The sequence below is a fragment of the Corylus avellana genome, chromosome 2, assembly GCF_965113065.1.
Source record: "Corylus avellana chromosome 2, dhCorAvel1.hap1.2, whole genome shotgun sequence".
Classification (NCBI taxonomy): domain Eukaryota; kingdom Viridiplantae; phylum Streptophyta; class Magnoliopsida; order Fagales; family Betulaceae; genus Corylus; species Corylus avellana.
Window position 1 is genome coordinate 37,318,058 of NC_142491.1, and position 56,850 is coordinate 37,374,907.

A 56,850-nucleotide genomic window follows, 5' to 3' on the forward strand; every position below is an offset into this window, starting at 1 on the left:
ACACATGAAGTATACCCAAAAAAAAAAAAAAAAAAAGCTAATTAGAAAGAGCCAAAAACACCCCCAAATACAAATAGCCGTGCAACAGTGTTAATGGTAAGAATAGTGAGACTTCAAAAATCCCACTTGACTTCATTAGTCACTGAAATCTGGAGTTTGCAATAGCACGAAGGTACATTTGATGGAGTCAATTCTTGACTTGCAAGGTCAGATGCTATCTTAAATCATACTGAACCAATACAAATTGTGATATAGAACTAGAGAAACAAACTTCAATCTAAACCCCTCCTTGCTTTTAACTAACTAATCTCTCTCAACATTGGATTGTCATGCCCCAAATTCCCCAAGGGGAAACTGGGGTGCGAACTATGATGATCATTGCTTAGCATAGTTCACCTTACAAAGTGAAGTGGAATACCATCTTCAGCCTTCTAGGGTTGCCGTGGGTTATGCCTCGTCTAGTGGTAAATCTTTTTGCTTTCTGGAAAGGGTTCTTTGGAAGAAGTCCGAACAGTATTATATGGAAGATGCTCCTGTCTTGCCTTATGTGGTGTCTTTCGAGGGAGAGAAATGACTAGAGCTCTGAAGACCGTGAACAGATGGTGGAGGAACTCGAGGACTTTTTCTTTAGACTCTCTATCGCTGGACAGCTGCCATGGACTTAAATATTTCTAGCTTTCATGTTTTCTTTATCTTTTTTCTTCTAATAGCTATGGGTTTCTCTTGTACACTTTTTGTGTACTTGAGCTGCGCCTTTTGCACTTTATAATAAATAGCGTTTACTTATCAAAAAAAAAATGATGTTTGAGTTTCCCATGCATGCTGCCAACACTATGGAAAACTATTTGGATTTAATTTTCTCTGAAATGACATAGATATGGTTTATACATCATGAGCACATGATTGCCTGATTATTTGACATTATCATAACAAATTGTATGTCTTGTTGAGTGTTGCATTCCACCAACAGTATAATTGAGTTTATCATGTACTGCTTTACCATGCATATGCCAGCATATATAAATGCATGCATAATTTTACTTGTGTTATGAGCACTATTTCTTTAAGTACTTAACGTATGAAAAAGTATCTTACATTGCAATTACATGGTGGATTTGGGCAGCTACTCATGATGTGGGCTTTCCCGCAAACCCATTTATGCTTGGCGGAAAGGCTGGGCCCTTAAACTTAAGCCCAGGGCTAATTTCTTGTTTAAACCCATTTCTAAGTCGGGCTTGGGTTTTGGCCATGGTGGGCTTGGATGTGGGTCATGGTTCTCCAGATCCGGTCACCCAGCCCAGTTCTGGTTTGCTGATAAATGCGCGGGAGGAGGGTACGGTGAGCATCTTCTTGCCTTCACAGTCTGCCCAGAACATCTCGCCGAGAGATGGTCCTGTTTCCGGCAAACGTTGGGAGTACTGGTCCGGCATACTCTAGTTACACTAGTGGCTGCACTTCAAGGGTCCAAACTACTGTTCAGTTGACGACAGAGTCTAGGGTGCCACTGTTTTCGACGGAACCCAAGTCGTTGTAGAGATACTCCTAGAAGTCGGAGGGCGATAGAGAAATGCATTTTGGATGAGAACTTGATTGCCGAAATTGTGGCGGCGATCAACATCCCGACGGTTTCTTTGTTAGGATTTCTCTCTCCGTTGTTGGTTGTGGTCAGTGCCCAATCCGCGTCAGCGTCTGTAAGGGGTGCAGTCAGGAAGTCCTCTCCAATAAGTTTTCTCCGGCGAGGTTTCCTTATCACGAGTGCTTCTAGTGTGGTCAAGAGTCCTTCGATTGCCTGGCCTTCACCTGGTGGCGTTGGGACTGGTCCATCGTCTTCGTCTGGTGTGGGTGAGTTTGCTCCCTCAAATCAATGGGTTGGTCTTGTGGGTGAGAAGATGCTGGGCTTTTGTGCCCCACCTGGCAATTTGTCTGTGGGGGGGGCCCTTCTACGGTAATCGAGTGTTACCCTCAGTTTCTGCTGGGTATGTCTTGGGGAGGGGGGGGTGGGGGCCGGGGTTACCACGAGATTGTGCAAGAAGCAAGGTCGCGTTATCCCACTAAGGGGATCTCTTCCAAGGGTGATGAGAAGTGTTTTCTGAGTTCTTCACTTTAATTGATGAGGGGCAGCATCAAGAGCTTTCAGTCTCAGCTTCTAAACTAAAAGGGAGAAGGGAGCTTAAGAATTTAGGGTGCTCAATCAACTTTGATGCTAGGGGAGTTGGATCTAGCCGGGGCAAAGGCAAGAGGGCTCTTGCTGTGTTGTAATGTAGCCTAGGGCTTTTTGCAGGTTTTTAATGTAGCCCAGCCAAAGCCACCCACAAAAACCGCCCAGACAACCCTACACCCACAATAGAACCCTAGAATCCAACATAACCCGAGAACCCAACACCAACAAGGACACAGCAACTACCAAACTAACCCACAACCCCACAAGGATCAAACAAAAAACCCTCCCACATATTCTCAAACTTTTTTTGGTAATATCAAGAAAGCTTTATAAAAAGCGTAGGCGCCCCAAGCATACATGAAGTATACAAAAATGACAGAAAAAGAACAAACAAAAAAACAAGAAAGAACAAGGAGAAGAACCTGCGGAACCCAACACCAACAAGGACACAACAACTACCTAACTAACCCACAACATATTCTCAAACTTAAAATGGTCTTTTGCCCCCCTTGAATACCACCACAATCAGGGAGAATAGGAAAATGGTCAAAGCACAATCTAAGAACCCCCTTTTGAAACAAACCAAGATACTTAGCTTCACAATTCGGAGAAACAATGAACGTATCAATTCTTGACCAAGAGGAATTGTTGGACCACGTAAATGACCCCCCTGCAAGGGGAAGATCCAAGAGACCCTGCTCTTAAATAAAGTTGGAAAACTCCATCGCAGGGCAAAAACAAGCTTCCCCCAATCTTTCGCGAGGAAAACGGGTGACATTGAAATGCACCAAGGCAAATCCCACCAACTAATAAGGCCAACCAACTCCTCCCAGAGACACCTTCTGACACTATGAATATTAGGACCATAAACCCCCGCAAAAGCCCAAGTAAAGTTATCCTCAACATTTCTAAAAGAGCAAGCAACCACAACCTCCCCCACACACACCTCAATCTTCTCCACAACCCTCCTATGCCACATCAGCAAGATTCCACCGGAAGCCCCTCTAGAAAGCTAAATAACACCAATCAACATGTTGACAACCCAACAAGCTTCTCACTAAACTGCTAGAAATACGCTCCAGTTTAGTTTTCTGCAAGCAAATAATGTATGCCTTCCTCTGCCTTAAAATACTTCTGACTCTCAACCTCTTGCCACCCTCATTTAACCCTCTTACGTTCCACGAAAGCAATTTAGGCTTCAAAATCAACCTCTTTGAGCCCTCCCCTTTTTCCTCCCACATGAAGCATTGCCACTGTGTGCATCATAATTGATGGAAGAGAACAGACTATTAAGTTCTCTCATACCTCTTTTTCCTGCATTCGAGCAAGAACACTCTCCCTGTACAGCATTGCTTGCTACAATATCCGCAAACGAGGCCAATAACTTACCCTCAAAACCATCACACGGAAGCCCCACAAAGTGACTAAACTCCTCTCCTAAATGCAAAGCCCAGCCTGAAGGCTGCATCCCTCTACCTTATACCCAGTCCTTTTTTCAGATATATGTTGTACCCTTATACCCTCTTAATTTATTCCGCTCCCTCTACCAAGTTCCTTACCCTTACATCTTCTCTTTTAGATACCTTGCCCTCATCTCCAACTCTTCCCTTGCTATTATTAACCTTGTTGGCCTTTGTTTCAGTTGGATATTAAAAATACCTTCTTGCATGGTGACTTACTAGACGAAGTCTTTGTTGCTCAAGGAGTATCGGGATTGTGCATATTAAAGAAGGCCTTGTATGGCCTCAAACAATCTTTGAAAGTGTGGTTTGTAAAGTTCTTTGAAGTGGTATTAGAGTTTGGCCTCCACAATCGCTATACGGACCATTCAATGTTTCACTTACATATTGGTCCCCAAGTTAGATTCTTCTTCTAATGTACATGGATGATATTGTAATTACTGTGAATGAATTGAAGGGTATTGCTAAGTTGAAATAGTTTCTATAGCAATGGTTCCACACCAAAGATTAAGGCAAACTCAGATACTTTCTTGGCATTAGAATTGCTAAATCTAAGAAGGGCATTAAGTTATTTTCTTGGTATTAAAGTTGCTATATATAAGAAGGGTATTGGCTTATCTTGGAGAAAGTATGTACATGATCAATTAAAAGAAATTGCTTCCTAAGGTGCTCAACCCATTCATGTTCATATGGATTCAAATCATAAATTCTTGAAGGGTGATGAAGAGTTATTTGGAGATCTTAGTAGATACCTCAGATAGTCGGGAAGCTAAATTATTTAACCACCAGTTCATCAAATATCTCACGTCCAGTTAGCGTAGTAAGCCAATTCCTATAAGTTCCTAGAATCTCACATTGAGATGCTATCACTCGTATTATTCACTATCTCAAAGGGGCACTTTAGAGTGAAAGGTTTTACCAATGTTAATTAGGCAAACTCTCTCTTACCAGATATAATAGATTGAAGATCTATTATAGATAGAAAATCTATTACCAGATATAATACCTTTTTTGGAGGTAATTTGTTTGCATGGTAGGACGAAATGGGGTAGAATAAAGTACAAGGAAATGACTTAGACGTCTAGTGAGTTAACATGGTTGCAACATTTTATTTAAGAGATTAGTTTTCCCACTCCAACTCCTTTTCAGTTATTTTGTGATATCAAGCGGCCCTTCAGATAGTTTCTAATCTTGGTTTCAATGGAATGACTAAACATATTGAGATTTTTTTTTTTTTTGATAAGTAATAAGAATGTTTTATTAAAAGCGTGAGGCGTCCCTAAGTACACTGGAGGTATACAAGAGAGAGCACCTAACTAGAAAAAGAAAAACGGACAAGGAAGTTTGCGAAAGAAATCAGGAAAGGGGCAAGATATGCCGCTGTCCACATGTACAAAAAATTTAAAAAAAAAAAAAAAATCGAGGCTAAAATATCCTCCACTGAGTTCTCCAAGTCCTCGAAGCATCTAGTGTTTCTCTCTCTCCATATGGTCCAAAATAGACATAAAGGCACCATTTTCCACACTACGACACTCCTTGTCCTTCCTAAGGACCAACTTGCACAAAGATCAAGAACCCTTCTAGGCATGACCCAAGCCAGCCCGAAACAGCTAAAGATCACACTCCACTAGGCTGAAGCAATGTCACAGTGGATAAGAAGATGGTCAACAGATTCTCCATCCCTCTTACACATGCAACATCTATTAATGACGATGATGTGCCTTTTCCTTAGATTATCCAAAGTGAGAATTTTCCCTAAAGCTGTCGACCATGTAAAGAAGGCCACCCTTTAAGGGGCCTTTGTTCGCCAGACGCATTTGGAAACCTCTACCTTCGACATTGGCTAAAGTGCGAAAGAAAGTCTTGACCGTGAAGGTACCTTGTTTGAAGGGAATCCACCACAACTTATCTTCACATCCTCTTCTGACTGTAACTGAATGCAAAAGGCTAAAGAACAAAGCAAAGTCATCCACCTCTCAATCATGCGCCTCTCTAAAAAATCTAACACTCCACTGGCTAGCTCCTTCAAGGACTTCCAAATTAGCCGCCACCGAAGCTTCCTTCTCGCAAGCAATGCTGAAGAGAACAGGAAAGGCTGCCTTAAGGGTCGTGTCCCCACACCACTAGTCAAGCCAGAATCTAGTCCGGGTTCCATCCCCAATTACAAGCCTAGTGGAGCATGAGAAAGAATCCCACCCAAGCCGAATATGTTTCCACAACCCCACCCCGAACGAGCCTGCATGTTCTCTGGTACTCCATCCCCCCAATGGCTTCCATATTTAGAATCCACCACCACCCTCCACAAAGCCTCTCTTTGTACCATAACCCAATAGTGCTCGGTTGAAGTCCCTCAGCTTCCTTATACCCAATCCACCTACCGAGATCGGGGAGCAAACCTTTGACCAACTCACCAAATGGTATTTGAAATCATCTCCTAGACCTCCCCACAAGAATTCACGTAGAAGCTTCTCAATGCGGTTAGCTACCTTCGCCGGGAGCAGGAATAAGGACATGTAATAGGTAGGAATGTTAGCAAGAGTACTTTTAATGAGGGTGATCTTGCCACCCATGGACAAATACATATGTTTCCAGCCAGCCAGACGTTGCTCGATCTTCTCAATAATGCCATCCCAAATGTGAGAAACTTTGTGGGGAGCCACTAACGGAAGCCCCAGATATTCAGCCAGAAGAGAAGACACCCGACACCCTAAACATATTGAGATTGATTGTCATTTCATTCGAAATAAGATACTAAGTAGATATTTCTACACCATTTGTGAAGTCTAAAGATCAACTTGTAACATGTTTATAAAATCTTTGAATTGTAGTAGATTGAAGGTTATTTGTTCCAAAATAGACTTATATGATATACATGCTCCAGCTTGTAGAGGGGTGTTAGAGGTCACTTTTGCAATAAGCTTAGTTTTTCTTTTTTACAAGTAATGTAAAACTTTATTGAAAAATCGTAAGGCGCCCCTAGGTACACAGGCCATAAACTCAAGGCCTCTCACAAGCCCAAAACCCAAAAAACAGCAAGAGCACCCACAACCCAACCAACCCAAAATGCCTGCCAACCCAACACCCACAAGGCATCAAAGCCCAAAACCCTCAAACGCTAACAAGCATGAGCCTTGCCCTTTCCACGCCTAGATGATTCTCCCTTCGCATCATAGTTAAGCTTAGTAAGTGGGGATATATAAGTCTTCTTTGTGTGTGTGTGTGTGTGTAAGAAGTAGAATTATGTATGAAAATCCTCTTCTTAATCACTTCCTCCACATCTCTCTCTCTCTCTTTCTAAACCCTAGTCATAACAATGTCCAACGACATTAACCCAAAACTTAGAAACGAACTTCCTTGAGATAATATGATAATTGTCTAGAAGAGTTACAAAATGTGGCTCTATTAAACACATAAACGATACATTTAATTTACAAGTGATATGTTCAAACAGTAATCTAGGAAATTATCCAAAAGATAAATCAGTCTATGCTTGTTAGTGATCAACCATGTACATAAGATCATGAACATCCATATCTGCACAATGTTAATGATGGATAGCAAAAATTATTAGATGTGAATGTCTTATTACCGTGCTGACATAGGATTCCAAACTTTAGGAGACACCAATGAAACTCTCCACCATGACCTCTTGTTCTTCTCTTTAGAAGTACTTTCCTGTTCACTGCGCTCTTCTTGCATGTCCTCTTCGGCTATCATGGGAAGGAAAGAGCTTGTACCAAGAAGAGAAGAAACAGAATAGGAGAACCCTTTGACTTGCTCAATCATAGCCCCTGCTCCTTTCAACTCTCCAAATCTTAAAACGGTACCATCCACAGGACTAACCTATGATCAAACATAACACAATCATACAGGTTAAGGTACAGTTAGCAACAATTTAGAGTTAAACAAATTGGACATAAAGATGTCCAAGAAGCCGGTTACCAGTTACCAGACATCGTGGATCACGGTCAATAGGCCTCGAACCTTCTTTCAAGGTGCGGACAAAGAAGTGCCGCAAAGAAGCATATTCATCCAGAGGCAGAGCTGCTTCTTCTAAATCTGTAAAGAAAATATCATAATTCTTATGTCATCTTTAGCAATTAGTGCATAAATTTTACTAACCCTATCAAAATAAGAAGGGGCTACATTAAACTTTATTACCTTCAAGTTACACTAATATTTCAATGACTCTCTGAAGTTTCAATTAAAGCAGTTAAGTTCTTAAAAGTTCCCTGATGTTCCAGAAATTTAGTCCCTAACACCCTCTAGCCAAATTGGATACGATTTCATCACTTATTTTTATTTGAGATAATTCACTAATTTCCCACACAAAATGAACCAGTCACATTATCATTTCAGTAGACTTTCTCCAATATTTATCCCTTATGCAATACAGAGACTTGACGAGTTGAGAGGAAGAAAAGAAGAGGGAGGCAATGGTAGAATTTTTTTCCACCAGAGAGACCAACTACATTTATCCTAGTCTTTCAACATTGAAACTAAAGTTAGACAAAAAAAATTCTTTAAATGTTGAATTGCAAATTTGAGATCTCCATTCTTCTGAGTACAAAAACTAAGGTATTTATTTTAATTCTTTACTTCTAAGAGAGAGATGAACAATTGGTGATGAAGAATTTTGTTTTGAAAGAATGAGGAATTTAAATAAATCTGCATTACAGCCTTAGTTTGTGATCCACATCAAACACTGTTAGAACTTCAATTTTCCATCATGTGGTGATAAAGAGGGCATTTTCCCTAGAAGACACTAACAAATAGCAAAAGAAAGGAAATCTATCTGCTTCATTAAAAATTGTTAGCGTTAGGATTAGATTAAAACACAAAAGGAATTTGGAGAAGCAAATTGCTCAAATCTAAACTTCAAGGACTTGATTGAAATTCTAGTTGAAACTTGGAGGTACTAAAGCAATATCAACCCCCAACTACAGTATCAAGAATGCAATAATTCATTGCCGTAACAAGGAAAATATATTTAAAAAAAGTCATACTTGAATGGAACGCCCTAGCCCATGCCCTGTATGCGTAAGGGCGCAGCCAAACAGGAAGTTCCTGCGAACATTTTCTTCCACTCGGTAAATTCACATCAAAATAAGATAGTATCATAAAAGGATCACACAAGTATGTGAGAAATGTGAGTTAAAACTTAGCAAGCAAGAAGACACAATTCTCTTAAACATATCAAGTATGTGTCACAAATGAAAAGGCAACAGTCATAACATCATCAGAAGTGGCTAGACAAAAACTTGGACTCAACTGTAAACAGTCTATTGTCAACCATATATATCAGGAAGAAGCATTGGATACTAGATAGATGTCACAGGTGGAGGGCTGAAAACATTATTAATTAGGTATTAAATGAAATTACTCTGATTTTGTTATATTATAGTTTTAATTCCGCTGCTAGGACTCCACAGAATTTACCAAAACCAAACTTCAAAGAATGAACCCACCAAGTAACTCATACATAAGCATTCCCGAAATCAAATACAACCAATACTCCAATTAAATATCTTCAAGAAAACAGGAGATGCATGAAACCACATTTACCTTTCCAGCAAGCAAACAGTGCAACAACTGTGCTTGGCATCACCAATCTAACCCCGAAAAGAAAAAAGACAAGTGACCAAAGCTCTCTTGCCACTGAACAGTAAAATAAAAGCTAAATTTATAAATGAGTTGCACATGTAGATAAGGCCCCAATTATAACAATTGAATTTCATACTATAGAAAAAAGTTCTATTCCTTTTTTTTTCTTAATAAGTGAAGGGATGAAAAAAAAAATCTCTCTTTTGAAGCTACATAATTCCTTCTCAGAGCAATCATAGTCTAATTTTTGAAACCTATTCATGAAACATCAAACACTATGGACAATCATTAGTTTGAAACAGTTTCTTTGACAGCATGCTTGATAGGTGAAAAGGAATAGCCAAGATGGAACAGAAAGTTAAGAATTCAGGGAATAACTTGGAATAATATGGGAACGTCAATTGATTTTATTTATTATTTAGCATGACTAAGTCTGTCAGCTTATAAAATAGGAAGATTACTCACCCGGCCTGTCAAGAAACCCCAAAATCTAGAGATAGAGCGCAGGGGTAGCAATGTCAGAAATGTTGCCTAAGGATGAAAGGGTGAAAAAAAAATTGATGTCCAAGTTAAACAATCTTAATACAACATCTGTGTAGCTGAAACATATTAGCCATAAAATAACTGAAAGCATCACAAAACGAAAATACTTGGGTGGGGTTAATAGAGATATTACTTTTACATCAGGTTGGAACTCGAATTCAATTCCTTTTTCTCGCGCCTCTTCAATCTATCATCAAGGGGAAAATGAGATCAAACAAATGAATAACCACCTAAACAAATGATAGTAGGACAAATCTAATACAAAACACACAAATGCATTAGTTTCATGCAGTTATATAGTACTTGGCATGTGCTTGGTGCATCTATGTCTTACTTATCAAAGATAATATTTGTCCACCTTCAGAATTAAATTCTCTGCATGCACACATGTATCCATATCCATGTCTAGTGCCCATGTCAATGTAACATAGCATTTAATACTAAGTAGTCTATTGGCTTCCACTATAGAGCAAAAATAGTATATTTCAATACAAATCAAAATTAATAACCCATTCTAAAACTTTTAGAAGTACACCACACCCAACAGTGACCCACACCCAACAGTGACCCACAACCAACAGTGATCCACAAGGGGTGGCACTACCTAGTCTATAATTCTAGAGCTTTCCCTAAATGATATATTCCATTTATAGAACAGAATCAGTCAGGAGTGATGCTTGCTCAAACAGTTGTAATCATTTTTAAGCATACACAATTCTATCGGTCTTGTCCATGATGAGCACATAAATGCAGCTACTGGCATTCATTAAACCCAAAAATGCAATTCAACCTTCCTAGATACACTAAGCATTATGAGTTTGGAATGCGCATGTAACCAATGTATAACCTTCTTTCCATCATAAAGCCGACGGGCATGGAGAAAACCAAGCATTAGTAAGGTAGCAACAGTTGCACCAGGCACCAGAAAAGAATCACCTGCATACACCCCCAGTTATAAGTTTCACATGCTTCTACAAACTAAGCAGCGAATATCACGTTCACTAAATTAAAGTACACAGCTCCCTTTTCCATTTTATCTTTTACTTCCATATTGGTCGTGCAAATTTTTACCTGAATTAAACTTTGTTTTCTAGCATTTTCCTCATTTAATGAACTTTTTCCACCCAAATCTTATAAATAGTAGCTAACATGAATAATTTCCTTTAGGCTTCTCTTGTCATTTTGACATATATAATACATTTTACTGCATCTGGTAGCAAAATTTACCATTATTTTCTTAATAAAAATGAAAAGAAAGTAGCTTTCGAGTACCACGCACTACCATAGAAAATTAACAGCAGAGAATGTAAAACTACAAAATTCCTATTTCAGCTTGTCTTCTTCAATTTTCTCAGCAACCAAACAAGCAAACAAAACAGGTACATTAAGTTTCTGTAGTTCCAAATAAACAACATGCTCGAGAAGTGACTGACTTTGAGAACGGCCACTTCCGCCATTGATAGAAGCTCGCGCTTTAGTGGTTCTTTGGAACTTTTGCAAGAACGAGTTGAAGCAGCGGTGCTGGCTATGGAGGTAACCGCGGCGAGTATGGTAAAGGAATAATGGGAGCCTGTGCGAAGCCCTGAATTTCATATTTGTAAAATTATAGTATCCTGCTTCGGGGGTGGCGGTCTGGTCAGGGTTTTGTGACCTACCGTATGCCTGCTTATATTCTCTTTCGTTCTGGGGAATGCATAGAAAACTTGCTTCACAAAATTATTCAACATCCACTATGCTCTCTATATAATTTTTATACAACTAATTCAAAATAAAAAATAAAAAATCTATACAAGTGGAATATTAAAGAAAAAAAGAGAAACAAAATAAAAATAGTGAATGTGGAAAATCTAGGGCTCGGCTCGTTTACTGTAGGGCCGTCGTACTTGATGGAGCAGGGGAGCTGGTGGACCTTACCACCAAGATTCACCAAATCGGCGAGAGACCGCGAGGCGAGGACGGCAGCGAAACCGAGAGACGGCTAGGCGAGAGCGGCAGCGAGAGAGACGAGAGAAGAGACGCCGGGAGACGAGAGACTGGGAGAGAGATGCAGAGAAGAGACGGCGGGAGACGAGAGACTGGGAGAGAGATGCAGAGTGACAGCGTGAGCGTGAGACCGAGAGTCCTAGTCCGTGAGGGATCCGGATTCCCTCCAATTGAGGGGATAATTGGAGGTTCTCCAATTGTCCATCTGGACCATTCATTTTGATCCAATGCACTACAGAATGCCATGTGTCCGACTATCAATTAAATATAAAATATTATTTCATTTTAAAAAAAATAATAAAAATTTTAAATTTTTTATAAAATAATATGAAGTAATCGGCCACCCCATCTAAGCCAGAGGTTGGTTTGGCCCTAAATTGTGGCCATGGGGTGGCTGACGCACCTCCAACCGGTCTTTGGGGGTGGCATAAGGCCCTAGGGGTTATTCAGTCACCCCTAACTGGCCCTTGGGAGCCACCCCCATGGCTTAAATGGGGTGGCCATATTTATTTTATAAAAATTTTTAATTTTTTATTATTTTTATTTTTATTTTCTTTTTAAAAATGAAAAAATATTTTATTATTTAATTTATAGTGGGATACGTGACATTTTGTAGTACGTTGGATCAAAATAAATAGTCCATATGGACAATTGAAGGACAATTAGAGAATTTCCAATTATCTCCTCAATTTGAGGCGATTCAGACCCAACCATGAGAGGCTGAGTGATTTTCGTTTAGGTCTAGTGTTAGAAAGAAGAGACGAATATATATTTTTTTTGACATGTTCGCACAAGAAGGGGAATGTGGATTCGAACTAGTGACCTCCACTTCATTAAGTGTGGTCCAAGCCGATTAAACTACCTCTTGAGGACAAGAGACGAATATATTAGAAGTGCAAAACGTCGTACTTTTGCCTTCAATTAATTTTTTAAAAAAAGAAAATGGTTTAAGAGTAAAACCACGTCGTATGGTTCAGTTTTAAAAAATTGTTCAAAAAATTGTTAATAAAATTGTTCAAAAAATGGTTAAATTTCTTTTTTCAAAAAATGGTCAAAACATTGTTCACAAAATATATTAATACTTCAATTGTGGTTATAAGTAACACATTGTTGAATCCAATGTTAATTACTTAATTTGATATTATATAATCATATGATCTCATTAAATCATATCATATGATTAATGGTTTAAATTATTATCATATTAACTTATTATCTTTTCTTTTTTATTTTTAATTGAATGGTAATGCTCAAACTCCTAAGTCCTAAATTCCTAATGATCTAATGGTCATAAACTCATACACTCATACATAAATTATATGATCATATTATCTCACAAATCACATTTCATATTAATATAATAATATTATCTTAGATCTAAGATCACGTGATATATGTTTTCTAAGTATAAAGTATCTAATAATGCTTTGATTAAATGGCTGATGGCACAATATATTATACAGTTATACCATATGATTATATCATATGGTATAATGATTAATAATTATATCAAATATTTATTATTATTTACTATATATATTTTAAATTGCTTATATGTGTTTATATAAAATATATATATACACAAAATGACACATATAAATAACAAAATAAAAATAAGTTATATAATATATTAGTATATTTGTTATTATTGAGTAATATTGACTATATATTAATTAATATGAGCCCTATAATCTCAACATCTTTTAATTAAGAGTAACCCTAGCAGAGCTTAAGGAAGTGCTGCACAGCTGAGGGGGAGGGGTTTCTCCCCCTCCCCCCCTCCTCTCTTTCCTCCTCTCTTTCCTTGATCTGTTCCCCCCTCCCTTCCCCATTTTCCTTCCCCCCCCTCTCTTCCCCGATCTGTGTTTATTTTCTTTTTCGTGTTTGTTTTTGGATTTCGCTTTCTTTTCCCTGTTGTTGTTCTTTGTTTGCTTGTTTATTTTTTCTTGCTAGGTGTTTATTTGGGCACACTTTGTGGGTGCCGCTTATGGGGGATTCACTCAAACTTCCCCCCAATTTATTTGAGTGTGTCGCCGATCTTCTCCGCGCTAGCTTTGCCGTTTACTGTCTTCTGCTGGGTCTTTTCACGCGTCCCCACGGCGATGTGCTTCAAACGCCATCTACGCATCGGTTTCCGGCAAGCACGCGATCGGCTTTTCTTCCGGCTGCTGTCATCCGCCTAGTGTGCTCTTATTTTTAAATTTTTAGTTGTATTGCTTTGATTTTCCCTGTATTTTTCTTGCTGCTTGTAATAAGGTCATATCCTCTTTCTTGATCTCCTCGCTTGTTATTTTGGTCCAGACCCCTGGGGTTGTGGATGTGAACGATATCCTGGCTTTTGGGTTCAGGAGAATGTGTGTCGGCATGGGGTCCTTTTGATTCTAGGGTCGAGAAATAAGAGCTACCTATGCATTAGTTTGTGTCTGCCTTCCAACTGAAGATTAGTTATAGGTTAGTGGATGTTTGGCGTCTTTAATGTGTAATCTTTTAGTTACGACTTTGATCTTTTAGCTTCGACTAGGATCTTTCAGAACGTTATGTTCTGTGATTGTAAGAGTTTTAATGCTCTTGATTCCTCTATTAATGAGATAAGAATGATTTTCTTTCAAAAAAATATATATATATTGACCATATATTGCTATTTGTTACTTAATAAAAAATATACGAGTCGAACCTTATACGAGTTTGCTCGCGAACTTAACCGAGTCGAGTCAAGCTTGCTTCGTTTAATATCCGAGCTAGAATTTGTATTCACGAAGCGCCTCATTTAATAATCGAGCCTAGCTTATACGAGCCAATCGCAAGCGAGCTCGCAAACACCCCTAGTCCCTGGAGTCAAATTCCGTTAAAAAATATGACGAATTTCGTTAAATATGACGTCAACACCAATAAAAATGGCAACTCGTGTTATTCTATATATATATATATATATATATATATATATATATATATTCAACTAAAAAAAATGAAAGCCACCCCTTTCCTTTTTTCTTTTCTTTTTTAAACAAAAATTAAATTTGTAGTTTTTTATTTTATTGATTTTTTATTTTAATTTTTTAAAGAATAAGGGTATTATTGGAATATAAAAAAAAATGTGACATTTTTGACACACTTTGGTAGTTTGATGGATTACTTTAACACATTTTGAACATCCTGGGACTCTTTAAAAAATAGCTGTTAATTTGAAAGACTTTTTTATATTTTTCCCTTAATGGCTTAATATTTGTGAGAGATAAATAGCTTCTTAATTAATACATTAATTTTCTCTATATTTTTATGTCAATCGAAGGCTTTCCTTACAAGTATTCATTTCTGAGAGAGAAAAAATATATATATAAAATTTTTTTTTTTAAAAAAAAAAAATTGTAACAGATTGAAAGATTGAGCATGTGGCATTGCCTTTCATCAGTTTCATGCCATTCTCATGCCTTGACTTTTTTGGAAGATGAGAAAATAAATGGGAATTATAAAGAAACTAAATGGGTGGTACGTGCTTTTTATCTTATTAATTCATGTGACTCCAAATGAACCAATTTCCTAATTTTCCTTGGTAAAACGTTGAAGAGTGGAAATGGTAATAACAAACTTACAAAAAGGAAAAAGGAAAAAAAGATAGGTTAATTGATCAACGGCCAATTTGTTTTGTTTTTTTTTTTTTTTTTTTTGTAACAAACCGAATTTCATTAAAACATAAGAAAGTTACAGGACAGACACATTAAGCTAAGCAGCTTAGACAGATTAACCCAATCCAACCAGACTATAAAGATGGAAGACATCTACGAATGCAGCCCGAGAAAACTCTTATGAGGAGTCTAAAACCTAATCGGATCGGGGTTAACAGAAAACAAAACAAACAAGTTACAGAGCGTTACAGAACATAAAAGCAAAGGAAAATGTCCAAAAACCAACAACGGCGGGGTGGAGGTGGAGTGGCGAGAAAGAGGCTTCACATGCCGGCGTGTGGGGGACACGCTCTACTCGCAGGCGCGTGTTAAACACGCATCAGCGCTTGGAGGTCGGATGGGCGGATAGCTGGTGGCAGGTGTAGGCAGAGACAACCAGGAACCCTGTGGAGTGGCTCGTGTGCATCCAAGACTTCCTGAAATCAAAAGAATAGATTTTGAAAAAAACATATCCAAAGATTTCAAGAAAAAAACTAAACCCAGACTTGGAGCAGCTGAAGATGGTGATGGTCGAAGGTTTTGTGGTGGAGGATGGACCGTTGCAGTTTTTGGACAAAGATAAGGCCTCCGAGGAGGCAGATAGGGTCTCCAAAGAGACGATTTTAGCCTCTAAGGAGGCTAGAAAGGTTGGGAGAGGAGAGAAAAAAGAAATAAAAAAAAAGGGGGGAGGAGGAGGAAGGGTCCTCCAAGTCTGCCGAGAATGAGTTTGGGGGATGTTTCTGGAGGAGAGAGAAAAGAGCGTATCTGGAGGAGCGTCAACGGCCAATTTGTTAATCTCAAACCAAATAAGCTATTAGAGATATAAGAAATATTTGGTAATTTTTCATATGAACTAAATTTTTTTGAACAATTTTCAGAGTTGCAAACATACTACAGAAAATAATCAAATTTTCCAAAAATAAAATATGTCTTCCACTTAAAACATTTTTTGACACAACATTTTACACCAAAACAAACTGATAAGAGAAAAGGATGGAATAATGTAGAAATTATGAATAATTCTACAAGTCCCTCTTGTATTCATCCAATAATGATGTGGTTCTTAAAATCATCATTTGATCAAAATTCAATAATGATCAATCACGAACCCAATTGTAATTTTAAGAGTCAAAAAAATAAAACAAGAGAGAGATATAATTGCAAAACATCATAACAAGATAATAACAATAATGAAAATATTATTATCTATCTAACTCTAAAGTTGTTTGAATATTTTAAATCAGCATCCATTAATCTTAATTACATCGAATAGATTCATGATAATGTTTAATATTCTCCATTTATTTAATGTAAAATAAAAAAAGAGTAAGATAATAAAAATATTCATCCATCCTTATCATAAACATCAATATTATTGAAACAATAAAAAGATAAACATAAATATTAGCAGAATGAAATGTAGAGACCTTTATACAAAGGGAAATGCTCTCTTTATTTCATATTCAAGAGAACAATTAGTTTCCTCCAATATCTTACCATTTTTCTCATTTATCTGTTTTCAGATTTGTAAACATCAAAGCACCATATTATAGTATAAAACAGTATCTTGAGTCATTTTATACTATTTCAGTCACACTTCGCCGGTGCAATGAAACTCCAATGTTCACTTAATTAGCATGTTAACATACTTTTTGATGACATTTTTTATGACAGTCTCATAATAATTATGACCAACACATCATTCAAATTATATGAAAGAAGGAAGTTAGAAAAGGAAATTAAAGTGAAAATGGTTTTTATAAAATAATCAAAACTATTGTCATATTTACGCCACAACTAGGGCGGACCTATCCTTTGTGTTGGGTAGGTCCGCCCTGGAAAATAATCAAAACTATTCTCATAGGTATTTTAAAAATACCTATGAGAATCTTATGCTTTGCATAAATATGCACACACACCTATATATATATATATATATATATATAGGTTCGGACCCCCCATAGAAAATCTTGATTCCGCCCTGGCCACAATATAATGCTTTTTCAAACTTTTAAAACAAAAAATCCTCCCAAAACATATCAACAACTCAAGCCAAAAAAAATGTTGTTTCCTTCAACCCATTTTATTAATAGACTGGATTTGTCCTATTATAAATGTATTAAAAAAAAACCATGCCTAAATTAGGTAATCAAATAAATTAAAGAAAAATAAGCACTATACCTAAATTTTTGGTATGCGAGGAACGGTTTACTGATTTATACTGCTTTACTTTTCTTTTGTGAAATCGAAGGCTTTTAGAAGACATAGAAGGAATTGGTCATTGCAAAAAACAAAAAAAAAGGAAGTGCAAAATGTCTTTTTGGGAAGTGTAACTATGATACTTTAAGCGTTTTGACTCACCATACCTATGTTTCAAAATGTTCAATCATATACAATCATCTTCTCTTCTGCACAACTTAGCACATTAAAAGGATTTGTGGGTCCAATATTAATGCATGCCCAAGATTTTTTTGGCCCTATTAAATGTTGAAGATTGATTGGGTCCAATATTAATGCATGTCCAAGATTTTTTTGGCCCTATTAAATTTTGAAGATTGATTATCAAAGTATTATAAATAATCTTGAATATTTTCATTTATTTTCCTGCATTTTTAAAATAAATAGAATATACGTGAAAAGATCTACCTACCATACATTATGACTATAATTAATAGCCCTTGGTACATCAAGTGGAATAGCAATCACTTACATAATACATATTCTCACTTTTTCACATCCCTTTTTTTTTTTTTTTTTTTTTTTTTTTAACACCCACAAGTAGTTTAATGAGTGTAGAAAAATGACGAAGATCGTGAGAGCATCATAGGAAATCATGTTGAAAGGATTCGTCCACCATCACCCCAACAAGATTCCAAGCTTAATAAACTAGAACACCCAAGAGAAGGTAGTCGAGTGCATGCTCGAATACATGACTTGAAACATAAGTTTACGGAAATCATTGAGAAGGCCAGCGAAAAACATTGGTTATCCGTCGACAACACCCTCTAGGGATCTAATCTCCCTTTCACGAATAAGACCATGAAATTGGCCCTCCCTTTGAGTTCAAAGTTCCCCAAATTGACCCATATGATGGGTTCAAAGATCCAGTAAACCATATCGAAGTGTACAAGGCTCACATGCATCTTTAGAGAACCTCCTTCTTACTCACACTGAAGGGACTCGTGGAGGAGGTGGGCCATGTCACGAGCTGACTCCGATCTATAGGTTTTACATATGAGAGCTGGCATATGGCAAAATTTTGGCACCAGGGTCAATCATATCCAACTAAAAATCCTATCATGCACTATTATAACGTAGGGAAATGAATGTTTATGTGAGGCAATCACACTATAATAATGTATATCCCCACGTATTCAATTATCTTCCATGGGTGATACTTCACTAGATATATTATTTTGATTATTGTTTTTCAATATATTATCGTACTACTGAATTTGATCAACACTAGTTAGATAATTATTTTAAAGCCTGATTTTGATCTATGATATTAGCGATACTTTCATCGAGTGTTTGGGTATGTAAATATATTTTTAACTTATGATATTATAAGAGATAAGATATATACCATAAAACTTTCTCTATTCTATTTTCTCAACAAATTTATTGACTTTAGTATCAAAGGTTTTCTCGTTGGTTGCTGACCGACGCTACTTCGATAATTTTCTTCTTGTTTTGTAGGTGACCTATTGTGATTGATACCTACAACTAATAACATAAATATATTGATAATATTAACTATTTCGGGTAAGAGAGACCACAATACTCCACTCAAGGCGGGAGAATACCATAACTTTCACAAATATTTTTTCTTTTTTCGTTCATCACAAAATGTCTTTAAATAATTACAAGATGACTCCTAAATTGACAAGACTCCTAATTAATCATAATTCTAATTTGAAATGATCTAATCCTAAATTCAACTATTAAGCCTATCTAGCACTAATCTTTATCTCTATTGTAAGTTCTTGTTGGCTTAATTCGGTAAGCAAAATGGTGACCAAAAGTGCCAAGATTCATCATCCATTCAATTACCGTTCGAACGAGAAGAAGTGCCGTTCGGATGCTCGAAGAATTCTATTTTTCTCGAGAGCCTCGTCTGCAATCTCGTTTGCAATCCCATCCGGACGAGCTCGATAAATAGGAATTCCCGAGAGCCTCGTCTGCACCCCGTCCGGACGAGTTCGATAAACAAGAATTCCCGAGAGCCTCGTCTGCAGTCTCGTCTGAATCCTGTCCGGACGACTTTTACTAAAAAGGTCATATCTTGAGTTTCAAGCCTCTGATTGGAGCAATCTTTGCGGCGTTGGAAAGCTAACTCAAGGATTTACAAAGTCATGTTTCACAAGGTTTAGCTAATTCCAATGTTTACTGGGTCAAAACGGGCGATAAAGAGAAGACTACGAAGCTGGGCGGAATGGCTCGTGTGCAATCTCGTCCGGACGAGATTGCAGACGGCCATGGGTTAAAAACACTTTCTGGCTGTGTTTTGTTGTCCCGTCCGGACGGCACATGTTCCCGTCCGGACGCCGCGTACCTGTAACAGTTTTAAATGAATATAAACTCTTTCCTAGGTCTAGGGATGATGGGGCTATTATAAATACACCTCTATAGAAAGAGAGAGGCACGAATTTCTGCATCTAGAATTCGCTTTTGTGTGCTAAGAGGGTAGAGTATGTTCTCTCTCTTAGAGTGATCGTTTGTGTTTACTTGTTGATTGTTGATGCGAAGTCAACCGGAGTTCCGGTGAAGGGAGATCACGTAGAAGGATTGTGCCAGTTGTCTCTGGAAAGGGCTACTGCGGTAGAAGGCAAGTGGGTCGCTTGTCTTATACAAGATCGTGTCAATTGCAAAGGTTTTGTAAGTGTGAACGTCTTGTAATCCTTTATTCTTTTACTGAGTTAGTTGATTTCCTGGGTTTGGCTGCCCCGGAGAGGTTTTACAATTAGAGAGTTCTCTAATTGGTTTCCTCTTCGTAACCAAAATATCTGTGTTGTTTATTGTTTATTGTTTCATATATTTTTGGTTGTTTATTAATTGTTAGGTCAGATCTATTTTCGCATAAATTGTGTGAAACACCTATACATTCAAAATAGGTGTCGTTTGGAGTCGTTTTATAGTTTTTTCATCTATCATTAATGATTAATTAGAAGTCTAATATAAAGGAGGACCATCATCCCAAATAAGATAATAGCTTCGTCTACTCTAAAACTATCTTTATTATATTTTCTCGACAAATTTATTGGATTTAGAATAGAAGGTTCCCCGTCGGCTGCTGCCCCGCATCACTTCATTCAAACGGTTCAAAAATTTGCTTGCCAAAATTGTTGAGATAATTAATAAGCAAAGACTGATAATTTAAAAAATGATACTTTTGTCAAAAAAACGTTATTTGACTTAAAAACTTTATTTATCAAACATGCTCTTAGTACTCATGATTATCTTTATAAATCATCCACTCTACGTGAATTACTCACCATTTTCTCAATATAAGATCGGGGTGTTATAGCCTTACATATGTCATTACAGAAAAATTGGAAAACATTTCATATACTCCTTATTGATCTTATAGATGTTAATGTAATGACTTCATCTTCTTTTACCTTATGCTTTTAATAATGCCAGGTGAATGCAATATGAGAAACTGTGAACATATTATGCATGATGTCTTCTTCGTGGCATCTACCAACTTATATATACGTTGAAATATATATCTTACGAACCATTGTTTTAGTCTTTGCTTAATATCCAACTAGTGTTCTTTTAGAAATTATTTTTGTGACTGTTTGGTAATTAAAGACCATTTAGAGCATTGTTTAGAATTGAATTTGAGAAATAAAGTTTTTAAATCAAAAAAATGTTTGTGGGCAAAAACTTCACTTTTAAGCTTTTTTTAAAAGTGTGTTTTGACAATTTTTTAACCCTTAAAAATGTTTTTAATTTTTTTTTTTATTAAATAAGCATAATAATTTTATCAAACCTAATCCCAAACGGGAATGAAGATGATTTAACGTTACACACGGTGGATAAAGATAAATCTTTAACCAACGTTTGAGATCATAGCTCTAACTAGACATATTGACCCATTCGTCTAATCATCTTTACGAAAAGCGAAGTGGGCGTGATTCACAACGTTTCTACTTTTCGGATACTTTCTGTCTTTCTCATCCTGCACGACTTCTGGGCATGGATAATAAATATCCCCCGGTCGACCTGTTGACATATTTGTTTATTCAAAGTAAAAAAAAAAAATTTATTTTTACCCATAAACTATCCCTCGCTTTAAAATTTTTTCTTAAATTTTAATAACTCTTAATTTAATCTTTTTTGAACTTTTAATTTGATTTAATTGATCCATCATTCATTAAATTTTAAACGTTAAAATTAATAAAAATTGTTTATAACCCTTAGGTTTTTATAAAATTCTTAATTTACCTTCAAATTAAAAATAAAAATCAAAGGATAATTTTATTTTTTAGGCATTTCTATTAGAAATTAAGGACTAAAACTAACGATAGAGATAAATTAATTAAAATTAATAGTTTAAAACCCGAGGTATTTCTGAGGTCTTGAACAAAGTCTTTAAAAAAAAAAAAAAAATTATGCTGCTTTACTTTTCTTTATGAGGATCGAAGGCTTTTAGAAGATATCGAAGGAATTGGTCATTGCAAAAAAAAAAAAAAAAAAAAAAAAAGTGCAAAATGTCGCTTTTAGAATATATCGAAGGAATTGGTCTTTGCAAAAATACAAAAAACAAAAAAAAAAAGTGCAAAGTGTTTTGATTGATGGAGGTTGACATCTTTATCACCATACCTATGTTTCAAAATGTTCACATCTTCTCTTCTGCACAACTTGGCACATTAAAAGGATTTGTGGGTTCAATATTAATGCATGTCCAAGATTTTTTTGCCCTATTAAACGTTGAAGATTGGTTGTCAAAGTATTATAAATAATCTTGAATATTTTCATTTTTTTCCTGCATTTTTAAAATAAATAGAATATAGACAAAAAGATCTACCATACATTATGAGTACATCACATCAAGTGGGAATAGCAATCACTTACATAATACATATTCTCACTTTTTCACATCCCTTTTTTTTTTTTTTTTTTTTTTTTTTAACACCCACAAGTAGTTTAATGAGTGTAGAAAAATGACGAAGATCGTGAGAGCATCATAGGAAATCATGTTGAAAGGATTCGTCCACCATCACCCCAACAAGATTCCAAGCTTAATAAACTAGAACACCCAAGAGAAGGTAGTCGAGTGCATGCTCGAATACATGACTTGAAACATAAGTTTACGGAAATCATTGAGAAGGCCAGCGAAAAACATTGGTTATCCGTCGACAACACCCTCTAGGGATCTAATCTCCCTTTCACGAATAAGACCATGAAATTGGCCCTCCCTTTGAGTTCAAAGTTCCCCAAATTGACCCATATGATGGGTTCAAAGATCCAGTAAACCATATCGAAGTGTACAAGGCTCACATGCATCTTTAGAGAACCTCCTTCTTACTCACACTGAAGGGACTCGTGGAGGAGGTGGGCCATGTCACGAGCTGACTCCGATCTATAGGTTTTACATATGAGAGCTGGCATATGGCAAAATTTTGGCACCAGGGTCAATCATATCCAACTAAAAATCCTATCATGCACTATTATAACGTAGGGAAATGAATGTTTATGTGAGGCAATCACACTATAATAATGTATATCCCCACGTATTCAATTATCTTCCATGGGTGATACTTCACTAGATATATTATTTTGATTATTGTTTTTCAATATATTATCGTACTACTGAATTTGATCAACACTAGTTAGATAATTATTTTAAAGCCTGATTTTGATCTATGATATTAGCGATACTTTCATCGAGTGTTTGGGTATGTAAATATATTTTTAACTTATGATATTATAAGAGATAAGATATATACCATAAAACTTTCTCTATTCTATTTTCTCAACAAATTTATTGACTTTAGTATCAAAGGTTTTCTCGTTGGTTGCTGACCGACGCTACTTCGATAATTTTCTTCTTGTTTTGTAGGTGACCTATTGTGATTGATACCTACAACTAATAACATAAATATATTGATAATATTAACTATTTCGGGTAAGAGAGACCACAATACTCCACTCAAGGCGGGAGAATACCATAACTTTCACAAATATTTTTTCTTTTTTCGTTCATCACAAAATGTCTTTAAATAATTACAAGATGACTCCTAAATTGACAAGACTCCTAATTAATCATAATTCTAATTTGAAATGATCTAATCCTAAATTCAACTATTAAGCCTATCTAGCACTAATCTTTATCTCTATTGTAAGTTCTTGTTGGCTTAATTCGGTAAGCAAAATGGTGACCAAAAGTGCCAAGATTCATCATCCATTCAATTACCGTTCGAACGAGAAGAAGTGCCGTTCGGATGCTCGAAGAATTCTATTTTTCTCGAGAGCCTCGTCTGCAATCTCGTTTGCAATCCCATCCGGACGAGCTCGATAAATAGGAATTCCCGAGAGCCTCGTCTGCACCCCGTCCGGACGAGTTCGATAAACAAGAATTCCCGAGAGCCTCGTCTGCAGTCTCGTCTGAATCCTGTCCGGACGACTTTTACTAAAAAGGTCATATCTTGAGTTTCAAGCCTCTGATTGGAGCAATCTTTGCGGCGTTGGAAAGCTAACTCAAGGATTTACAAAGTCATGTTTCACAAGGTTTAGCTAATTCCAATGTTTACTGGGTCAAAACGGGCGATAAAGAGAAGACTACGAAGCTGGGCGGAATGGCTCGTGTGCAATCTCGTCCGGACGAGATTGCAGACGGCCATGGGTTAAAAACACTTTCTGGCTGTGTTTTGTTGTCCCGTCCGGACGGCACATGTTCCCGTCCGGACGCCGCGTACCTGTAACAGTTTTAAATGAATATAAACTCTTTCCTAGGTCTAGGGATGATGGGGCTATTATAAATACACCTCTATAGAAAGAGAGAGGCACGAATTTCTGCATCTAGAATTCGCTTTTGTGTGCTAAGAGGGTAGAGTATGTTCTCTCTCTTAGAGTGATCGTTTGTGTTTACTTGTTGATTGTTGATGCGAAGTCAACCGGAGTTCCGGTGAAGGGAGATCACGTAGAAGGATTGTGCCAGTTGTCTCTGGAAAGGGCTACTGCGGTAGAAGGCAAGTGGGTCGCTTGTCTTATACAAGATCGTGTCAATTGCAAAGGTTTTGTAAGTGTGAACGTCTTGTAATCCTTTATTCTTTTACTGAGTTAGTTGATTTCCTGGGTTTGGCTGCCCCGGAGAGGTTTTACAATTAGAGAGTTCTCTAATTGGTTTCCTCTTCGTAACCAAAATATCTGTGTTGTTTATTGTTTATTGTTTCATATATTTTTGGTTGTTTATTAATTGTTAGGTCAGATCTATTTTCGCATAAATTGTGTGAAACACCTATACATTCAAAATAGGTGTCGTTTGGAGTCGTTTTATAGTTTTTTCATCTATCATTAATGATTAATTAGAAGTCTAATATAAAGGAGGACCATCATCCCAAATAAGATAATAGCTTCGTCTACTCTAAAACTATCTTTATTATATTTTCTCGACAAATTTATTGGATTTAGAATAGAAGGTTCCCCGTCGGCTGCTGCCCCGCATCACTTCATTCAAACGGTTCAAAAATTTGCTTGCCAAAATTGTTGAGATAATTAATAAGCAAAGACTGATAATTTAAAAAATGATACTTTTGTCAAAAAAACGTTATTTGACTTAAAAACTTTATTTATCAAACATGCTCTTAGTACTCATGATTATCTTTATAAATCATCCACTCTACGTGAATTACTCACCATTTTCTCAATATAAGATCGGGGTGTTATAGCCTTACATATGTCATTACAGAAAAATTGGAAAACATTTCATATACTCCTTATTGATCTTATAGATGTTAATGTAATGACTTCATCTTCTTTTACCTTATGCTTTTAATAATGCCAGGTGAATGCAATATGAGAAACTGTGAACATATTATGCATGATGTCTTCTTCGTGGCATCTACCAACTTATATATACGTTGAAATATATATCTTACGAACCATTGTTTTAGTCTTTGCTTAATATCCAACTAGTGTTCTTTTAGAAATTATTTTTGTGACTGTTTGGTAATTAAAGACCATTTAGAGCATTGTTTATAATTGCGTTTGATAAATAAAACTTTTAAGTCGAAAAAATATTTTTGGGCAAAAACTTCACTTTTAAATTTTTTTTAAAAGTGTGTTTTAACAATTTTTCAACCCTTAAAAATGTTTTTAATTTTTTTTTTATTAAATAAGCATAATAATTTTATCAAACCTAATTCCAAACGGGAATGAAGATGATTTAACGTTACACACGGTGGATAAAGATCAATCTTTAACCAACGTTTGAGATCATAGCTCTAACTAGACATATTGACCCATTCGTCTAATCATCTTTACGAAAAGCGAAGTGGGCGTGATTCACAACGTTTCTACTTTTCGGATACTTTCTGTCTTTCTCATCCTGCACGACTTCTGGGCATGGATAATAAATATCCCCCGGTCGACCTGTTGACATATTTGTTTATTCAAAGTAAAAAAAAAAAAATTTATTTTTACCCATAAACTATCCCTCGCTTTAAAATTTTTTCTTAAATTTTAATAACTCTTAATTTAATCTTTTTTTAACTTTTAATTTGATTTAATTGATCCATCATTCATTAAATTTTAAACGTTAAAATTAATAAAATGTTGTTTATAACCCTTAGGTTTTTTATAAAATTCTTAATTTACCTTCAAATTAAAAAATAAAAATCAAAGGATAATTTGATTTTTTAGGCATTTCTATTAGAAATTAACGGCTAAAATTAACAAAAGAGGTAAATTAATTAAAATTAATAGTTTAAAACCCGAGGTATTTCTGAGGTCTTGAACAAAGTCTTTAAAAAAAAATAAAAAATTATGCTGCTTTACTTTTCTTTATGAGGATCGAAGGCTTTTAGAAGATATCGAAGGAATTGGTCATTGCAAAAAAAAAAAGTGCAAAATGTCGCTTTTAGAATATATCGAAGGAATTGGTCTTTGCAAAAATACAAAAAACAAAAAAAAAAAGTGCAAAGTGTTTTGATTGATGGAGGTTGACATCTTTATCACCATACCTATGTTTCAAAATGTTCACATCTGATCTCTTCTGCACAACTTGGCACATTAAAAGGATTTGTGGGTTCAATATTAATGCATGTCCAAGATTTTTTTGCCCTATTAAACGTTGAAGATTGGTTGTCAAAGTATTATAAATAATCTTGAATATTTTCATTTTTTTCCTGCATTTTTAAAATAAATAGAATATAGACAAAAAGATCTACCATACATTATGAGTACATCACATCAAGTGGGAATAGCAATCACTTACATAATACATATTCTCACTTTTTCACATCCCTTTTTTTTTTTTTTTTACACCCACAAGTAGTTGAATGAGTGTAGAAAAATGGCGAAGATCGTGAGAGCATGATAGGAAATCATGTTGAAAGGATTCGTCCACCATCACCCCAACAAGATTCCAAGCTTAATAAACTAGAACACCCAAGAGAAGGTAGTCGAGTGCATGCTCGGATACATGACTTGAAACCTAAGTTTACGGAAATCATTAAGAAAGCCAACGAAAAACATTGGTTATCCGTCGACAACATCCTCTAGGGATCTAATCTCCCTTTCACGAATAACGCCACGAAATTGGCCCTCCCTTTGAGTTCAAAGTTCTCCAAATCGACCCATATGACGGGTTCAAAGATCCAGCAAACCATATCAAAGTGTACAAGGCTCACATACATCTTTAGAGAACCTCCTTCATTGTTATTAAAATATATAATAACAATGAAAGCTGAGGTGCATATGGCATTTTCTGCTTGCTTTAGAAGTTCCAATTCTGCGAAATGTTATGAATTTTCACTATTGAAGTAGTTATCAATTATGAACCACTTACCTTAAAATTGTGAGACACAACACTTATAAGTGCACTTACAACAATTTATCGATAATATATTATGTATCAATGTGGACACGACACTCACAAGTGCACTCACAACAATTTTTACCCCCCTCTTGGTTATAATATTATTTGAGCTTGTTTATATATATGGTTAATAAAAAGGAATTAGTTCATATATTGCCTATTATTTTGGTAAAAAGAAGTTGATCAATATTACACTTGGGACAGTTCAAAGATTGTTGTAACGATCTAGAGAAAAGTGTTAGTCATATCTGTATTATTGTTAAATTACCAGTTATCCCAAAAGCTTAAGCTGATAGGAAGAGGTAAATTTAATCACTTAACCATTACTTTTAACACTCTCCCTCACGTGTGGGCTCAAATTCCCTTTTAATAGGTGAGGCTAAACACGTGAAATATTTGATTAAATTGAGGGTGAATTGACAGAGTCAAGTTCTATCCCAGGACCCTTGGCTCTGATACGATGTTAAATTACCAGTTATCCCAAAAGCTTAAGCTGATAGGAAGAGGTAAATTTAATCACTTAACCATTACTTTTAACAGTTATTACCTCAAAAAAACTCGTCAATTTGGAGTTTTCTTAAAATTCGTTATAAAGCCTAGTTTCAGCTAGTAAATAGGCAATGTGAGACATGTTTGAGTATGCATTTGATAGGTCTAACAGTGCGTTTGACACTCAAAAAGTCTATTTGAGGAAAAAAGTATCTGTTTGATAAAAAAAATTTGAAAGCGCTTTTAAGGGTCAAAAAATGGTCAAAACATACTTTTTTGACAAAAGCTTAAAAATGATACTTTTGCCAAAAAACGTTTTTTGACTTAAAAATTTTATTTCTCAAACATGCTCTTAGTACTCATGATTATCTTTATAAATCATCCACTCTATGTGAATTACTCACTATTTTCTCAATATAGGATCGGGGTGTTATCAGTGGCGGAGCCAGCTATTTAATATTGGAGGTGCCGCTAAAAATTTTTTTGCGTCCTAAAAATTTTTTTCACCCTAAAAATTTGGTATTTCACACAATATATGCATCACAAAAAATATCTATAAAAGTTCATAAATATGTGCTGAAAAGTGGTAGGTAAAATTGTAATTTTTTTTTTTTTTTTAGGGTGCCGTGGGTTAAAAAAATAAAAAATAAAAAATTTAGAAATCCTTGGGGGTGCGGCGTGCGGGAGACTGCCGAAGGGTTGCTAAAATTGTAATTTTTTTTTTTTAGGGTGACGTGGGTTAAAAAAAAAAAAAAATTTAAATCCACGGCACCCCCAAGGTACCACGTGGATCCGCCACTGGATGTTATAGCCTTACACGTGTCATTACAGAAAAATTGGAAAACATTCGTATACTCCTTATTGATCTTGTAGATGTTAATGTGATGACTTCATATTCTTTTACCTTATGCTTTTAATAGTGCCAGGTGAATGCAATATGAGAAACTGTGAACATATTATACATGATGTCTTCTTCGTGGCATGTACCGACTTATATATACGTTGGAATATATATATACAAACAATTGTTTTAGTCTTTGCTTAATATCCAATTAGTGTTCTTTTAGAAATTATTTGTTTTAGTCTTTGCTTAATATCCAATTAGTATTCTTTTAAAAATTATTTTTGTGACCGTTTGGTAATTAAAGACCATTTAGAGCATTGTTTAGAATTGCATTTAAGAAATAGAGCTTTTAAGTCAAAAAAATATTTTTGAGCAAAAGCTTCATTTTTAAGTTTTTCCAAAAAAATATGTTTTGACTATTTTTCGATCCTTAAAAGTGTTTTTAGTTTTTTTACCAAATAAGTATAATTTTTTAAATGTTAAATGAGCTTTTAGATTTATCAAACGTAATCTCAAACGGGAGTGAAGATGATTTAACGTTACACACGGTGGATAAAGATCAATCTTTAACCAACGTTTGAGATCATAGATTCACCCATTCGTCTACTCATCTTTACGAAAAGCGAAGTGGGAATGATTCACAACGTTTCCACTGCATGTGCGGAGACTTTCTCTCTTGGTCATCCTGCACGACTTAGAAATGGATAATAAATGTCCCCTTGTTGACCTGTTGACCTATTTGTTTATTCAAAGTTAAAAAAAATTAAGGTAAACTTCAATTTCATCTCTTCAACTTTCATTTTATAAATTCTTCATAAATTTTTAAATTTTTTATTTTAGACCCTTGAACTTTCAATTACTCTCAATGTGAACCCCTACGTCAGATTTTAAACGTTACATGACATTTATACCTCTGCCTTTTGTATAAAATTTCAATTTCTAAAATGTTTTTTTTTATTTTAAAAAAATGAAAATCAAGGACATTTTAGTCTTTTTCTTTGTATTTTTTATGGCTAAAATTAAGGGAAGGGTTCTAATTGAGAGTAATTGAAAGTTCAGAGGTCCAAAATGAGAGATTTGAAAGTTCAGGGGAGGTTTGTAAAATTGGATGAAAGTTTAGGTGGTCAAAGTGAAGTTTTTCCAAAAAAATTATTTTTACCCCTAAACTATCGCGCATTTAAAAAAGACCCTCTTAAATTTTAAAAACTCTCAATTTAATCTCTTGAACTTTTAATTTGATTTAATTGACCCATCATTTGTCAGATTTTTAATGTTAAAATTGATAAAATGATGTTTATAACCCTTAGTTTTTTTATAAAATTCTCAATTTACCTTCAAATTAAAAAAGAAATAAAAAAAAATCAAAGGGTAATTTGATTTTTTTTAGATATTTTTGTTAGAAATTAACGGTTAAAACTAACTAAAGATAAATTAATTAAAATTGATAGTTTAAAAGGCACGGTATTTCTGAGGTCCAGAAAAAGTCTTTTCTTTTTTTTTTAAAAAAAAAAAAAGAAAAAAAAAAAAAAGAAAGAAAGAAAAACCGCAATTATAGTAAAACAACGTGCCTTCCCATTTTTTTTTTCCTTTTATACGCACACTCATATTAGAAAAACCGGAATTATTGTGAACTATTGTTGATGGTGTTGGAAATGTATTCGTTGATGGTGTTGATTTTCTGGCCTGGGACTTTGGTGGGTTTAAGGTACAGAATTGAGAGTTTTTAAGTTCTGAGAAAATAACTGTTTGGGAGGAGTTGAGCTTCTCAGAGGTTTAATAATGGTGCCCGGCCAACTCGTGGGCTCCGAGATTCATGGATTCCATACTTTGCAAGGTACGGACTTAAATTCTACTTCATTTTTTTAAAATTTATTTATGCATTTGGAAATGCATTTCTTGAAGCAGAAGCATCAGCATCAGCATACTTAGTAGCACTTTGGAACAACATTTTGCAGTGATCAAATTCTGTGTTATTAAAGCAGGGAAGCACTTTGATGTTGCTTTTTTTTTTCTTTTTGGCTTTCCTAATCAAGAAAAGATCTTCTTCAGTAGCTTTTTGCCTGGTTGATTATTCATCCACTTTCCAGTATTTTTGGAACAAAGAGAGTGTCTTCTCATGCCTTCTGTTTTTTGATGGTTCCTTGTTGGCTTGTTCCATGAACAGATTTAGATTTTGGGAATATTGTGAACCAAGCCGGAAGAAGATGGCTCCGCCCTCATGAAATTCATGCAATACTCTGTAATTACAAGCATTTCAGCGTCAATAGCAATCCAGTGAACTTGCCCAAAAGTAATTAGCTATTGCCCATTTCTATTAATTGTAACATGGTTGGTACAAGGCTTAACTCTAGAATCATTTCATATGTTATCATGCAATTTCTAGAATCATTTCATATGTTATCATTTACAGTGAGTTCTTTGTAATATCTTGAAGTACCTAATATTAATACAGAAGTGGATGATATCAATTACTACTGATATTGTTTCTTTGTCTATTTTGGCTGTTAAATGTAACAGGTGGCACTATTGTACTTTATGACCGTAAGATGCTTAGGAACTTCAGGAAGGATGGTCATAACTGGAAGAAGAAAAAGGGTGGGAAGATCAATGAATCCCATGAACGCTTAAAAGTGAGGTTCTCCCAATTTCTGATATGTTATAGTGGCATCAACTTATGTATATGCAACTAATGGTACCTGAGTGAGTGATTTGTGTTTTTACAATATGCACTTCTTGATACAAGCAGACAAACACACAGATATGTCAGGTACATATATATATACACATATGCATCATATCTATATCTATCTATATATGCATGTATGCACCCCCAGAAGTTCAATTTAATGTTTCTCCTTTCTGTGCTTTGTTTGATGATTGTATGTACCTGTTACCAGCAACTGCATGTTTTGGGCATATTCTTTTCACCTGAGTATGGATATAATGATGTTGTGGCTTAATTTGCTGTAGTATGAACTCCAATGTTGCTGGTGTTCATTTGATTTCTTGAATATTGATTAACTGTACACTATTAATGGACAATTCATTGTTAAGGTTCTTTCCATTTGGCAAATTCTGTTTCAATGAGGTTCCCTTTGCTTGCCATTTCATGGTTCAGGTTGGTAATGAAGAAAGGATCCATGTATACTATGTGCATGGCCAAGATAACCCGACCTTTGCTCGCAGGTGTTACTGGCTTCTTGACAAGTATGTAATTTATGTCAAGCTTTAAGTCCAAAAACTGGTCAGCTATATCTTAATAATATAGAAGATAATTTTTTCCATAGGTAATTTTATCTATGAATTTAATACTACTATTTTGTTTCAGGAACCTAGAACACATAGTCCTTGTTCATTATCGCGAAGTACAGGAAGAATCTGGCGCTATTCATGTATATTATGCTGGCGACAAAGACTTTTTAGGTGATATTACTTGAACTTTAGATGAATTGAATTCTATAATGTTTTCATTGAGAGGTGGATTATTTTCTTTTAGTATGCATACTGTTAATTTTAAGTTTAGAGAGGTCATAAAAAGATTTATTCTTCATTTAATTTATAGTAATTCTCATCATGCTAGACAATTATTACCTGGATTTAAAAGTTTAGTTAAAAAACTTCTATCTTGATTTATTGTTATATTAGTGTACCTTTTTTGGATATACAACATTCAAACCCTTTGCTTTTCAAAGAGTCAACAGGGCCTGGTGACAATTTAACAGTTCAGAATCATGAATTGAGGCTTCATGAGATTAATACACTGGAATGGGAGGAGCTCATACTGGCAAATGATTCGAACAACTCAACTGCACCTAAAGAAGGTAAATAATTAGATGGTATCTGCAGCAGAGCCAGTGGCTAGACAGAAAACAATTCACACTCAATATTTCACCTTCTTTTTGGCAGATGAAGTTTCAAGCTTTGATCAATCAAATCAAATTGAGGTAAATGACTCCTTATATGATGTAAATAGAATCATTCCTAGTCTAGAACTCTTCCTATATATATTTTTGTTTTTGCACATAAGAACCAACCTTTTTTTCAATGTAAGAGTTTTTTCATCTCCTTGTCGGTACACCTTTGATGTATGCTGTGCAGAAAGTGAACGATTATTTTTAGACTTAATGTGCCTTAGTTTTTAGCTTTCTTTTTCTGTACAATATAGTACAAATTATTTTATTGTTTTAGTGATTTGGCATGAGTATCATAAGAGTAGAGCATGGTTATATGTCCATCAGGGAGCATGCTTGTTTAATCAACCCAGTTACTCCCTTATGCCATTAATACTAATGCTAACATTGATATGGGGAAGTTTAACTGTTTATTTTGCACAACATAGGTGTTCAGAGGCTTCACAGTGCCAAGTTGTTGGCGATCAGGCTTTATGTGTTATGTTCTTTCACTTCTTTCTTCTCCAGTGGTTTTTTCTGTTTGTTGCTCAGAAGAATGGTGGTGTCTTAAATTTTCACATGAAAGTGCAAATGTTGAGCGTCAAATTGTTTTGGTCAACCTGCTTTCTCATGGCACTTTTTTTTTTTTTTTCTTTCTTTTGATGCATGAAAACTTTTATAGAAGAACACAACATTACACCCTCCAGAACCAACTGGAACTGTTAACTTACCAGTTATTTTAAAAGCTTAAGCTGATAGGAAGAGATAAATTTAATCACTTTATCAATATTTTAATAAGAATTCTAGCTACAACAGCAGCTAACCAACAAAATGCAGAGAACAAGCTGCATCAAAGCTCAACTCCGCATAGCTGTAGCTAAAAAAAAGAGGACAGAACTACACTTATCACGCAACTCAAATACAGAACTCAACTAACACCCCCATAGCAAAAACACAAACTGCAATTAGGCTGCACCCAATAGCTTCCTCGGCAAGTTCCATCTATTGCATAATTCCAAGTTCTCCATACTCATCTTGAATCGCCCTTTAGCAATCATTCTTGCCCTAATTTCCCAAGTAATTCTTTTGACAAGCTTCTCTTCAGTTCTGGGCTGATTCCCATGTTTAATATTGTTCCTTTGCATCCTCAAATGGTATACAACAGCCCCTAAACTTAACCGGCATAGACTCACCTTCAATCCCTTACCTCTCAATCCTTTTATCCCCCAATCCATGACCTCCTCCCAACTAATACAAGGATCCTCAATCAAGCTTTTACTCGTCATCTCTCTCCAAATTATCCTACTAAATCCATAATGAAAGAACAAATGCTCTTTACATTCTATACAGTTACGGCGGAAGAGACATGCCACATCCCCTTCATATCTCCAATTTAATAATCTGTCTTCTATTGTCAACCCCTAACCACCAACCATAGCATAAACGCATGCCTAGTTATAACCATTGAGAACCAAACCATCTTCCACCATGGAACAGTAGGAAACTTCACTCTCAAAGGTTCCCAAGTGACTGAAAATCTCCCCTTCTTCGAGCATGTCCACCCTGGTTTATCTGCAACTCCAATCTCCACTTAAGGCAGTTTAGCTTGGATTTCCACCACATTATCAGAACGAGCAGGAGGCCATCTCCAACTGCTTCCTTGAGTGACATACGATAACTTTGTTGTTAATGAACTTCCTACATCATACACAGGCCAATGCCCATATCTGTCATATACTCCACTTGGGTGCCACTATCTCCCACCTCAAATTCTATAAAGCTCCTAACTAACTCACAAAGCTTTAACAATTTCTTCCAACTCCAAGAGCATATATTCGGGACCTTAACTTGCCAAAAGCTTTTCCCCTTCAACAAATACTCTTTAACCCAAGCAACCCACAATGATCTTCCCCTAGCAATAAGAATCCAAATATGTCTCATCATTGCTGCACTATTCCATTCCTCCACCCTCTTTATGCCGAATTCTCCCTCTTGCTTAGGAGCACATACATATTCCCAACCAACCTTTGCTCAAGCTCGAGTAGCATCATTTCCAGACCAGAGATACCTGTTAAACTTCTGTTCAGTCAACACCCCACAATCTTCTGCAGATAACTTCTTTGAGAGGAGAGGCCCACCCAAGTATCTAACAGGTAGAGACCCTTCTTTCATTTGTAAGCAATCCATCAGATCAAATTTTTCCTTCTTTGTAACACCTGAACAGAACATTAGACTTTTACTAGGATTGGCTCTCAATCCATCTACTTTTTTATATTACTACCTAGTTAGCATCTACACTTTTTTTTACTGAGCTACTTAGCATCTATATATGTTCTATAGTTTATTATGCCTGCAAACCGACTTTTATATATACCTCACGACCTGCTTTCTTGGCAGTTTGTTCTAGTACTTTTACCACGCCCCGATCCCAAAACAGGACATAATGCCTACTGAATACTGATATTATACATATTTGAAACATTTTCTTATAATTTCATTTCATCCAAGAATCAACCATTTATAACACCAAATGACTTTTAATACATAAGTCAGAGCTATATGAATAATCAACTATTTTTGTAATTACAGGGAATGGTACAGGATTCAGCTGAAGCTTTTTCTTTCAGTAACTTGATGAAGCCAATTTCCCGGAGCGATAACATTCATTCAAGTTTCCCAGACAGCATCAATGTCCAGGCAGTGAGGGGTCAAGTGAACACAAACATACCCAGAAATGATTCTATCACCATAGGCACCAGTGACTCCTTGTACATTAGGGTCAATGATGGTTTGCAAAGAGAGGACAGTTTTGGAAGCCTAGTAAACATCATGACTGAATTGCCATGTTCAATGGATGATGCAACACTTGCTTCCGGTCATGAGTCATTTGTGCCTTTTGTGGTGGATGATCATCAATCTTCCACTCCAGAGCATATATTTAGAATAACGAATGTCTCACTTGCATCAGTGTCTTCTACCGAGAAAATGGAGGTTTTTCTTTTGCTAATACCCTGCATTACTGTTTTATGGTATTCTGTTATGATTGAAAGTCTTTCTGCTTCATCTTATATCCTTCAAATGCCTTCAACTAGTCTTAGATAAGTGGTTTAATTTATAAACATTCAAAAGGAAAAAATATATGGAATGAAAACATATTGACAATGTTAGTTTACTGTGTACAAATAATTGGTGAAATTGTTAAATCACCCAAAGCTTAAGCTTTTAAGATAAATAGAAGTTTAACATGATATCAGATCCAAAGGTCTTGGGAGTTGGGATCGAACCTTGACTTTGTCAATTCACCCCCAATTTAAATTAAATATTCTACGTGTTGAGCCTCGCCTATTAAAAGGGAGTTTGAGCCCACATGTGAAGGGGATTGTTAAAGTAATGGTTAAGTGATTAAATTTTCCTCTTTCTATAAGCTTAAGCTTTTGAGATAATTGGTGATTTAATATGGTATCAGAGTCAAAGGTCCTGGGATCGAACCATGACTCCGTCAATTCACTCCCCCCCATTTAAATTAAATATTCCACGTGTTGGGCCTAACCTATTAAAAGGGAGTTTGAGCCAACTCGTGAGGAGGAGTGTTGAACTAATGATGAAGTGATTAAATTTACCTCTTCCTATCAACTTAAGCTTTTGGGATAAATGGTAATTTAACATTAGCTTTCGTGATAAGTGGTGATTTAACATGGTATCAGAGCCAAAGGTCCTGAGATCGAACCTTGACTCCGTCAATTCACGCCCTATTTAAATTAAATATTCCATGTTTTGGGCCTCACCTATTAAAAGGGAGTTTGAGCCTACACATGAGGGATAGTGTTAAAGTAATAGTTATGTGATTAAATTTACCTCTTCTTATAAGCTTAAACTTTTGGGATAACTGGTGATTTAACAGAAACTTTCAGAAAGTTAAAAATTCAAATGTGTCACAAAATATGCATTTTTAGTTGGCTCTAATAACATCATTCTTTGACCATTTTTGAAATTGTTTTGAAGATTCTGAAAGGACGATGAAGAAATTTGTGGGCTTAACTCATCTCATAAAACCGGTTCTATAAGAGATGGTTCCTCACTCCTTATAAACATGTCAAAAGTCTTGTCCACAGGCAATGTGAGATTATTCCTCAACACCCTTCCTCACATACAGGCCAGTATTTTTCTTGGTCCTTGTCATAGGGTAAGTAGTGTGGGCACCATTCGTCTTGTGGTAGGCTTTGATACCATGAATAAATTTGTGGGCCTAACTCATCTCATAAAACCGGCTCTATAAGAGAGGATTGTCCACTCCTTATAAACATGCCCAAAAGTCTTGTCCATAGGTAATGTGGGATTATTCCTCAACAGACGAAAAAAAAAAAAAAGATGATCCAACTCCCTGAAATGCTTGCCAAATATCTCAATAGTCTATGCTCATAGTTGTAGAAACTAGATTTTGTGTGAAGAAAAATTTGGTGGACTAGAATGTTCTCTCTTATTGAGAAGCCTGAGTCTGAATCAAGGCTGATATTGTTCAATCGGTCAATTAGGAGGAATGATGCAAGACTTATCACACAATGATATTTGAATATTGAAACTTTTTGGTTGAATCGAATTCTAAGAGCTGATTTCAATTTTAGCATTTTTTTTTTATCACAATCTATAGAGCAACCATCATAATTTCCACCTAAAGCTGATGGCTGGCACTGTGTTTTGAGCTCCTGTGATGTATATTTTGAACCAACTAGACTGTCGTTCATTTCGAACTTAACAAAAATAGACAAGTCCTAGTTGATATTCATTATGAATAGTGTCAAAATTCAATCTTGTGATATTAATCTAAAATAGACTGGGTACAAGGTTTGAAACTGTCTGGGTAGTTTTTTTTTGTTTCTTTTTTGCTTGCAGTCAGGCATCATGCTTGGCGCCATAGTTAATTATCAATGATCATGAATAGAATAGAGCATAATGTATATGGTTTGAATAACTTAGGACAGTCACCTTAAAATACTTGCCATAAACTTTTCACCTTTGTTTAATTGTTGTTGCAGATCCTAGTCACTGGCTTCTTTCACGAAGAGTATCTGCATCTTGCGAAGTGTAGTCTCTTTTGTGTCTGTGGTGATGTCTGTGTTCGTGCAGAAACTGTTCAGGTTGGGGTGTATCGCTGTTTGGTGTTACCACATTCCCCTGGTTTAGTAAACCTTTTTATGAGTTTTGATGGTCTCAAAGCCATCAGCCAAGTTTGGAAGTTTGAGTATCATACTCTTTTATCGAGTGACCCAGTGGTTTCCTCAGAAGAGAAGTACAGGTGGGAAGAGTTACGAGCTCAGCATCGGCTTGCTGATCTGCTTTTCTCTACATCTAAGAACCTTAATATTCTGTCTAATAAAGTGTCACCAAAAGCCCTGGAGGAGGCCAAAAGGTTTGACCTTGAAACCACTAACATATCAAATAGTTGGGCATGTTTTATCAAGTCAATTGAAGACAACAAAACTCCGTTTCTACAAGCAAAAGATATTCTGCTTGAACTCACATTGAAAAACAGACTGAAGGAGTGGCTGCTGGCAAGAGTTGTTTCAGGCTCTAAAACCAATGAATATGATGTCCAAGGTCAAGCTGTAATACATTTATGTGCCATTCTAGGATATACCTGGGCTGTTTATTTATTTTCAAGGTCCGGCATATCATTGGATTTTCGTGACAAATGTGGATGGACAGCTCTTCATTGGGCAGCTTATTGTGGGAGGTATTTCTTTCGTTTATCATATACATCACTGCTAAGTTTGCTGCGCCCTACTTCACTCTTGAAGCCTTCGCATTAGAACTTCCCTTTTCATCCCCCATTAGAGCTTGAGCTTGCTCTATTAATTTCATGCCCAAGATTTTTCTGCTCTTACTAATGACTTTTAGCATGTTTGTGTAACATAAATAATTCTCAAGCTGATTTGAGTATAGATAGCTCCGTTTCAGCCTGCACATACACATGCATTACAGCTTTGGGAGCATACGTTATATCTTTCTGCAGTGGTTTTGAAAAATCACTTCCGGTCTTGGATTATTATTTCTAAAATTTGCAATATGCAGGGAAAAAATGGTTGCAGTCCTTTTATCTGCTGGTGCAAAGCCAAACTTCATCACAGACCCTACATCAGAACACCCTGGTGGATGCACTGCTGCTGATCTTGCATCTTCAAAGGGGTATGATGGCTTAGCAGCTTATCTTTCAGAAAAGGCCTTGGTAGAACAATTCAAGGATATGAACGTAGCACGAATTGTCAGCAGTTCCCTTGAAACCAGCTCATATGATACAGCTAACTCTGAAAACCTCAGTGAAGATCAGCTGTGCCTAAAAGATACATTGGCAGCTTGTCGGACAGTTGCTGAAGCTGCTGCACGTATACAGGCTGCATTCAGGGAGCACATACGAAAACTACGGGCCAAAGAAGTTAGGTTTTCGATTCCAGAGGCTGAACCACGCAGTATAGTTGCAGCAATGAAGATTCAACACGCCTTTCAAAACTATGAGTCACGAAAAAGGATAAAAGCCGCTGCCCGTATTCAACATAGGTTCCGAACTTGGAAAATCCGCAAACAATTCCTTAATCTGCGTCATCGTGCTATCAAAATTCAAGTAAGTCCTCTTTCCCTGTCTTCTTACTGACATAATTGACACTTTAATAGAATAAAACATTACAACCGGTATGAAGCACATGATGGATGACAGAGGCCTCAAATGTTTAGTCAAATGTTTAGTTTGATCAAATTTAATTTTCTAAGTCAAAGTGGGCATTGTCATAGACATTAGATGTTCAAGAGAAGATGATGGATTATAAGTTTTTCAAGTGCAGGCTGCTTTCCGCCGCTTCCAAGTGCGGAAGCAGTACCTAAAAATTCTATGGTCAACTGGGATTCTTGAGAAAGCAATTCTGCGCTGGCGTTTGAAAAGAAGGGGTTTCCGTGGTCTTCGTGGTAATCCTGTCGAAGCAGATCCTGATCAGAGGCAGGAAGGTGATACAGTGGAGGACTTCTATCGAGCTAGCCAAAAACAAGCTGAAGAGCATATTCAGAGATCTGTTGAACAGGTTCAGGCTATGATCCTTTCAAAGACAGCACAACAAGAATATCGGAGGATGAAGATGACCCATGATCAAGCCAGGGTAGGTGACTTGCATGGAGATTTTAGCCTCACTATTCAATTCAGTTGAACAAATAATCAATCTAGTATTGTTTTCTGCAGCTGGAATATGAAGGCCTTCGTGAACCTGATAATTGATATTGATATGAACTAGTGAAGTCCAGTTGTGCAGATACAGGTTTCAATAAGGTTCAGTTGTTCAGATGCTAGGAAGTCCGGCAGTTGATGCTGCATGTAGCATATGATAAAAATCCAGTAAGAGTAATTCTGTACTTTGTGCGTTTGGCTTAGTTGCTGTAAATAAAACTACAGGAGCTTTATAGTTTTTTATTTTTTTATTTTATTTTATATATATATATAGCACCTAACCGAAATCCGTACTTTGTAGCCTGTAAATATTTAAATGCCTAGATTAAGGTCAGTTTGGACTAATCCTTTCAAAGTGTTTTAAGCTTTTGACAGTGTCATGCCTTCGGTTTTTTTTTTTTTTTTTTGGATTTTGATCCCTCTCATTAGTGCTTTTGAACACAAGAATCTTGGATATGTAAAACTACAGGAGCAATGTAACCACAGGAGCCTGCAATGACAGACATAGCTTCCACCACCCCTTTACTAACTTCTGCAACAGCCTTAGCAACTCCAAAATCTGCAACTCTGGCTCCTCCTCCCCATAGTTTCTTCACCGCCACCACCTCGCCATTGCTTAGCACAACCTTGTAGACTTTCCCGGAAGCTCCGGTGCCAATCACATTCTCTTCATAGAGGCCGCCAATGATTTCAAACTCACTGAAACCAAGCTTATGGAAAGACCTCCACTTGGAAATAGCAATTCCTTTCTTGTTCTTCTTGAATGTCAGGCACTTGATGGCGCACTTAGCAAATGATAAAAATCCAGTAAGAGTACTTATGTACTTCGTGGATTTGGCTTAGGTGCTGTAAATAACACTACATGAGATTTTTACTGCACCTAAGCCAAATCCGTACTTTGCAGCATGTAAATATTTTAAATGCATAGATGAAGGTCAGTTTGGACTAATCCTTTCAAAGGGTTTTAAGATTTTGACAGTTTCATGCCTTTAGTTTTTTTTGGGATTTTGATCCCTCTGATTAGTGCTTTTCAGCACAAGAAACTTTTAATATGTAATAGTGTACTTGCGTGCATTACTAGATTAGTTCTTATACCATTTATGACAATTTAAGGACACATTAACCACATCTACATGATACCTAAAAAGCCCTAATCACAATTGAGGCTTCTTATATATAAATGCCTAAATTGAACTCCGATATGACATGGCATATTAGGGAATGTTTTAAAAAATTCAAAACTCTGTTCTGTTAAAACTGGTGTTTTGACTTAAGGAATTTTCAGATGTTCTAGTGGCAAAATCTTAATCAGCCTAGCTAATACAATGAAGAATTAAAAACATTATAAAAGATTTACTTAAATCAAACTGCTTGGAACTTTTATAGCATACCAAATCTAATATGAACAAGATATCAATATAATTGTCATCCTCAACAATGGAAGATTGTTAATTATTGTCTCCAAGAGTTATTTCTGTTGTTATGGATACACGTCAAACAATACAATGAGACAGAATTAAAAAAAAAAAAAAAAAAAAAAAAAGAAGGAGAGAGAGAAGTGCCACATGTTTAACTCAAATAGTTGACTTGTTTGGTTAATACCATAAGATTGACTATTCCGAGTCCTCACGGAACCAATACATAATTCTTGCAGGCAAAACTGTGTATATGGGGTTTACATGACAAAAATAGATCACAAAGTGACATTGCTTTGAAAGGATTTCACTTCATATATATATATATATATATATATATATATATATATATATAAAAGGGCCAAAACAATATGTACTAGAATTTAAGAAACCTAGATATGGCCACTTCATATATATATATATATATATATATATAAAAGGGCCAAAACAATATGTACTAGAATTTAAGAAACCTAGATATGGCCACTTCAACCATCTCTTTCTCTAAGTCCTTCGACAAATTTCAAGGCATTGATCTCCGGCTCCGCTACTCAATTTTAGTTCAAACATTGTCACTCCGTATCAACTCTCTTTGGTGTATGCCACAATGCTAAATATTAGCCGGTAAGTGCTATTATGATAACACTAAAGTATAATAGTCATAGTTAGTCTTTCTTGCTGCCTTTTCAATTAAAAAAAAAAAGAAGAAAAAGAAAAAAGAAGCAATGTATTGGAGGAAAATCTGTGCTAAAAAGGAAAGTTGACAATATATGAGATATAAGTAAAGGCTTAGGCAACTGGATTGCGGTCCCCTGCTTATTCATGATTTTTGACGTCCACCTCTTCACTTCTCTTCCTCTCTCTCAATCTTCATGGGCCATGGCCATGGAGGTTCACAGTTGTCATCCATGATCCACACTTTTGTGGGCACGGAGGCTGAGAGAGGTAGAGTGGAGGAGAGGAGAAAGGAAAGAGACGGCTAGAGAAAGGAGAGGTAGAGATACAAAGGGAGAGAAATGGGATATTTTCTCGTTTAAAAAATTGACAAAAATTAATGGAAAAAAATGCTCTAGAAGCCATTGAGGTATCACTTTTTATTAAAATCGTTGCTTAAGATCATTCTATTTTAATATTATAACCGTTATCAAATAAATCATTCTATCCACCTTCCTTTAAATTTTTAATTGTGTTATCACTTTTTATTAAAATCGTTGCTTAAGATCATTCTATTTTAATATTATAACCGTTATCAAATAAATCATTTTATCCACATTCCTTTAAATTTGGGATAACTTCAGAAAACCCCCCTGAAGTTCCAGCCGATTTGAAAAGACCCCCCTGAATTTCCAAAGCTCTCACTTAGACCCCCTGAACTTTGGTTTTCTCTCACTTTGGACCCCTTTAACATTAAACTACGTCGTTTTGGATGTTTTATACCCATTTTACCCTTCCTCAAAACTATGTCGTTTTGTGTCCTAAAATCACAACACATATCCAGCCCAAAACGACGTCGTTTTAAGCATAATTTTTTTTTTTTAATTAAAAAAAGTAAAATATATATATAATAAAAAATAAAATTAAAAAAAAAAAAAAAAAAAAAAAACGGGGGTGGCTTCAGCCACCCCCTTGGCCAAAATGGGGTGGCCGGACCACCCCATTTTTGGCCAAGGGGGTGGCTACAGCCACCCCCTGGCCGATCTGGGGGTGGTCGAGCCACCCCCATGGCCAAGGGGGTGGTCCGGTCACCCCCTTGGCCCCAAAAAAAAAAAAAAAAAAAAAAGGGATGGGGTGTTTTTGGGGGTGGCCGGACCACCCCCAAGGGGCTGGGGTGGTTTCGGCCACCCCATACCGGCCGTATGGGGTGGCCGAAACCACCCCCAGCCCCTTGGGGGTGGTCCGGCCACCCCATATGCACCCCCACGTTTTTTTTTTTTTTTTTTTTTTTTTTTAACCCTTTTGGGGGTGGCCGGACCACCCCCATGGCCAAGGGGGTGGTCCGGCCACCCCCAGACCGTCCAGTCTGCCACCCCCTTGGCCAAAAATGGGGTGGTTCGGCCACCCCATTTTGGCCAAGGGGGTGGCTGAAGCCACCCCAGTTTTTTTCTTTTTTTTTTTTTTTTTTTTTTAAATTTTTTTTTTTTAATTTTTAATTTTTTCTTTTTTAAAAAAAATAAAAATTAATGCCTAAAACGACGTCGTTTTAGGCTGGGTAATTTTAGGACACAAAACGACGTAGTTTTGGGGAAGGGTAAAATGGGTATAAAACATTCAAAACGACGTAGTTTAATGTTAAAGGGGTCCAAAGTGAGAGAAAATGGAAGTTCAGAGGGCTTAAATGAGAGTTTTGGAAATTCAGGGGGGTCTTTTCAAATCGGCTGGAACTTCAGGGGGGTTTTCTGAAGTTATCCCTTTAAATTTTTAATTGTGTTGTCACGTCATACTGAATTCCATTTAATATATATATATATATATATAAAGAGTTGGTGTTTAACCCCTTAGAGTATTCTTACTAGCTTCACCAAATTTTACTCATCAAAAGTACATTTTTATCTATTTTAACTACTCACTTTTTTAAAGCATTCAAGCCGTCTCACTATTTTAACTATCAACTTTTATTATTCAATTTAAATACTTCTTTATTTCTTTTTTAACTTTTTTAAAGAATAAGAAATGTGAGAGAAAAATTATATTATTTCTTATTAATTTGGTGAGTGAATAGTACTCACAGTGAGTACTATTCACTCACCATTTATTTTGGATTAAAATGCTGAGTGAGAATTTTAGTCATTTTCATCAAATTGCCTCACCAAAATAACCAAAAATTAGTTTTGGTGAGACTGCAAAGAATGCTCTTTGAATCGCCTGAAATGGTTCGAAGCTTTTGGAGTGGTTCGACCACTCCCTATTCGGCCAAAGGGAGTGGCCGAGACTACTCCCAAAAGCTTGGAGGTGGTTTGACCACCCCCTATTTTTTTTTTTTAAAAAAATATTGTTCTTTTTATTTTTTATATTTATATTTAATTTTTTTTATGTTTATATTTTTCTTTATTATTTTTTATTAAATGAGACACATGTCGCATTCTGATTGGGTATGGCATGCGAGGACCAATAGAAATTTAATGAAAAGTGGACTGTTGAGGTAAAAGAGTGTCGCGTTACTCACGTGAACAACTCCAAGAACATGTCTTGTGGAGTACGATTTCAAATGTCATAAAAGACTTTAACTTCTCTCACTAAATATTAATTGGTTTTTAAATGAGATGGTCAAAGCACTGATCCAACAAGTAGTATTAAAGTCAGAGTCATGGGTTTGAGTCGTGGAAGCGTCATGTTGAGGGAGGGATTGTTAAGGTGCAACAGTGTCACTCTACTCGCATTGATAGCTCTTAGAACATACCTTATAAGGTACGATTTCAAATTGCCATTAAAGTCTTTGGCTTCTCTCACTAGATACTAATTGATTTTCAAATGAGATGATCAAAGGCCCAATCCACTATGAAGGATTTGATCTATTTGATAACAGTTCTAACCTTAAGGCTACTGAACGAGTGCTTCAGTTGCAAGTCTCATCTAGACATGGTATGAACGAGTGTACCGATCAAGCATCTCGGGTCTCCCTATAAAAACATCTCGTTCAAATGGGGTCCAAACAATATATATAACAAGTCTCTCTGTTGCTAACCCCATTCGAATAGAGTCCGAAAGAGATGCCAAACAAGCTTCACTGACTCTATTTTATCAGCATATTGTCCGACCAAACCCCGAAAAACGTTTAGACGTGCATCATGCAAAATTTATTCTTCTCACAAAAATCTTCTCTAAAACCACTTCTTACAATACTTATGCATTGAACATACGCATAATAATACTTCAATATAAGTTACTACATTACTATGACATAACTTTTAATAGCTATAGTTCAAAGAGGGTGTAGTCCTTACTTATGTAGCCAACTCCTCCAAGAATCTCCCATAGAGTTCCACCACCTTCTTTTACTAAAACTTTACTAAACCAAGTGTCTTAGATTTCTCTCGCATTTCCAACATATCCTATCAATTGAGTAAAAATGAGAGAGCGAGAGATGTGAGTCTTTTTCATTCAACCAAAGATCTTCATTTTATAGCCAAATTTTTTGCTACTCTTCATCTTCGTCCGAATGAATTATTAAGCTTGTCTGGAAGGCTTGTGTTAAAAGACATGCCGTTTCAATGCTTTTGTGACACATGGAGATCCTATTCCGCTATTCGTCTGGATGAGAATCTAGTCAGCACACGCTCAGGCCCATCCCCATCCATCAAATCAACACGTGGCTCAATTTGGTTCGTTGATCCAGTCTTGAGCACTAGCAGCAGATGCTCTATATGCCATTCACTTTCTTATGTTTAGAAAAAAATTTTATTTTTTATTTTTTTTTAAAAAAACCCACAAAAACTTGCTCACATCAGATTCCCCACATTTAACCAACTATAAAGTGTTGTTACAGTGTTTTCCAAAGTGGTTCCCTATACATTATTTTAATATAAGCATTTATCTTTCATCTTTTTGTCTTTAAGTAGGGGTTGTGTTGAGATTTTGTGAAAAAAATTGAGGGTAGGTAGAGAATTTGTATTTTGTAAAAAATAATATATTAATGGTATAGAGAAATGAAAGGGAATGTATTATGAAATATATTTTGATAGGGAAACAAAAAGTAACTTTGTTCTCTAAACTTAGGAAAAATCAAAGGTTCCCATCGACGAAAACATCTACTAGAGGCAAACTTTCCAAAAAGGGAGCAATTGAGGAGGATAGAGATAGTGGGGGTGGATATGCATTGGGAGATACATGGAGATGAAATATTGGTGATGAGAGACTTCAGCCCTGAGGCTAAAATCGTAGAGCTAATTAGCTTGTAAAGAGTGTTGCAAAGCCCTATATATAGGCCTGAATTGGGAGACCAAAGGCACCTTTTTTTTCTTTTTTTGAGTAAGGGCTATAAGGTGACCCTCTCGATAGAAACTCTAACGGTGTTAATGGCATCCCTTCACATCATAATGATGAATACAATGTCCTCTAAAACTTATGTGGCGTGATTTCCCAACTAAAAAGTCTATTTTCATATACCAAATATTATAAAAAATCACACCACATGGACTTTGGGAGAATATGAGACTCCCCGCATAAAAAGTACCACTATTTATGCTTGAAGAAAAGGCCCATCATCCCTTCCAGGCCCAATCTATTTAGGGCTGAGTGGCCCTCTTCTTCTTGGGTATAGAAATAAGCACAAAATTTTCTTCATTAGAGATAATGGGGGAGATTAAAAGTTTTGAAGCTAATCAAAAATGAAAGGGTTGTCCACAGCAAAGATATTCTCAAAGTGAGAGACAAGGAGTTTAATTTTTTTTTTTTTTTAAAAAAAAATTATCTATATATGCAATATAATTTCACGTGAGAGGCGACAAAGTGGAGCCAACATTTTAGATGAATAAGACAACATAGTATTAATTGTTTGCTAAAGGCTTTATCACTATCACTTCATATATACAAACTGACAGTTGACTCCCACACATCAATCTAGATCTCAAGTCTTTCTTTTTTTTTTTACCCTGTGGCTTATAGTTTACATTTTCTTTTACCGACAGAAGAAAAAAAAAAAAAAAAAAAGAGAGAGAACGATTCAAAATCTAGCTCATCAATAAATGAATTAAGTTGATCATATATAAAACGAAAATACACAAACAAAAGTTACAGTAATTACCATATTATATATGTCCTCGATCTTATTACAATTGGATGAATTGCAGCAGCAGCAACATATTACATATATGATTCCAATACAAATTGAGAGACAAATTAATCATATCGTCTCGATCAATACAAATTTAAAGAAAAAGAAAAGAAGAATAAGATAAAGCACACAACACAGATATCTGCTTACCCCAGTTGTTATTTGTTTTGAAAAAAGAAGAAATGAGAAGAGAGAAGGGTGGAGGATCTGTCAATAGCAATAGGGCCTGCAACGGTATACAACAGCTCCATGGCGTCTAGGCGGAGAGCAGACGACCATGATGACAAGAGCTAAGACAACGACTATGAGAATGCCTGTGAAATCCATGCCGCCATCTTCTGATTCCACGCAACACTTGCCCATGATCGATCGATATCGATCGCCTTTTTCTTTTGAGGTTTCTGATGGCGTTTTGTTTGAGATGGGAGGAAGGGAAAGATTCGAAAGAAGGAAATGGATGGCAGGGTATAATATGGTGGTGTCGTCAAGTTGACTTGTAGTTTTCCCTTTTTTTCTTTTTTCTTTTATTGCGTTAGGTGGTGGAAGCTCCAACTGACTTGCTCCGTTATTTGTCCGAACGTTCACCTCCTATGGATTAGATACTATTAAAATACAGCTGCTTTTTTATTTATTTTTTATTTGCCCTCTTGTTTGATTTGTACTATAAAATATAGATCAATAAGTGGTCAGAAAAAAAAAAAAGAAAAAAAAGTGGTCGTACAATTAATCATTAATTGTTTTGTTGTACCTTTTTTTTTTTTTTTGCTTGTCGCTTTCCATTTAATTCGAGGAGGAGGGCTTCTGGAACCTATTTTTGAGAGGATGTATTGACTTGTTTTCAAATGTTATTAGGATTAATTTTTTTTTTTTTTTTTTTTTAACAAAAATAAAATAAAAGTATTAACAAATAACTCAATACGTAAATGATTTAAAATGATTTTTATTTTTATGTCATATCATAACTAAAAAACAAAAATAGTTCTCTAAAAACATTACCGAACCAAGCTGATGAAACAATTCTTTAACCCAAGAGAAAATTTTTAGAGAAATGTTAAGCATAAGTTCCTCATATTTGACTTATATTTTCCTACACACTCAAGAGATCAACTATTAGATTTGTGTAGTCCACCATTGACTTATGTGGAGTCCACATAAGTCCACAAATCTAAACCTGGCAAAACGTGACGCAACCTGCCATCCCAATACGAACATAATACGAAGTTACCAGGTTTAAGTTTACCTTAAACGGGTTTGGGTTATAAATGGGTTTGGGTTATAAACGGGTCAACCTGTTTATGACCCGTTTATTTTTATTTATGGTGGGTTAACCCGCTTGACCCACAAGTGACCTGCCGAGCCTTTAAAAAAAAAAAAAAAAAAAAAAATTCCCTAAAGGCTAAACCTAATCACTCAAACAAACCCACGCGGTCACTCACTCAAAATCACCACGGTTCCTCTTTCTTTTAGTTTCTTTATCCATCTCTTTCTCTAACATCTCCACTCTTCAGGCCACTGCCCTTTCTCCCTCTCTTCTCTTCACTCTTCAGTGCCTCCACACCACCACTGGTCCACTCTCCGACGACTCCGTGACTCACGACGCTGACAACACAGCTTCTCTCTCTGAGTCTCCATCGTCGAATACATCTCTCTTTCTTGCTCGATCTGATTTTGTTTTTGATTGGACCTGTTTTTGGGTTAATTATTTTGTATGAATCATTGTCGACGAATGGTTTTTGGGTTGATTATTTTGTATGAATCACTCTCTGGTATATGATGAAAGGTTTTGATTCTTTTGTTTATGATTATTTTGGGGTCGATTATTTTGTTTTTGATTCTCTGTCTCATACGCGTCGTCGAATACATCTCTCTCCGGAGCATGTTAAACAGGTCGTGTCAACCCGTTTAACCTGTTATTTTTAGTGGGTCATGTTGGGTTGACACGACTTGACATGACCCGCTAAAAAATAACAAGTTAAATGGGTTGACATGGTAACCCGCTAATTTAATCGTGTCGTGTTTGGGTTTGGGGTTTCCACCCGTTTATTAAACAGGTCGTGTACGGGTTGAGGCTAAACGGGTGGTGGGTCATAACGGATCGTAAACAGGTCAACATGGTAACCCGTTTTGCTCGATCTACACAAATCTAATATTTGATTTGTAAGATTAGAATGACTAAATATGGGAAGAATGGCAATGCTAGGGCAACAATGATGGGTTAGGTGTGAAAGAAATGTCGACCTGTTTTGCTCAGTCTATACAATTTTAATATTGGGTAAAGTTCAAATAACCTTCTCAAACTACCATCCAATTGACAATGTCCCCCCCAAACTTTCAATTGTGACCCCCCCTAAACTATCAAAACATTATCAATGTCCCCCCCAAGACTAACAAAAAGATCAAAATGCCCTTATATATTTCTTAATAAGACAAAAATACATTTATAAATTAAAAAAATTAAAAATTAAAAAAACAAAAAACAAAAAATTTTAATTTCAAAAGAACAATTTTTTTATATAAAAAAAAAAAATTAATTTTTAAACGAAAATTTTTAATTTTTTTGTAAGAATATATATATATTTTTTTTTTAAAACGGAAATTTTTATTTTTAAAATTTTATAAAACAAAATAAAAAACAACAGAAAAAAATCGAAATTTTTTAATTTTTTTCTTATAAAAAGGATTTTTTTTAATTTTTTTTTTTTTAATTTTCTACCCTTTGGATTTTTTTTTTTTAATTAGTTTTAGGTTTTTTTCTAGAAGTTTTATTATTATTTTTTTATTTTATTAAGGGTAGTTTTGTTATTGGGAGGAACATTGACAATTTTTGGTAGTTTGAGAGGGACATTGTCACAATTGAAAGTTTAGGGGGGACATTGTCAATTGGATGGTAGTTTGAAGGGGTTATATGGACTTTTTTCTTTAATATTTGATTTGTAAGATTAGATTGAATAAATATGAAAAGAATGAGAAACGATGATGGGTTAGGTGTGAAAGAAACCATCCATGTGGAGCTAGCGGCAAGATGAAGAATTGATTTGGAAGTATTTGGTTGTTGTGGAAGCTCCAACTGATTTACTCCGTTATTTGTCTGAGCCTTCATCTCCTATGGATTAGATACTATTAAAATACTGCTGCTTTTTTTTTTTTTTTTTTGCCTTCTTGTTTGATTTGTACTATAAAATATAGATCAAGAAGTGGTCAGAAAAAGAGGAAAAAGAAAACAAAAACAAAAAAGTGGTCGTACAATTAATCATTCATTGTTTTGTTGTAGCTTTTTTTTTGCTTGTCGCTTTCCATATAATTCGAGGAGGAGGACTTCTGGAACCTATTTTTGAGAGGATATATTGACTTGTTTGCAAATGTTATTAGGATTAATTATTGTTTTCTAACAAAAATAAAATAAAAATATTAACAAATAATCTAATGCGTAAATGATTTAAAATAATTTTTATTTTTATGTCAAAAAGCAAAAAGAATTCTCTAAAAAGCATTACCAAACCAAGTTGATGAAACAATTCAATAACCTAATAAAATTTTTTTAGAAAAATGTTAGCGATCAATAAGTTTTTGATATTTGGCTTATATTCTCTTACACACTTAAGAGATCAACTATTAGATTTATATAGTCCATCATTGACTTATGTGGAGTCCACATAAATCCATAAATCTAATATTTGGGCTCTGTTTGACAACCGTATGTGGGTAACGGCGTTGGGCAAAACATTATTCAGTCAATTTGACATTGCCTGCCAAAAGTCTACAGGAATTGATGGAGGGAACATTATCCTTACTTCAAAACCAGCGCCCATTTCTCTCCATTAACTCTTTTCCAAAAATACCCTGGCATTTTTGAACTACAGAAAAGCAAGAAAAAATATCACAAGCCTTGCTGCAAAGGCATTTTTGGAAAATAGTAAATGGAGAGAAATGAGCGTTGGTTTTGAAGTAAGGATACTGTTCCCTCCATCAATTCCCACAGCCTTTTGGCAGGCAATGTCAAATTGACTGAACAATGTTTTGCCCAAAGCCGTTGCCCACACACGGTTGTCAAACAGAGCCTTGATTTGTAAGATTAGATTGACTAAATAAGGAAAGAATGACAATGCTAGGGCAACGAGGATGGGTTAGGTGTGAAAGAAACCCATCCATGTGGAGCTAGGGGCAAGATGAAGAATTGATTTGGAAGTATTTGATTATTGTCAGGAAATGATTATACGGAAATAGTACACATAACACAACGTGATTTGGACTAATTGGTTTTTTTTACACGTGACAAATGGCCCACTAACAAAAATACATAGAAAGATTGATTTTAAAGTGTCAAAAAATACAAGGACTAATTTTACCACTTTTAAAAACTCAAAAACACATGAGCCACTTTCGTATTTAACCCTAATTTTGAAGCCTAATATTAGCAATTACATGAGCAAAGTTCCAACTCAAAAACAAACTAAGATTTTGAATAGCCATATAAGTTAATTGCATCCCCTTCAAGGATAAGATTACCAACTTACCACATACATACGAGCTACATGAGTAGCCAAAAGGGCAACTAGGGCTCAAATTGCTTACTTTTCCTATTTAAAAAGCTGTAAAAGTACTTAGGTGTGCTAATGTTCGTGTAAATTCTTTAGTTAGATGGATCACTTTTTATCTTGTATTTAAAAACATTTTTAATTGATTTCTCATTTTCACTTTCACTCAAATAAAAAATGAGAAAGACTCTCCCTCGTAGACTTGTAGTTGTAATCTCTTTCCTCATTTGAATAAAAAAAAAATGAGGGAAAAAAAAGAAAAGAAAACAAGACTATGTTTGAAAGCTTGGCCAACAAACGTAAGCGATGTGGTTGTGATTTATTAGTAATGACAGCAACGGTAATAATTACAAGCAGCCATAGGCATTGGGTTTGGTAAAGGTCAGACGACTTCTTAGCCCGTTAGTTTAATAACTAACCGGAAAACTTTACTTTAATCCATTAAATTATTAAGGCTTTTCCAATCCGCTTTATAAATTTTAAAAATTCTTATTTTAATGTTTTTTACTTTAAAAAAAATTGCAATATTATTCTTATTGTTAAAGTTTGAGGTTAAATGGAATGAAGTATAAGTAAAATGCCTCTTATATCTCTATATTTAAAAATTAATTTATAAATAATTAAAAGTTATAAGAACAAAAATAACATGGAACCACCACTTGGCTGCAGGTCAGCCTGACAGCAAAATTTTAATTTTTTTTTTTATAAATTCTTTATGTTTACAAAAGGAATATTTTGAGATTTTTATTATTTTTCTCCGATTAAATTTAACAAAAAATCCTACCAAAAGAGTAATATTACCAACTGTTTAAAGTTTAATACACTAAATTAAAAGTTTCTGAAATTATCAAAGTGATTACAGAAGTCCTAAGAATTAAAAAAGGTTAGGTGAGTTGCCCTAACTAATTCAAGACCATGTGAATCCGATGTTATCTGCTTACTAAGACTATCATGTTCTTCGGGAACACATTGCACCTTCTGGAAGGTTAATTGGTTGAAGCATAATAAATTAAGAAAAAACAATTTCATATTGACAACTAGGAAGACTCCGAATCCAGGAAGGAACCAGACTTTGTGTTACTCTCTCTCTCTCTCTCTCTCTCTCTGCCTCCAATCAATCAAATAGTTCAGATCAAACTGAATATGCACTGAAGAATAATATTCTTTTCATTGGCAAGTTTTGCACGTGTGATGAATCTTCTGTACATGTTGAACACTGTCATACTGGTAAGTATCTACTACTGATGTTTTCTATGTCAACAGCTTCATGCCCAAGCTTTCTATGAAATGGCTAAATCTAGCCCTTGATTAAATTTGCTGCCAATAATGAAGATAGGCGACCAATTACTCAGATAGTCCAAGGAAATGAGAGAAGCTTGGGTATTTTGGCTCCCATCCTATTTCCTCACGAGTTTTCGAGTTGTTCAATCTCTTACCCAAAGGGTCACTAGTGCCTGCAGAAACAAGGCATAAAACTGAGTCCAAGTTCAGAATATCAGAGAGCAAATAACAGGTTCCTATCAAAATCAGAGGAACAAAAAAAATAGGTTTAGTTTGAAATATCAGTGAAGGCCGGAAGGGCCTACCTGTAAAGCCCTCAAATTTTTTGCTGAATTTACCACTTTTAGTAACCAAGTCCATTACTTCCTGCCTGCAAAGAAAAATTGAGGTCATCAGAGAAAGTCCCATAGTGATAATCCCACACAGTGATAAGTAAGAACAATCTCATTGGTACTATATCACAAATTATATGGCAAAGATCGGGCAGGAGTATTAAAAAACTGAAATGACAAGAGTAGGGATGAAAACAATTTGGACAAAGGTTGTCAAGGTCCCCCAAAGTCAAATAACAATAAAAAAGACCTGGATAAAGGATGATTGTCGCAACCCATGAAAATCCGGCCACGAAATTTCTTCTTCAAGATTGCAACTGAAAGGGTAGCCGCATCCTGTTAAAAGTAGACAGGTAATGTCAGCCCCACTAATTATAGCACAATGATGCATTACAAGAATGACAGGAAATGTCGCTGACAATGCAAAGATATAAGGCATATGGAACTCAAATGATTTTATTTTTTTTGTTTTACTTTTAACATAATCAAAATGCAGAAAGCAAAACCATTAAGATAACTTGTCAGAAAAAATTCAAGCCCTCGAAGAAATTGAAGTAATTGATTACAAGGAATTGAAAAAATTCTGCATAAATGAACTATTTTGACATAATTCCTGAAGTAGAATAACAAGTATAGAAGAAAGACATTGTCACCTCATAGTGTATAAGATTCAGGATGTGATCTGGACGAGTTTCAACAGTCCCTTTCTCTAACCAATAAACATGTGCACCTCTATCTGCTTTGTGTACATAGTTAAGTTTAATCCTATCCATAACAAATCACTGAAATTTCTCCTGGAGGTGTAAATGAAATTCTCACAATTCAAGTATCAGAAAGGATATGTAAAGTCCTGCCAATCTAAGAACACAGCCATCGTATTCGAGCACTACTTTTTCCGCTTTTAGAAGGACATCTGTCCTAGGGCTCCTCCCAACAGGTACAACCGGGGTGTCCTGCTCAAGAAGAATACTAACACATTACAACATGACAACACTCTACATCCAATAAGTTTGTAAACCATACTGGGTCACAAAAGGCAACATGGGCAATGCATTGAGTTAACCACAAAACAAGTAAAATGCTAGACCTACAACTCGTTTACAACTTGTAGACGTGTCAGCACGCAATTAAAAGTTTTTTTTTTTTTGGTAGCTGATGTGGTTCCAATGTGTTAGCAAGTTGTAAAAGAGTTGTAGGTGTAACATTGCTCCACAAATGAAACTTGACCACAGGTTTTTAGAGGACAAACCCATATGTCAATGCAGAGAACAGAAACCACTTTAATCATTATAAGAACAAAAAAATGTTACCCAGTAGAACAATGTATTATGTTAGATGTAACACCTCATCACATGGTCCATTGTCGTTGCAATCATATGGAGCAGAACTTGATGTAAATAAGAAAGAACCTTCACCATTCCAGTTCAATGCAGCCAGCCTGCTTAGTACACAGTCCAAACCAATAAGGGAAAAACACAACTTCAGATGAGTTGACAGTAGGAAGAATTACAGAATTAAATTTTGATTTCTTCCAGAAAATTATAACCAATTTTCTAGCACCTAGCCCCCCCGTCCCAACATAAAAAAAGCGTTCCATAGACCACTAGTGCTCGCTTAGTCCAGCAATTTCAATCCAGAAAGCTAATGCTCAAACACAACCAATCAATTCACAGCTATGAAGGACATATAAATCTCTTATTAACTATAATTTCTCAATATTCATGCACAATTTAAAAATGTATAAAGAAGTTAAAATCAGAAATAATGATTGAGTCAACTCCTAGGATTAGATAGAGATTCAGTGTGAACTAACAGGTACTGCAGACCTTCCTACATAGTTTAGCTTTCCTATTACTTGTTGTTTCCCCTTGGACGGTCTTTAAAAATTATTCTACATAATTCTATCTACTGATACCTTGTTATTCTACACAATTCATATAACTTCCCATATCTGATATCTAGGCCTAACAAGCACCAAAACGATCATCTTATATACAAGTAAACCCAAAAACACATCCATGTTCATATCAGGAAGCTAGTTTAAATTGAGCAGTCGATAGGTAATAATTCTCGAAGCTCACCTGACATCGCCGGGATAGTCTGAAGTTCGCGAAGGAGGAGCACAGAAAATGACATACGGAAACCGGCCCTTCACATCAGTCCCCTTCAAAGACGGATTAATCCCCATCTTAATCAATTCGTCATGGTGATCAGCGGTAACTGTTTGCCCAACTATTTTACAACCTGGATGTTCCTGCTCAACGTAATATCCTCACAATTTGAACATTTTCTCCTATCAACAATCACAATAAGCTTCTGCTAACGTCTAAAAACTAAACCTCCAAATGCATAACAAATAATTCCCAAATACTCTTCCAACATATACCACGCAAAAGAATTCCCATAACGAAGAAAGATTCTAAAACCAGTTTTAAAGAAACATAAACCACTGGTTTAACCTAATCAAATGGGATTGCTGTGATTAATACCTCGCGCCATTTTTCTGCGACTAAGCGACCAAGAACGCCTGGTCCGACAATCAGGAGGTCATTCTCGCCCACCAAACCAGAAGACGCAGCCTCCAGTTCTTCGTTTGCTGCACCTTCAGCACACAACCAATCAAACGGTCAGCAAGGCAAAAAATTTCACTCTAATGGTCGCTGTTTGGTTACCGAGAAAAAAAAAAAAAAAAAACATACAAGAAAAGTTACAACCAAACAAAATTGAATCACAGATCATCTACTACGATTAACTATTTTCTCAAACCAATGACTAAAAATGTATCAAAATCTGCGTAATTGAATAGAGAGAGAAAGAGGGGGGGGACCAATGGTGAAGGAAGCGTTGACCGCGAGAGGCGTGGCCATCGAAGAGCGTTTCGTGACGAAATTGGGGCTTCTGAGGAGCGAGGCAGAGCGTTTCGAGACGAAGCGCGAAGGTGGGATTGGAAAACAATGAAGCTTTGAGAAATGTGCAACGAGTGTGTGAGGTGTTGTGGTGATAATGGGTGCGCCACAGCTAATGCCTCCCATTGAACAAAATGGGCAAGTTCGGTAGATAGTATTAAGATTGAAGGATGTTTAGTGTGAGAGCGAGAGGGATGGAGATTTCTAGTTCACCATTGGTGAAACTACACGTGGCTCTAGAAGGATTTAATAGAATGATCACGGCGATCGATCGATTTTATTTTCTTTGTTTTTTTGGAAAGAGTATAGAAGAAGATAGTTTGAACGACAATACACTCTTCACTGCCTTGGTCGTCATATGATTAGGACAGTTGCATTGCTTCAGTGCTATCTAGAATTTAGCTAGAAGCTCCAAGAAGAGTAGAGAAAGCCCCACATTTGATTTGGCACCCTCAATCTAAAATGGATTTGAGCTAACAATAGCTCTCTAAAATTGGATTGGCAAAGTAACTCAATAAAAAATAAAAATTGTCATTTTTCTCTCTCTCTCTCAAACGACCCATCTTCTCCTTCAAGTTTCTCCTCCTCTCTCAATGCTTCTTCTTTCTTCTCTCAATCTCTTTCTATGAGCAAAGATGAGCTGCAAGTTTGGTAGTGGTGGTACAGAGTATGTATAATTCACAATTTTTAACACGACCCGCGAACTTGATATAAAATTA

General features: G+C 35.8%; 3 protein-coding genes across 9 annotated transcripts in view; 1 reads left to right on the forward strand and 2 right to left on the reverse strand.

Moving 5' to 3' along the window:
- Positions 1 to 11,913, reverse strand: part of PSD1 (phosphatidylserine decarboxylase 1) — a 25,916-nt gene extending 14,003 nt beyond the window's left edge. Inside the window, exons 1-8 of one of the 6 annotated variants that reach the window (XM_059587968.2) lie at positions 11,683 to 11,912; positions 11,202 to 11,451; positions 10,616 to 10,704; positions 9,902 to 9,955; positions 9,691 to 9,756; positions 8,628 to 8,688; positions 7,571 to 7,680; positions 7,211 to 7,464 (exon numbers count right to left, since the gene is read on the reverse strand). In XM_059587968.2, coding sequence (XP_059443951.2) covers positions 7,211 to 7,464; positions 7,571 to 7,680; positions 8,628 to 8,688; positions 9,691 to 9,756; positions 9,902 to 9,955; positions 10,616 to 10,704; positions 11,202 to 11,361 — 794 coding nt within the window. In that variant the 5' untranslated portion in view covers positions 11,362 to 11,451; positions 11,683 to 11,912. Of the gene's footprint in view, positions 1 to 7,210; positions 7,465 to 7,570; positions 7,681 to 8,627; positions 8,689 to 9,690; positions 9,757 to 9,901; positions 9,956 to 10,615; positions 10,705 to 11,201 lie in introns of all 6 variants that reach the window. The other 5 variants (XM_059587960.2, XM_059587951.2, XM_059587977.2 and 2 more) reach the window with 5 other exon arrangements.
- Positions 11,914 to 30,401: 18,488 nt separating this feature from the next.
- LOC132175827 (calmodulin-binding transcription activator 5) lies at positions 30,402 to 40,261 on the forward strand. Of its 2 annotated transcripts, none has more exons than XM_059587891.2 (12): positions 30,402 to 30,629; positions 30,960 to 31,085; positions 31,313 to 31,425; positions 31,914 to 32,002; positions 32,124 to 32,218; positions 32,488 to 32,616; positions 32,702 to 32,739; positions 35,275 to 35,676; positions 37,719 to 38,416; positions 38,755 to 39,301; positions 39,519 to 39,827; positions 39,908 to 40,261. In XM_059587891.2, exons 1-12 carry the CDS (start codon positions 30,575 to 30,577, stop codon positions 39,941 to 39,943), a joined length of 2,637 nt encoding a protein of 878 aa, XP_059443874.2. In that variant the 5' UTR covers positions 30,402 to 30,574; the 3' UTR covers positions 39,944 to 40,261. The 2 variants fall into 2 exon arrangements, with proteins under 2 accessions (XP_059443874.2, XP_059443882.2); XM_059587899.2 differs by having other exon boundaries at positions 32,497 to 32,616.
- A 12,500-nt stretch (positions 40,262 to 52,761) lies between these two features.
- EMB2799 (NAD(P)-binding Rossmann-fold superfamily protein) lies at positions 52,762 to 56,285 on the reverse strand. The gene is made up of 9 exons (XM_088514030.1): positions 56,053 to 56,285; positions 55,715 to 55,827; positions 55,307 to 55,479; positions 54,570 to 54,663; positions 54,067 to 54,178; positions 53,879 to 53,967; positions 53,476 to 53,561; positions 53,199 to 53,263; positions 52,762 to 53,066 (listed from the first exon to the last, which is right to left on the reverse strand). Exons 1-9 carry the CDS (start codon positions 56,255 to 56,257, stop codon positions 52,957 to 52,959), a joined length of 1,047 nt encoding a protein of 348 aa, XP_088370156.1. The 5' UTR covers positions 56,258 to 56,285; the 3' UTR covers positions 52,762 to 52,956.
- Positions 56,286 to 56,850: the final 565 nt, after the last annotated feature.

Excerpts from the sequence above, each read along its gene's own strand:
- LOC132175827 (XM_059587891.2), top strand. The coding sequence starts at position 30,575 with ATGGTGCCCGGCCAACTCGTGGGCTCCGAGATTCATGGATTCCATACT. Across the intron at positions 31,086-31,312 it reads TCCAGTGAACTTGCCCAAAA|GTGGCACTATTGTACTTTAT; the intron begins GTAATTAGCTAT and ends TAAATGTAACAG. Across the intron at positions 32,617-32,701 it reads CTCAACTGCACCTAAAGAAG|ATGAAGTTTCAAGCTTTGAT; the intron begins GTAAATAATTAG and ends TCTTTTTGGCAG.
- EMB2799 (XM_088514030.1), bottom strand. The coding sequence starts at position 56,257 with ATGGGAGGCATTAGCTGTGGCGCACCCATTATCACCACAACACCTCAC. Across the intron at positions 55,828-56,052 it reads CAACGCTTCCTTCACCATTG|GTGCAGCAAACGAAGAACTG; the intron begins GTCCCCCCCCTC and ends TGTGTGCTGAAG. Across the intron at positions 53,264-53,475 it reads GACAATCATCCTTTATCCAG|GCAGGAAGTAATGGACTTGG; the intron begins GTCTTTTTTATT and ends TTTTCTTTGCAG.